Source organism: Gymnogyps californianus, chromosome 2 (genome assembly GCF_018139145.2).
Source record: "Gymnogyps californianus isolate 813 chromosome 2, ASM1813914v2, whole genome shotgun sequence".
Classification (NCBI taxonomy): Eukaryota; Metazoa; Chordata; class Aves; order Accipitriformes; family Cathartidae; genus Gymnogyps; species Gymnogyps californianus.
The window spans coordinates 16,709,478-16,781,566 of NC_059472.1; positions in this window are offsets into that span (position 1 = coordinate 16,709,478).

A 72,089-nucleotide genomic window follows, 5' to 3' on the forward strand; every position below is an offset into this window, starting at 1 on the left:
TAAATGACAGAGAGTAAAACCAGGGTTATTTATATGTGTGTGTATATATATTGAGAAAGATTCTGCTATAAGAAGATAAAAACAGAAGGGAGAAATGGAATAAAAAAATGCAAATTGGGGGGGAGAAGCAGAATTAAAAAAATAGGAAAAGATAACGAACATGAAGTATCCATCAGAAGACAATAAAACACAGCAGAAACATGATTTTACTAGGTACAATAAGGTGGGTAGGTTTTGGAAGCACAGCTGAGTGTCAGGGAAAGTAAATAAGAATGGGAAATCATACCTTAAGATGCTGAAAGAATAACCAAGTTTTTATTGGCTGAGGTATCAGAGAAATGGTACGTACAACATTTATATTCCCGGTGTGCATGTTGATCTTAGTCACAATTCTTAGGTATTTTGATTTTGTATCCTTGTGTTTTTTTATACCACAAGGATACAACTTATATATGAAGTCCAAAGATTTTGAAGGGCTAACCAATCATTCAGCAAAAGCTGTTACTGAAACTAAACTAATATATATATTTTATGAATAGTGGCCTTTTTTATTAAAATAATGTCTGTGGTGGTCTCCAGCAAGTGGTTATTTTTATTTTTTTGTAGTTATGCCCATGCTCAAACTGATAACAAAGTCCCACCAAATACTTTTTAGAAATCATCCCCTTTTTGTTCAGGTTTTCTGACTTTCCAAAGAAAGCAAATACCTTTTTCATGCATACTACTTAAAGCTCCTGCTGACCTAATAATGAAAAAGAATACAGTTTAATGTCTTTCTTTGTTTTCTCTTCTCCTTCAAAAATTATACCAGGCTTCCTGAATATGTTTTCAGGAATCTATTTCAAATGACTTATAAATGGCAGTAGAACACAGAAAAAAAATTCTCCTCGGATTTTAACATGTACTGATTGTAACCATATTTTATACTACGAAGCATTCCTTTTCTTTTCCTTGGATGGAAAAGCAAAAGCTAATTTAATGCCTGTTTCTAAAGTATTTTGTTGTTGTTTTTCTTTCTAAGTGGTTCCTTGAATTTTGTTCAAGCCACTGAAGAATCAAAATACAACTCTAGCTAATCTTTGAAACTCATGGAATGGCTGGTAACAACATCTGGATTTATACTTTTGAATAGTGGGCTATTTTCACAAATTACCTTCAAGTTCCTTCAGAAAGAGACAAACATTTAGAGTCCTATCTCTTTGACAAGCGGAATGGCTCACTGACAAGATCGTATTAAGCCCTTTTATATTAAGCTCTGCCATTTGTGAGGCTACTTGGAAGTGCTTGTTTAGGGAAGGAAAGCCCATAACCAACATTATGATGTCTGAAACAGCAATTTAATGAAAAAAGTTAGATGTTTTGAAGGTAGACGAAAGAAGTACCACTTAGTGAGGTTTCTTAATAAGTAAATATAGAACAGCTTGACTGCAATAGGAAAAGTTGAACTTACTTTAAGTGAAATCTATATTTTTGCAAGATATCTATAGAGAAGAAGAAAAGCAAAACAAGTTTGGGGTTTTTTTGGAAGGTTTTTTTTTGTCTTTTTCTTTTACATTTGTCAATGTGGTTTAAATGAAGGATGAGGAAATGGAATATTGCAGAAATTGAATACATTAAAGGCTTCTAATGATTTTCATTATATAATCCTGTGGTCCATGTTACTTTTTGCAGAGGTTTGGAAAGTGGATTTACTAGGAAAATATATGTAGAGCTATTTCTTTTTTCCTTAAATGGATGGATTTTATTGGATGATAAATAAATAAATTTTTACTTTGATAATGATGAAACTATGCATTTCATTTATTTTAGGCTAGGGGTTTTCTTTCAACATAAGTGACTAGGGTTCAAATTCAGCAAGAATCCCATTGAAGGCATTTGTGCTGCCCTGTGCTTATAGCTACCCACATTCTTAAGTACTTTGCTGAAGGGAGACCCAAAAGGCTAATTAAAAGTCTGGGGAAGTCTTGGATCATAACCACAGCTGGTGGTGTAGCTCCATAATGGACGGATGTTCATAGAAATTGAGTTATTACCCAGCCAACCCCTACCCCACTAACACAAATCTGGACCACAGAATTATATATTGCAAATCGCCAGAGCTAGGCTTCCAGTGTATTACAAGCACAGAAAGAAGGAAAAGTGGCTTGTAATACTTTTCTTTCTCCTTTTTTTTCTGAAACTATGTAAAAATGAAGAAAATTGTCCTTGTATTAGAAACTCTGTCTTAGATCTAGCCTCATTTCATCTAATTTCAGGCATACCAGTTAGGAACATAATTACCATAAGCACCTTTTATAATACTTGAAGAAGTTTTAGTTTAGACAGGGTGGTACAGCCCCCTCCTCCCACCCCAAGGCTGATTGCATTTCTGAAATAGATCCTTACACGCATATGACCAAATGATGTAATTGTGAGTGCATTTAAGCTCATTCACAATTATGTAACTTGATTTTCCATCTGTCTACAGACCAAGTGCAATCTGATATATTGTTGCACAAAACATCATAACATAATACCAAATTAAGAGTATAATATACTCCCTTTACCTAGAATAGTTACAGTATGGCCAATAAATGCACAGCCTTTCTTACACTGGTGTGCAGGTAGGTTATGGTTTTCATTTAGAAAATTTACAAATAAGAGTGAGAGAAGAGTCAACATTCTGAATTACTTGCTACAGAAGACCTCAATGTACTATTGAATTGCCACCCCCCACAAAAAAAACCCATAAAAAGTAGTCTTTTTTGTATCACAAGATTAATATAATTTTAGAGAAAAATACTTAAAATTTTAAACTGTGTGCATATAATACTCCTATTAAAAAATTACAAAAGTGTCAACATTACTCTTTGGGAGAAAGATCTATTGGGATCAGATGTCTGGCATATTGTGGATTTATAGATTGGCTTTGAACTACTAGGTAGCTCACTTCTACCCTCTGTATACAAGGGTAAATCCCATGGGATAGCTCTAGTATATTTTAAAGGGATATATATGCACAGAGAATGAATGTTGGCCCCTAAAATATATTAAATACCTAAAAAAGCGATTTAAGAAAATGTAAAATGAGTTTGCATCCATTAGTGCTTTATGTGCTTAATTAACAGTGTATCAAGCTACAAGACAATAATCAAATTACTTTAGAAGATAACACTACTTTGCAATTTTTTTAAGATTACGCTAAAAATATTACACAGTCTATCTCAAAAGTACACTCGGATTTAGTCCCTTCTACTTCAGGAAAAATGCTATTGAATCCAAGGAGAGTTTTAACTTATTATTTTTTGAAGAACTTCGCCCAAATTGTACATAATTTTGCTCTTTCTCTTTCATTGCTAAAGCAGAAATTGTTGGTGACTTCAGAACAGGCCATGAAGGTATTTATATTTTAGTTAAGGAACTAAAATGTAGCAATATGCAACATATATCTGTAACAGAAGCTTCATTTTGCAGGTGGTTCGTATCTTCCAGATATACCACCTAGAAAAATCTTTTTGCATACAAACCTCAATCTGTCTTGTCATACTTCTCAAATTTTTAATCAGTCTTTGAAAAAACTTATTTTTTGCTCATTAAATTCTGACGACTTTTATGAGCAAAGAAACATAAACTAACTCAGTAAATCTAAACCCTTACCTGATCATTCTCATTCTTCTTTGGGCAGCCGAGTAGCATCTTAATAATACTCTGACTTTTTTTTTCCCCCAGGTAAAGGTGGTGGCTGAAATCAGATTTGGAAGAGTATCACCACATTCATGTATATTCAAAGCATACATTCAGAGTATACATAGAGGACAACAACCACAGCGAAATCAAGACTTCTTGACTGCTATGTACTGTGAATTAACAACTTTCCTTTATGCTTTAAGCAATACACCTGTTTATGTAACCTTTATTAATTTGTACTGAATTTTCTATGAAGTGTTACTTTGTAACTACTTCAACTATTTGTGCTACAAATTCTGCATCTTAGGTAGTGTATTGAAGATTTATCTGTTTGCTAAGTTTCTTTATTTTGTTCTCAGTGATGTAACAAATTTTTCTCTACCTGTTAATTATCAAAAGTAAAGGAACTACAAAAAAAGGGGGACTAAATTAAAAAAAATCTATGCTTTACAGCTTTTACACTCTCAGTCTCAGCACTTCACAGACTTCACTGAAGTGAATGAAGAAATGAATTTTATCTTATACTAAACCCCAAAAAATATAAAAGCATTAAATAATAATCAAGGGGAAAAAATAATCCAGCTCAATACTAGAGCTAACAGTTCAACCTTACACTTAGCCAAATATAGGGATGTTTGTTGATTTATAGTACAACTTGACCATCAAAGTATTCCGTGATTGACCAACTGTAAACTCTGCACTGGAACACTGAGTCAAGCCACAACAAATTTTTATCTTGCATTGTCACCATTTTTCATCTTTCTTTATTCCTTTATGCCTACCCTGCTTTTATTCTTATTGCCTTTCTGATCTTAATTCATGCTGATAAGGTACATTTAGACCACTGTGGACTTCAAAAGCACAGACATTTAACCGAAGAAAAGTATATCTGGCATCAAATGTAAGGCAAACAATATGAAGTACTTATTTTCCCAAACAATGAAATTGTGGATGCATTGTACAGGAAGATAGGGAGTATAAAAGTATAAATGGCCTTAAAAGGGGTCAAGAAAATGTACAGTGAGCACGTTCTCTAGCAGATATTACTATGATTGTTCAAGTTGAATTTGTGGTTTAGGATGTTTCTAAAACACTAGTGTGTAAGGATTTCAGCTGGATCTCTAAATCTGTGGTTATTCTGGTGTTCTTTCACTACATGATGTTAGGCTGAAGATAGTTATCTAGGCTTATTTGTTAATTAAAAACAAGTCTCCAGTAGTCTCTGCTTCTGAAGCTATGGGGTCATGGCTCAGTTCAGCTGATGGCAACTTCTTCTGCCAACTCAAGGTTGCACCTATATGACTCTGTATATACTTCACCATCTTTGTTCTTGGTCTTTGGCCCTTACCCCAAAATCACTGTAATTATTCAAATCTTATTCTTCTATTCCTGAACACATAGTGTTAACTGCAGTTGGAAATACAAAATGGGGTTGGGGACATTTTTCTTATTTGTTTAATATGACAGTTCTTATGTAAGCAGAGAAACAAATGTAGCTGAATCTTCACTAACCATAGTTCACCGTTTTGCTGCGTGTGAAATAGATTTCTTCAGGAGGAAATTAAACCAGAAGGTCTTCCCTGGGTGTGCTTCAGATGTGCTTCACCCATCCTTGGGAAGGATAAAGATCTGAAACAATGACTGGGCTTTCAGATAGCCTTAGATCATGGGCACTGGGAGAATATGTGTTACAGGAAACCAGAAAAAATCTAGCCTTAAATAAACGAACTGACTTGCACATACCATTTATGGAGGTGACTTGCACAAACAGTTTTGGTCTACTTCTATCAGTTCAAACTACTTGGTAATGTAGTTATTGCTTGCTGAGAAAGGTGAAGGGCATGGGAGAATACCTCACACCGAAGCCCCAGATGGCTTCTGGCCAGTTGGTGCCATGAGCATTAAGGGAACCACAATCTGCCCCACTCAGTTCCACTACTAGGAGCTGTGCAGAACCAAACCCAGGGGAAGAAGTCACACGAGGCTCTGCTTAGTGCCCCTTTCTCACTGCAGCCTGGAAAACCTCACAACCTGCATCACAACGGCGTGAAATACTTACCATTTTGTATCAATAACATTTTACATTCATCTTGCATTACAGAGTGCTGGATGTTGGGGAATCTAGTCCTGGAGATTTTCTAAAAAATTCTTCATCTTTTCATGAACACTATTACTCATGTATGTTGCTCATAGTTCTTACTTTAACAAGACACACCTCATGGTGTAACTGATCAATGTATTAGAAAATGGCCTAAGTAAGTGACTAAACTATGTGAGTTAAAACTCCGAGCAAGGTTTTTCTTATATAAACTCTTCTTAAAATAAGCTAAGCATTATATTTAGAATTGAAAGATCTCAAGAGTTTTTTATATTCTAGGTTCAATGGTGGATTGTCCTTCTTATTTCAGTTTATGACTTTTTTTTTTTTTTAATTTCATGAAACATCTATGTGTAATCTTTCCAAACATAGAACACCTTCCTGAGCTGCAGGCATCACGTGTGAGCTACTGTGTAAATGCTATGAACAGATAAACAGATAGATGATTTTTATTCTCTCTCTGGGAAAACATAGGGTGAAATCTAAAATGCTTGATATCCCTTCAATTCAGTTTGACATTTTAAGTATGAATGGATTTCAAAAGACTTGAAAGTGGTGCTCTGTGTGTGGCAATTGCCTTAACTTCTGTGATTAATTTGCTGTTTGATGCTCATTCACAGGACTATTCAATAGTGACATTAGCTACTAGTTAACGCAGTATAGTTGTGCTTAGTCCATGAGAGTTAGATTTGTGATGTGGGGAGATGAGCTAACCAGGGCCTACGGTTGCAAAGCCAAACACGTAGTGTGTGAGTCCCTCAGCTTTAACTAACATACTTTTGCCTCTGGCACTAGAAGTTTTCCTTGTGAAGCCAAAGTACTTTGGTAGTCAGAAAAGTTCTGAGTGAAAGCTGAAGAAAGCTTTGAGCATTTCTTAAATTAGCTTTTTAAAGTCATAGCCAGAACAGATCTCACTAACTTTTAAAACAAAACAAAGCATGTTCATTGACCTCATAGGATCTTATTTTGTAATGTTACTACTCAACTATTTTAACTTTTGCCATGACTGTCATTATCAAATAGTTTATTACCAAACACATTTGCCATCAAATGGATTTGGCTCTTGTTCACGTTTCAATTCTCTTTCTTCTCCCAAATATCATAACAAAGTGACTAGACTTCTCTTGATTTAATTTGTGTTCACTTTTTTATTTTCAATTTTTTTCTTTCATGTATTAGGAAATCTAGAGTTAATTACAGATTAGTCATATTTTGGAATCAATTTGACTTATATTAAAAACTCTACAATGTTGCTCATGGATAAGATACTGCTGGGATGAATAAGTGAATGAAATTTCTGTTCTTGGGACAGAAAAATACATCCCCTCTAACATTCAAAGAAGCTTGTCAAAATCATATAAATTACTGAGTGAGATTTAAAGAAAAAAGAATAAGCTCAGGGTATGGTTACAACTTCCAGAGAAAATTAATAGCAATTAGGTGCTTGATTCTTACACATTTTCAAAAAACCCAATCCATAGACTAAATTTGCATGGAAACTGAAAGAAAAAAAAACAGCCCACAAAACAAAAAAACAAACACTTAGTAAGAGCTTAGTACAAGCTATAAATATAAATATATAGCAAGAAAAATATAAAGCAAGACATATTGGCTTTTGCACCTGACACTGTGAGTGCCTGCTTCTCTCAGAGACTGACCATTACTGAAGATCTGAAATGGTCACCTACTCCAGCTCACAGCCAAATCACCTATCCATGCAGCCCCTCCCTACTGCAAACATCTAATGACTCTTTTCTCCAGTGGCCTTATTAACATAATAAGCAGTAATTAAGAGCACCTGTGTCTAACCAGCTTTTAGCTAGGATTTTGCCACTTCTTGCCAGATCTTGTTCACTTCTTTTAAGTTTACAGTTTAGCCTAATAAAAGCTATTACCTCTCCCTACAAAATATTAGCATGACCTCTATCAGCCTTCTGTTCCACAGGTCAAAGAACCTAGTAGTTCAATTGCTCTTTGTCATAGAATATATTTTCAAAACCTCCAATGACTCATACTGTACCTGTTTAAAAAAAAGCTGTCTTTCCTCACATGTTTAAATTTGCTATCCATGCTAAAGAATTTATATACTGGGAAAAGGGCACACATTATCATTATATTCTGTAGTAAATGTCTATTTATGTGGGGTAATTTCCAGCATAGCTACAGCAATCAAATTATTTTACTCTAGCTATGCTTATATAACTCCCCCACACGGACAGTCAATCACTGAGTAAATCCAGCTGTCCTCAAGATTAATTACTTCTAAACAATAAAAGCACTTTTGTTCCAAAATAATTTTGACCATGGGGAGTCATATTAGAATAGTTTAAAGTGGACTAATTATTCTGCCAGTTTTATGCCTGGAAATTTCTCCGTGTAGACAAACCCTTCAGTTGATGCAGGCTCCTTTCCATAGTCAATCCCACAGTGGGAGCACAGTGTCTGTCTTTCCACTAGGGAGATCTCTTCCTTATGCAATAGGTGTCTGTGGAGGACGTCTGTAGGAAGAACTACCAGAAAGAATAACCGCAGCATGATTATGAAACACCATATTTTGATTTCCTGGTACTTGATTTTTATTCTCACTCCTTCTGCAGTTTGCCTGACTGATTTTCTTTTCCTTTTTGCTGCCCCTTTTTTTTTTTTCCCTTTCAGTTTAATTTCCCCATTCACTTTAATTAAGCTCTCCCCAGGCTCACATGCTTGCAAGTTCTTATTTATTTATTTTAAAGCAAGCTGAGTAACTAACCAGAATTTCCCCAAATCTCTAAGCTCTCATTAAAATTTTTTGTCAAACCCTTTCACTTTATTTTTAGTGAGACAGAGCTAGGCATAAATTGGAACAAAAGAATTAGAGGGAGGATGAATTACTCCATATAAATAGAATAAACCTATTATTACATAGAAGTAGGAAAAAAAAAAGTGGAAATGTACACACATGTTGTTATTTAGATTACAGAAATAAGGAAGTCCTAACAGACCATTTCCTCCCCAGTCACAACCATCATGTGCTGCTGTGGTGGTGTACTCCCACCTCCACCCCAACCTGACCTTTATTTCCTGTAACCCTGCTCAGGTGATAACCACCAGTGGTGGTCGTAAGGGATGTGTCTGGTCATGATGGCTGCATCTGGCTCAAATTCAGGGGAGACAGATAACAACACAAAAGCGAAGGGCTAATTTGAACAATGCACCCACCTAACTACAGTGTTTGTCAATGTCTGACTCAAGCCAAATTTGGAAGAAATGAACATCTGTAGTCGGTATGTAAATATGATTATAAGTCAATTATCTTACCCCATAAATAGTGGACAGTTCAGGGCTCATTGAACTCTCCTGAATGGCAGTGGGCTGCACACCAGGATGTCCCCTTGAGTAGGGATGCCTCTCAAGGTTACTCCTCAAGGCTGAGAGAGTTCTTGCAGCAACAGATTCTCGGTAAGTGATTAATAGCATGCTAAACTTTGAAATCCTAATTAAGTGATATAAAAGATTGATTGTGCACTTATAATCCTTTAGACATAAACCATTGACCAAGTCTGGGGCTAAGTCTGGATCCAGCTGCACCCAAACTCCCCTCTGAGAAGGAGTTTAGAACACAAGGGGGTCCATTCTGAACCTCATAACTCAACAGGAGGGTCTCTCTGACAGTTTTGTCTGACCTTGTCCTCTATGTAGTAAATAATCAAGTGTACCTTGCTATTGAATCTTATTAAATGACTGTCACATCTATTATCAAACTTTGTTAAATCACTTTTTTATATCAATAAACATGTTGCTACTTCTCTCTTATGAGTGAAGTGAGTCACTCCATCCGCAACAGCTCCTCTCTCTTTTCACTCCATCTTTCCACAGACTAGAAGAATTTACACAGATATCCAGTCTCAATTTCTACATAATTTCTTAGTATCATTCTTAAATTATCCATGAGTTTCATGTAAAATCACTGCATTTATCATTACCCTTGGTATGTAGAGCAGTTGTATGACTACGATGTTGTGGTGGGAACATCTGAGTGAGTATAAGGATTTAAGCACAAGCTAGCTTAGAGAAAAATATGACTCACGTTCAAATCAGTAAGAAAATTGCTGGAGACATTCTCTTACCTGCTCTGCACTCATGACTATAAATTTTCTTGGAAAAAAGCAGGCAACTCTCCACAGATTTTACCTCCAAATTTTCCACCAAACTCCAAGAAGAAACTACATACCTAAGAATTTTCATAGAATCACAGAATAGTTTGGGTTGGAAAAGACCTTTAAAGGTCATCTAGTCCAACCCCTCTGCAATGAGTAGGGACAGCTTCAACTAGATCAGGTTGCTCAGAGCCCCATCCAACCTGACCTCAAATGTTTCCAGGGATGGGGCATCTACAACCTCTCTGGGCAACCTGTACCAGCATTTCACCACCCTCATCGTAAAAAATTTCTTCCTTATATGTAGTCTAAATCTACCCTCTTGTAGTTTAAAACCATTATCCCTTGTCCTATCACAACAGGCCCTCCTAGAAAGTTTGTCCCCATCTTTCTTATAAGCCTCCTTTAAGTATTGAAAAGCCGCAATAAGGTCTCCCCGGAGCCTTCTCTTCTCCAGGCTAAACAACCCCAACTCTCTCAGCCTTTCTTCATAGGAGAGGTGTTCCATCCCTCTGATCATTTTTGTGGCCCTCCTCTGGACCCGCTCCAACAAGTCATGTCTTTCTTGTGCTGAGGGCTCCAGAGCTGGATGCAGTACTCCAGGGGAGGTCTCACCAGAGCAGAGTAGAGAGGCAGAATCACCTCCCTCGACCTGCTGGTCACACTTCTTTTGATGCAGCCCAGGATATGGTTGGCCTTCTGGGCTGCAAGTGCACATTGCTGGCTAATGTCCAGTTTTTCATCCACCAGCACCCCCAAGTCCTTCTCAGCAGGGCTGTTCTCAATCCCTTCATCCCCCAGCCTGTATAGATACTGGCAGTTGCCCTGACCCAGGTGCAGGACCTTGCACTTGGCCTTGTTGAACCTCATGTGGTTCACATGGGCCCTTCTCGAGCTTGTCCAGGTCCTTCTGGATGGCATCCTGTCCCTCAGGCGTGTCAAAAAATTTTAAGCATATGCTATTTATATCACCACACAATAGGTAACAGACATGAAAAAAAGAGGGACCAGATCTTATCATTCTTCTCAGAAACTTCCCCACAGCAGAACTGGAATGATTATCATGATTCTTTGTTTGTGATTCTCCAATGATTTTTGTCAGGCTCTGTGGTAGTGTTCTTATCTGAGCCAACTTGAATTAATTTTGTGTGGTTTCACAACACAGCACATCAAATGCTTCAGTAAAATCTAAATATATTGCATCTGCTGTGTTCTCTGAAACAGCTAATCCTGTAATTTTATCAAAAGCAGCAATCAGACTTGACTAGAAAGATTTAAACCTCTTAATTTGGTGCTCCTCATTGCTTGAATTTCAGTTATTTCTGTCATGAGTTGATGTTCTGCAGATATATATTTACACAGTTACTTAAGAGTATTTTGATGGATTTGAATTTTATGTGATAATTCAAGGGTCATTGCTCAACAGCACAGGTAATGGAAAGCTAAATACAGAGTAATCGTAACTTATCTTGAACAATAATAACAGTAATAGCAATGATTTTACTTAGGTTCAGCTATTTTTCATAAAGGGTATTTCATGCCACTGTATTTGTCATTTATTTTAATATTTTAAAGGTTAGCCTTTATCGATTACTTTGATAAGGCAAGTATGGAATTGCTTGTTAATGAAATAGTTACTATAAGGACTATTACTTTCAGAGGAACAGTACTGTAGTTCTCAGATAAACCTCTCTTTTCATTTTCATAAACAATGAAACTGTATTTGGACAATACTGTGTCCTAATGGAAGATCAAGACATCTTTAGAAGAAAGAAGGTACACTAAGCAAAGTAGTCAATCTTTTTTCTTCATATAAAACATTGTACAATACAAGGAAATACTACACTTTTTGTAATGAAATTATGCATATTTTTAAAATAAAAACTGTAATTCATCAGTCAATTTTTCAGTTAGACAATCTTGATCACTTGATCATTATTTATGAGCACACTTATAGCTGAAAATTTCAGCTAAAGAAAAAAACTAAAACTTTGTTGACAAAGTCATCGGGTCGTAATATGAAGAAACTTAATTCCCAGATTCTTTCAAGACAAATAAAAAGGAAAATTACAAGGAGGAAGTGAAATTAGTGATATATTTTATGAAAAGTTTTTTTGTTCCCTGCCCACAAGACATGTCCTTTTCCTCCTGTTCTTGACCATTATACATTACCAGTACTAACTGATGAACCTTGCTATCTTTCTGGCCCATTGACACCTTTGTTTTTTTTTTCAACAGCAAAATATGACAGGAACATCAGCATGACGGTAAAGCTCTTTCATTCATAAACAGAGACTGCTTAGAAATTAGTAGAAATCAGATTGGATGTCCACCTTCATGCCACTGAAATAGAAATACAACTGAGAGGTTAGAAGAGGTTTGGTAAAGAAAGATAAAAAGACATTTGAGTGAAATACACTAAGCTATGCAGGACCCCAAAGAGAAGCATCATGGGAGACATCAGAAAAAGTTCCAGAATGAACTGAGATAGTCTAATGGTAACAAAGTAAAAGGAAATGTAGCTGCTGTCAAAGCTACAGAAGATGTTCTTTCTCAAATCTAATGCTGGGAAATTACAGAGAAAGCCAGCAATCTAAGGCGATCAGAAGAATTTTATCAGCAGCTCAGTGAAGAGAACACCAGCATGACAAGTATCACCTCTTCTTTCCTTTCATATAATGACATTTTTGCTAAGATAGTGAAAAATTCTCTCAGTGTAAGTGTATTTCAACAGAGATAACAGACAGACTTTCCTTTAGATCTTCTTAAACTAGACCACCTCTATGTGGCAATAAATGAACTTTTGGAACATATGAACAAATACAAGCCACTATAGAATTGACAGTGTGCATCTATGAAAAAAATTGCTGACAAAGTGCTGAGCAGTCAACAACCTGTTCACCTGCAGAGAATAAAATTCTTGTGAAATCACTCCTGTGTCACAGAATGAAAAATATGAAAAATTTATGAGTATACGAAAGATAGATGTCCATGGTGCTTGTGTAACATTATTCATGGCATCACAGCCCTCCTCTGATGTCTCCCTAAATAGTCTATTAGAGATGTCATGAGGGAAATACAACTTTATCTAACAAAAGTACTGAGCTGGGATTTCCTGTGAACAATTCTGTATGTTGAAAAGGATGGAAATTCTAAGCAGAAGTCTTGTGAGACATTACAAGTCAGATTAAAAAAAAAGAAAATTAAATTTGAAAAAGGAAATTGGAGAGAGGAAGATCTTGGAAAATGTCTTCATATTTATGTGTATGTTATTCTAAGTGCATATATGATATGTTTGTATGATTAATAGTGTATAAAATGTTCATAAGTCTGTCAGAAGTTATTAGCAGATGAAACAGGTATCCTGCAAACATACAGAAGATAAAAGTGCTGGGATAGGAAACCTTTTGAGTGAGGAAAAGACAGAGGCCAAAAAAGCTTCAAGAGAAAGCTTAGGTGACAAGAACTGTGTTCAGGGCCCAGACATGGATGGAGAGTTAAATGGATGGATTTTAGAAATGGTATAGAAGAAAGAGGAAGTGATTTTATGAGCCCTTCAAGGAAGCTCTTGTGTAGTGGGGTTGCTGAGAACAGAGAAGAGATTAGAGAACCAGAAGAGTGATGAATGAAGGGACTGCAATAGCAATGGATGTATAAAAAGCTCCTGTCTGGATTGGGGTTAAATTTCAAGATAAGATATAAGAAGCATGTCTTGAGAACTTTGGAGAGCAGTGGAATTTCACTGGTAAAAGTGACAAAGATAAAAGTTGATAATGATAGTAATTTGCATACTTTTATAAACTGGAAGAATGTTGTCGATCTTCTAAATATACTCTGCAACAAAAGCTCTGAATTGTATTAAGATCTTCATGTTAATCCTTAGTATGCATTTTTTATTTGTCATAAAATTTCTAAGCGCACATAGATTTTCTAGCTAAAACAAAAAGTGTGACAGTGCTTTAGTGACCCTTTGGGTTACCTTTCATTCCATCCAGACTAAAGTCTTACTTTACCAAAAAAACTCATTAAGTGATAAATGTACCAAAACTAGATATGTTGTATAATATTTCATCAATATAGTCTGATATAAGAAATTATGGGGATAAGTGTCTGCAAGTATTTTATGGTATTTGAAGATTGATTATTTTGGCAATAGTTTTAAAGTCTTTAAAACACTTCCCTAAATTCTTCATTAGTGATAATTAGACTCTTGCAAATTTTTCATCGCTTTACAAAACTTGCTGCAGGATATTATTCTAGCTATTCTGTCTCTGGTCATGCCCTCTAGCTCCTAGTTTGAGTCCCATGAAATTATGTAGAAAATGCATTTCTACCTACAAAAATTACATACAGATTCACTAAGTGGCTTAAAGTTAAATTTTAGCATTTCAAAAAGGAAGAGACCAACATCATAATCTTGAGTCAGAGATTAATGTTGCCACTCCATCTGGGTATGATATTTCACATGTAAGGCAGAACTGATGGAATTTGACTTCTGAGTTTAGAATCAATTGGCAAAAGAAGCAAGAAAATAATTTTCACACAAATGATGTTTTGTTCATTTCTAGAATAAACAAGTATTTTTTCTCCTTAGCGATACTATTTTGTGTTTGGTGGCCTTTAGATATATGAAGAGTGAAGATGGAGATATACATTACATTATATTTCCTAAAGAGGGGTTTTATAAGTGAAGCTGTAGGCATTTAACCACAAAGATAGGAAGTCCAGTGAGGATCCTGTAAAAGAAAAAAAAAAAAAAAAAAAGAGAACATAACTTGGTCTTTTAAAAGAGAAAGTTTTAAAATGTCACAGCAATGTATGTGTCTGTATGCATGCTAATTTAACATACAGTGAAAAAACAGGGTTAAAATTTGACTTTCTTCTTAGAAAATTAGAGTGCATAATAGATATTATTAATAACAACTATTATTGTTATACTGAAATGTGTCCAAAGGATAATACAAGAATAGTACTGCTCATAACTAGTCATGAGCTAGTAGTACCTATTCTGAGTATTTGGTATTTGCTGTGCAAACTGTTTCAGCAGAATATATCTCCATTGACACAAAGTAATGGGATCCCCTCCATGGCCAAGGTGATAAACTTCCCTTCAACACAGACAAATACAGACTGGAAATTTACTTTGACTCCAATACTTCCCAGGATGTTTTTTCATCCCAATAAATATGAAGACACCCTGTTCAGAATGACACACACTGTATTTTTCAAACAAAACCAAAAAAGGATGACTTAGTAACATTCTATCGAATGAGAACAGAAAGAGTAGAACGGACATGAACCATTCATTGTTCAAATGGAACTATGGGGTATGAAAGCCATTTGTTATGACAATTCTGTCCAAAGTATGCTGGCCTAATGCCTCACCTTCATTGCATTTCTGTTAAGTATTTGAAAGTGCTGTGCACAGTTAAAGCTGTCCTCTGGAAGAGCAATAAAATCAGCAAACTCTGGTTGTTCAGGACCTTGATAGGTGCTTATGGGACTTGTTTGGCCTCAATAATGAATTTAAAACTGTTCCCAGTGTTTTTTCTGACATGGTGTGCATGACAAAGATGAAAAGAAATTGGATGAGGATATTATCTTGCAACACTCCACTAGTCAGGCTGAATTATCTAGACTGTTATCCATCAGTGCACACAGTGCTTTTACAAGTATTGTAAAAGACTCTGACAACCATTACTACTTCTGAGTAACTCTACATTAGTGGAAGAAGAAAACATAATGTTTCAGTTTAAGGTGTCAAATGCTTTCTTCAAGTCAACTATAGCTACAAAGAAGCAGTAATCATTCATATAAAATTCCCATACCTTGACAGAGGACAGAGTTTTGGCAAGTGCGGTAAGAGACATAAATAATAACTTGCCATTATTAAGGTAATGATAATGCATGACCTATGACAATCTTTTGCAAAACAAGGCAGTGCTGAAGACAAATAATGTCTACAGTTATTTGTATGAAGCTGATATTACTCTCTTTTGGCATACAGATGATGAATTAAATGCAGATTAGGAAAAAAATGTATGTAGTCTTGCACTTCTGAATAATGAAAAAACTAATACATTTTATGTCTTCACAGTGCTCAACATTGTGACAAGAATATATTAATTAGTATTAATTATTGTCACAATATCACTAGCATCAACGTTCAGATATTCAGAGCTTTTTCATAGCATATTTTGTACACTGCATGTATCATTGTGTGTAAGCATGAATGCATATGTTGTATGTGTCATGTCTGGAAATAAATAGAAGTACTGCACATGACCCTTTCCTTCCAACTAACTCTGTGAAGGTCAGTAACTTTCATTTCTTACCTCAACAGAATAATATTACTCTTCCTATTACATAGAGCTTATCATATCTCTCATTACTTGCAGGCATAATATTTAGAGAGAAAAGCAGGTGCTAGTTTCATTCAGTAACCTCAGGGAGGTTCAGTGAGTCACTGTGCATGTTTATCTAACTCTTTACGAAGTACCTTATCCCTTACTGTAGAGGAATCTAGTGCTTAGACTTGATTTGATAGTTTTTGTATGGATAAAGTTAAATAAGATTAATCCTACTATAAATGTATTGCTATTTTAAATAAGCTGAGTTTCTAATAATCAACATACTGCTCATCAGGCATTTCTGTTTAGTAAACCAAAATTCATTACCCAGTATTAGATTAATTATATAGAAATTGTACCTACAAAGGCCTGAATACAATGCAATATTCTCCGCAAGTTTAACAAAGCCATAAAAAAATCACATCTGTACTTTGCATTACACAGATACTGTGAATTATGAAGATTATAGTTTTTAAACAGTAGACAGTAATGCACAAAAGCAAAAATCAGTAACAGACAGAAATAATTTGATATCTTTGACCACTGGTAACACTATTTCGTAGTGTTTTCAGAGAAAGAGGACATATTTAGAATCCTCTTAAATGATGTTATAAAGGTAACAGAAACTAAGAGCACAAAGAGTATCTAGCAGTGAAGCACAATGTTAACAAAATGACTAAAAGGTACAGCATCCCTTAATATACATTAATTACATGGTTTGAGTTTTTTATATGTAACTGCAAGGTCATATAAGCATTCTGCTTCCTTAAGTAATTTCACTTACTTCTCAATGCCCTGACTCTAATATCTACTCTTTTTCTCAGCTTACTTTAGAAAATGTTCACACAAAGGACATTATGCCAAAATGAACGTGTAGAAAAAGAGACAGTGCCCAAAGTTACTGTTCCATATTGTCTTATGTTGCAGAATTTAGTACTAAACTAGTACCTTTTCTCAAAGGGGTAATACTTTTTACCAAGCGTATCAGTTGAAGACTTAAGACAACTGCTCTAAAATGCACACATCTGTAACTTGTCCTTTTACCATGAGTCTGTCTGGGAATAAAAAAAAAAAAAATCAGACATTCAGCATTTGCTGCAAAGAGATCATAATCTTTTCCCATATGCTTATTCTAAATACAACTTTTACTCTAGGTGACTGAATCAAACATCTTAAGGTAACAAAATGTTACTATATCCATCTTCCTAGGTTTCTTTTATTTTTTTTTCTCTGTGCAATTAAGAAACAAGTATATTTGTTGATGCTAAAATGTAGTAAGAAATTGAGAAATCTTAGGCAAACACATTAACCTCAATTTTAGCAACGAAATTCGTATCTCTGAAATGTACTTGCAGGGTCAAATACCTTCCTACTTAAACATTTTTAAGTTAACAAAGCTATACCAGCAGGAATTTTGGTCCACTGTATGACCAAGTTCAACAATCAAACTGCTTTTGGGTGGACTGTAGGCTAAGTCTGTTAAATTAAACATACCTGGGACTGTTTTCTGGCACTGAAATCAGCCTCCATGGGCCACATAGAAATCATATATTGAGTTTCAGACTCCAAAACAAGGAGGTCGCCTTTTCTACCTGCATGGAAGATTTCCTGGGCCATGGTGACTCCCCAACCATGCCTGAGTTGTGGTCCACATTTGTGTCACTATGATTCTAAGATTTTAATAATACAGACAATGAGTTCCAGGAATGTTCCCAGGTACTGCTTAAGTCATTAGTAAAGTCCTAGCCCTACAGATCTGTTGCATAGTCACAAGTAGATCACTCGAGTTTTTTGCCCGAATCTTTGCTGTTGTTAGCCATATCTAAAGTAATACTTTTTGGTTTACCTTTATTTTGTAATAAAAAATATAATAAAACCAGAAACCTCGTATAATTTACTACTTCTTTTGAGAATAGTGTGTATGTTCAGTTACTGTATTTAAGACCTATACAGCATGAATTCCATCTTGTTAATCCTTGTGGTTTAGGGTTTTTTTCTGTCCTGTTAATTTCTTTACATCATTGCAATATTAATAGATATTTGAATAGTGGCACAAATTAGATGAAGATTTATAAGGAAAATTAGGAGTCCTTAGTCTTGTAAACTCACCTTAGAACTGCAATAGTCACTAGCGATACAGTTTCAGCCTCTTTTTTATGCAGTCTTTTCCATTTCCTTCTCACCTTCTTCTCCCATCTACATCAAGTAAATTAGGACTGCAGGTTCAAACAGTCTGCAGCATAATTCAGTTTTCATTTGTGTGACTTTCTAAGTGACAGCCCTTTAAAAATGATCTTGACAGCTAAACAGTGAACAAAGTAACTGATGCATAATTTTGTGCATTATTGATGGACAGATTTTCCTCACAGGTTGCAAGTATTTGGGAATAGCAATCAGAAAAAAGTAAGTAAGAAGTAGTCAGTCTCTATTTTGAAGTACATTAAGCATTCCTCACCATAATTTTATAGGTTGTGTATCTAAGTTCAAAGCTGACACTAAAAATAATGAGATTCTGGGTTCAGGCTCTCAAACTCCAAGAGATTTTACAGACAAATAATTCTCAGAAAGAGCTTCTCAGCAGCTGTGCAGGTAGTTGTTGTACATTATTCATCAGAACACTTAATGCTCTTTTAGAACTTTGATTCCAAAAATGTATAAACTTCTATCATTTTATTCTCAGCAGTCAGAAAAGAAATTGGTATGGAGAGCCTTGAATGCTTATAGAAGTTAATGGAAATCTCCTGCTGATTTCAGTGGTCTTTGGATCAATCCTTAAGTGTTCTGCTGTCCCCTTACAATTATTTTCTATGGCTTTGAAGTAAGCAAAGGTCCTACTGAGTTTTAGTCACCAAGAAATTGAAGCAACCAAATTGAGTACAAACTGCTGAGAACACTGTTTTGATGCTGATCTGTGTGTGCAGACTGCAAACAATATGAACTGTGTGCATCTACAGTTAAAAAAAAAAGGTATATCAATGAAGTGCAGAACTTCACACAGGTCAGTTCAGCCTGATATATCAGGTTATATATTCCTGGACAATAATTCAAACTGAATCCTATTAGTTTGAATGCCGGCACCACTGCCACGTCCTATAGAACATAACTGACAGAAACAGCTTCAGAGTGGCCGGCCCATTGATCCAGTGACCTGGACATGTTTTTCAACTTCTACATTCTCTGATTTTTAAGACTTTTAAAAATGTAAGAACATCTCTTCAAAGTATTTGTATTCTTGGAGTTGTCTAAAATGCAGTTAGGGTTATGTATGCCTTTCTGCAAAGCAAAGTCCAAACGAGAGAAACATATCTGACCTTGGTATTTCCCTCCCCCTTACTAAAATGGCTAGAAAGCAGAGGACACAGAGGACAGAGTATTAGGCTGAAAGTTTTCAACAGTAAGAGCTGGAAGCCAGCTTTACTTTCATTGACAATTTGATAAAATCCTCAGACTCTAACAGTTACTGTTGGATTATTGAGGCCAATTTTTTGCCGTATTTTTTAAAGATCATGAAGGACTGCTATGATTATTCAGTGTGACCTTCTTACCATTTCTGGTCTGTGTTAGCAGGTAATCCTTCCATTGTACTGGCAGCCTGTGGTTCGAGGCAGGCTGAAAGCATCTCCTGTTCCTTCTGTCGAAAGAATTTTACCCATTCACACAGAAAATGTTTGTCTGTCTCAGCAGGAAAAGCCCTGGGCAAGAGACAGGAAGCTGAGAAAAGACAGAATAAACCATTAAAAAAAAATTACTGTAGTTTTAATATGTCAAATTCAGCCATTAGCCAATGAGGATAATGAGCAGTAACAGTGCAGAATTTTGCCCTTCATTGTTCAATATGTGGGTGGTCTGTTCACTTTCACACACAGCTGCTTTGTAAGCAAACTGGATTTTGGGCTGCAGCTGCTGAAACAAACAGCAGAAATTGTTTTTGGAAAAAAAATATTGGTAATTCCAATAGCAGCTTTCTAACCCCCTTCTCTGCCATGTGTGTCTTGATTCACCAGCTCAGCCCTCTAATAAGAGGCAGTGAAGCAAGGAAAAAAATCAACAAACTGTATCAGCACAGGTTATAATTTTGATCAGTTGTTTAAAAAAACTATGAAAAATCACACTGCATATTGTATAGACTGCATAGTTTTAGCACTCTTAGATCTTCAGAGAAGTTTGCATCCAAGAAAGACATTTGTTTAGTCATAATTAAATCTGAAGTATGTAAATAGTTTGAAATAATCATGTGTGCTGATTCCACCTGCAGTATGTGTTTTAAAGCATTATTTGCCGTGAGTCTGTTTTTCAACTCTTTAAATATTGAATTAATTTTCTTTTCCTTTTTTTTAAAGTAGATATTATTCATTTATATGCACTGTAATTGTGTGTGAGGGTACTGGGCTTTCTAATGTACTATACAATTTAGTCACTGAGAAAAATATCTTTGCCTCAAAAAGGGCTGATTTTCGTCATTTTACATTTTTGCTTTTCTGATGGCAAAAACAAAACAGCAGATGGTATCTAACAAACATCATAACAAATATCAATATTCTGGTAACTGGTTGCATCTTTTACAAATTCCATAGTGTGACTCTGCTTATCTTGTGTTAAGAAGTGCCCTGTCTATAGTAGCAGCCACTCAAAACAATGGCGAAAAAAATCATTAATGACCTCATTAGATCCATATTTCATTTAATACTAGTATTCTGTTGAGAAGCTGTCTTGCATAGGAGACAAAGCAGATGCAGAGGAGCAAGCATGGTCTTTCTACCAACCCTGTGATGAATCTGAAGAAATTTTACTACAATTTTGAGCCATGTAGTCCTGCTGTCAAAACAAAATCAGTAGTCATCTTCTCAGACCAACGTATATAAAGATACAAAAGATACACAGAGCTTCAGAAAGTTCATTTCCATCCTCTGCTGTGCAGGGAAGAAAGGAAAAAATCCACCCTGCCCCCTCCCACCTTCACCAACAGAGTAGCTCCAGAAGCTCTGCATGAAATGTTTCTGCTCCAGGGAAAACAATCTGGCCTCATCATGCCTGGCTGGAAAATGTTGTAATAACTTCCTTTTCTTTGAGGCAATTTCCATAATCCAGCTATCAGTTATTCAAAGAAAGAAACACACATTATGCTACTGTATAAAACACTGCATGTTTACTAATCAGACTGAATTCTTTGAAATGAGCCCTTTCATACATTTACATTTCCCTGTAGTGTCACACTACAGTAGCACTGGAATCCCTGTAATTGCAGAAAACCATTTGATTTCAGCTTCTTTTGCTTAAACAGAAATAAAAATATGTTATTCACGGTAAGCTTTGCTATGATTAAATGCATTTCGGAAGCTGGATATCTTGATATGATCTTGAAAGGTTAAATCATTTCCCTTGGAGTACTCTAATTTTCATATAAATTACATTACTGAGGGCATAAACCCTATCTTCATAGATCTTGGAGACCCCATTAGCTAAATTAGTTGACAATTTAGTAGTATCTCGAAGTAGCTCAATGAATCTATGAATGTCAGTGTTTCTTAAGATAAGTGCTGGCTGAATTTCCATGTTAGCAGAGAACCACAAATGATAATGTCATTTGGGATAAAGTATATCAACATATCTTTACTAAGGTTAATGAGTACAAGTATGTGTTATAAAAACCATAGATCACCATAGATCAGCATGATAAGATTTGTTACAACTGAATGAATATCTGTTGCTTAGTTGGGTGTTTTACATGGATGGCAGAAGCAGAAGCACGTTCAGATTTGATTATGTTGTGATTAATGAAAAGCCTGTGTTTGCACAAACTTTGCAACAGAATTTGTAACCAATATAATTCACAAAGTGTCCTGCAGATTCCTTGACAACAAATGTACGTTCCAGAGCTTTAAAAACATATCCTTCCTTGTTTTGTAATGTGCTACTTCTTACGGCCTCAAATAGGGATATCAGACCTGGCCATGCTAAGCAGTACACATACTAACAATAAAAAGATTTTTCCCACTCCAGAGAATTTCTGATTTAAGTTCATACACTAGGACCAGTTAAAAACAGCGCAGGAAACAATCTGCATTTTGAAATAAAATACAGATTTGTTGTTATTAGAATCAGGTCATCTGCTAGGCTAGACGAGCCAAAGCTATGCTCCGAGTTCCTACAATAATCAAATGTTTATGAATCAGAATTGATATAAAGTAAAGTATATGCCTGATTTATTTTATTAAAAACAAAGAAACTTCATTACAGACATTCAATCGCACCACGATGCTTTATTAACTCTTCTTTTTCAAGAACATTGGTCATAAACATCCTTGTGCCCTGAGGTACTAGGATACTGCACTCTTGCAAAGAGATAAGCAGAGACTATTTGTGAGCTCAATGAGGTCAAGTAAATTTTGATACTTTCTGGGCAATACAAGGAGTTATGTTATTCATTTACTCTTGAACAGGTAGACAGTCAAGAGTAAAAAAAGAAGGATGTAAATGAGCTGGTCTGCAGACTGTGTTTAGTATGATTCTTGATAATGTATAAAGTTACAGGTTCTGAGCAGAACTACATTAAAGAATATGCACAGTTAACAGTGGTTAGCGTGGGCGCTTGTTATGCATTCGTTAGTGACTTATCTCATGCTACCAAGTTGGAACAGATTCTCCAGAATGAAAATCCACGTCCAAAATATACGTCATTGCTAATCACTGTTACTTTTCATCAGATACATCTTACAAGATCAAACCCTCCTTGTCGGGAAACTGAAAACAGCCACAAACTGTTCCAAAGCCATTTCCACTGCCATGCACAAGCTCACGGCAATTTACAGGCTTCAAAGGCCTTTTTGGGAAAGGTAACTCTGAAATTGTCAATTAAGCCAAGAATAAATATGCTTTTTTTGCTATTATAAATACTATGAGATATTTATCTATTCTCTAAAAGTATAGTTTACTTCAGTTTTATATATTGGTGCATTAACTCAACAGTAGCTTATTAGACTGCATGGTGTAACATCCAGGAACAGGGAAATATGATCCGACAAGTCTATTCTTCAGTCTCAGGTTAACAAAACTGTGGGATATGGGTAGGTATTTGCTGTATTGATAACAACTTGAGACATCTGTGCTTTTTCTATGGCACCTGTCACAATAACATCCAGGACTGTTCAGGTAATTCCATTTCAAAGATTAAATAGCTCATATTGCTGTACACACGTTAATATGCAGGCTTAGGATGGACTTAGACGTGGCTAAATACAATCTCAGTAAAATGAGGCTTCTGTTTTGGGGATTGTGAAATCCATCTATCTGGATTTAACTTCCTAAGCTTCTTTCATAATCAAAACCTCCAGAGGCTTATCTAGTCTTTTAAAGTTAGGTAAGAGTATAAGGATCAGATCTGTTAGGCATCTCCACATCTCCAGTGGCTCCAAATCCAGTCAGCCAGCTCTCTTCTGGTTAGCCCATGTGAAGACCATACTGCAAAAGACTGGTGTGGTGCTGTGCGTATTCAACCATGGGTGGTGACAATCTGACTCTTAAGTTCTTTTCACCTTAACAAGATTCAACCTTCATCCCACTAAAACATCATAACCAGCAGGTATTCTTGGCCAGCAATTCCTCCATCCTTTCGAATCGAGGACAGAAGATTTTGAGAAACTAACTTTAGCCTAGTCGTTAAATAATTTGTTTTAAACTAGAGAGTAGATCTAGACTTCTCTAACCAGAACTGTTTCTTTGTTTATCCAATCAAAGGCTAAGTAAAATGCATCCACATTTGCGAGAGCTGGGATGAGAAACCTCTGCTAAACCATATAGCTGAATGCCCAATATACTAGGACACGTTTGGGCTTAGTCACCTCTTCAGTTAAGTGGGGAAATAACTAATGGGTGTAGGTATAAGAGAAATCTGAAAAATGGATGGACTGGATTGCTAACTGAGTCCGAGACAGGCTTTAGAAAACACAGACCTAATCAAGGTCAGACTGTATCTCACCTCAGACCACAGAATAAGACACCTTATAGAATTATCACAGCATCGATGTCCTCTGCTTTAAAAATAAATATCTTGTCTTCACCCCTACCTCAGCATTCATGTTTGAAAAATGTCTTCTCCTTAGTATGACATTTATCAACCTGATCTTCTGTATTTCATTGACACTGCCTGTTAGAGGTTTATTTTTACAGTGAAAATAATTCAGGCCATCCATCCTTTTTCTTTAGTGTTTATCACCACAATATGTACCTATTGCTTCAGTCATTTAAGTTCACAAAATGGCTAATCAACATTTGCATGTTCCTTTGACATCCAAATTTCCACCCTGTGGTGTTTTTTTGCTATCTTTTCTTCTATAATAAAGATGTATTATAGCTTGGGCCAGATTGCCTGCATGTTTGAAGAAGCAAAACAAATTATCTTATCATGTTATTCAAACCACAATGTTGTAGAAAACTGTATATTTTTAAAAAATTGATACAGGATCACTCAAAAAATTATCAAATTATGATTTTGCTGAGATGCTAGTTTTTTTTCCTCATCGTTCTGCACAAAATTTAGTTATAGAGAAGGTCCTGCTTAAAGAAACAACTGTCTCCCCTCCCTTTGATTTTTTGTGTAAATATTGCTGTATTGATGTCAGATACTTACAGCATCTTGGCGTAGTATGAAGATGCTCTGTAACAATTCAAAATAATCTCTTCCAGTCTTAGGCGAGTGCTCATGTAAGTAAAAATGAAAATAATTAACATTCCTTGGTATATTGAGATATTGCCAGAACTTCTCTTTTCTGGATCAGATAACTAATTAATGTTCTTACTGAGAAGCAAATAAAAAACTTTTTAAAAATATTATTCAATAGCGATTTCAGGTATGTTTGTGATTAAAAGATTAGAGACTGACAGTTCCATAAAACTATTAATTTATCTAATTTTTAAAAATTTGGCAGGGCAGCTGGTTAAAATTATTTGTCTAAATTTGCATAGCAAAGAAGTAAACCCATCTTTTTTTCTGCAAAGCTTTCACAAGTTGAAGGGTTTGCTGAAATACTTGAATCAACAGAAAACAACAGCTGTGTATTCACACCAGCATCCATTATCTGATTGCTGTGGAAGATTATATATGTTTTTCTTTTTGATTCAAAAGTCAGAGGGTAGTTGAATTATTGCAGGAAGAGTTCTGTATGACATTTCAGAGACTCCATAGCAACTGTATTCAGCTCATGGCACCTGCGCCACATGAAACTCTTCAGAGTTCTACTTCTTTGGGTTCAAGGAAGGTGTCATATGAAGTCATGATGTCATGTAGAGATTGTCAAAGGAAAACGTGTCGATTATAAAGAAGAAAATAGTGCATATAGAAGTGTCTTGCAAGCCTAGCCACATGGAAATGGTAAAAACATTCTTTTTCTGGAAATAACAAAGAACAATAACAATTTCTCTCATTATTTTCCCCAAACTACAAGCATTGAAAAAATTTAATCGGTAATGTCTTATTAGAAAAGAGGTCACACATACTCTTGTACCCGACAGCATTTCCAGGAGATACTTTTTTACTTCTTTGTCAAAACTTACAATTTTTTTACTGTTTTCCTCTAAGGAACAACAAAAAACAATCCTATTGACATGTTTCTTGTGGAACTTTGACACTATGCTAACATCATTTTATAAATAGAGTATAATTTTCCTGACTAGTACTGGCTGCAGCCACCAATTATCAAAAGTGTAGCAAGCATTATTATTTACAATATTTTACAGCAGCATATTTGTTTAAGGGCAACCTGGAGATAGTTTTACATAAATTACTTCAGCCTTTTGCTTCCCTTCTTTCTCATTTTTAAAAAGGGGCCTAACATTTCTTTTGCTCATTACAAGATGATCTTTCATGTTTTTAACTTCTGCTTTACCTGGAATGATAAATTTTCCCAGATAATCATTGGAGCAGAAAGAAAATGATTATTTAAAAATGTAGTGAAAAAAAGTTATCTGAACAAATGTCTTTCTCTTATGACTGTTCAAATTTCTGCTTCTCACCTGCAGTGGCATCATAGTTTCATTAGTTCTCTAGTTATCAGCTTTTAGATTGTAAAATATAGAAATTAAGCAGGAATAATAATAAAAATCACACAGTTCAGGTCAACTTTTTCCTAACAAAAAAGTCAACAGAAGGAAAAAAGTCTTTTCTTTGCCATTAGAAGACTTGAATAAGGCCATAACAAGTTTTTAACCATACCAAACACTGTTGTCATTGCTTTTATAGTTGCTTTTATAATTATTTTTAATGTTATCAAGAGTCCCAGCCATGCACGAATCCAGGGTGGCAGCCTCCTGGACTGTAAGATTTACATAAAGAGGTCTTCTATATGACCTATGGTTAGGGGATATAGGACACATCAAGTGTTTCAAATGTGTATCACACACCTAAAAAGAGGGTGAACTGTAAATATAATTCACAAATAGAGACAAAACCTCAGCTTCTTCATTACATTATTTGGATAGACTGAGTGAGTAGGGTAACACAGCAATGCTGGTCTCTGCATTTCTTGTTTACTCATTTTATCAATAGCCATGAATTTGACTCCTCCAGCAGCCCGTGAGCCAGCTTATTCACTATTCACATGACAGCCCCCAATACAGCATCTATATTTAAGCAAAATCCATGTAGCTCATGAGGTATGTCTTGGTCATGCCAGTGTTAAGTCCCATGCAAACATTGAAAAAAAATCATTTTGACAGAGAGAAATTACAGTATTTATTTATTCAATGTGTATTTCTAGTAGTGCCCTAAAAATAGGAGACAATTCCTGAAAGAAAATGAAGTTCAATTCAGAGGTCAGTGAGTATGAATATTACTAGTATTCATATAAATAATTTTGTTTCTCAAGTTCTTTGAGGTGCTGTAGCACCTTTTTACCCCCTTAAAAAGTGAATGATTGATTTCTTGAGTAAATGCAGAATTCAGCTAAGCTTCACTCACAACGTACTAGCATAAGCTCTGAGGATACAAAACCATTCTGTAAGAAAATGGGTAAATATTACTAACATTTTATTCTTTTACTGTGCTTTCTGTAATTTCCTCACTTCTTGATCTGCATACTACTCAGTTATTCTCAGTGCCCAGTGCAGGTTTCGGAAACATAAAGTAAGCTCATTAATTAGTTAGCTACTGTATTTTTAATAATACTTTGGGTTGAAAACATCTACCAGTTTAGAGTTGGATCCTTAATTAAACATCTTTATTTAATACCATTTTTTTACCAATGTGTGAAAGAATCAGACTAACCATACATGAAGAAATAAATGATGTTTTCTTACCACTCATTTGGAGCCACACACCACTCCACTGTATGCATAAAAAGTATTTCCAAAATCTGCTTTTCAAAGATTTTTAACCTTTACAAAATCTGATGTTATGTCAAATTCTGTCACTCCTGAAATTTTCTTTTCTTGCTCTGACAGATCTTACCTACTTATTCAGAGTAATACTGAAATATAATCAGGGGATCTGAGAGAAGAAACTGCAGAAATAGTGTTTTCAATGAAAAGATAATGCTCAGAACTTCTTGGTTTAATTCAATTGGTTAGAGTTAGAGCTTTTAAACAGTATTACAGACAAACTCGTATACCACCAACTAGTGATGCATTTAGAAAATGGGAAAGTTTGGCATTATGACAGGGTTTAACATTCAGAAATGGAAATATTTTCTTATGTAAAGGCTATAAATCCCAATACCTCCATTACTTGTCTAGCTTATTCCATACACAGAAGTGAGTGTTCTGCTGAATTCCAATTGTTTCTCTTCTCTATCACCTCTCCTTGAGTGCAACACATGTACTTTTCACTTCTGATGTTATCAAGTGCTGAAAGGCCCCTCCAAATCAAAGTCTTAAGTATTAAGCCATATATCTTTGCATCAAGGTTCACATATGAATGAGTGTTAACCAGGTAGCAGAAATACGTAGTCTGTGACGGAATATCTGAAGGTAAAGAACAAGTCTCAATTTGTTTCAAAGTTCTGATTTGGTATAAATAATTGAAACATTTATGCCTTCACCAATTATAGCAGGAGATCCATTAACAGAATTACCAAACAGAAACAGATATGAATAGGATTGTCAGGGAAAACATTAACATTCTCATGGACAAAGTCTCTTATCTGGAAATTTATCTTGTATGTACTTCATAAATAATGCATAATCCATGTGTCAAACTTATTCTCACATTCTTATACACTTTCCAAAGGAAAACGTTGTCAAGTAGTTCCACAGTAGGAATTAAGCTTTTTACTGTTTTGAAACCCAAAATATAGATTTCTTAATCATTGCTTAGCTTCTTTCAGACCCTGGATGTCTGAAATGTGTACTTATCTACATTTCTAACATTATGTTTCTAGAAATTGCTTTCTTGCACATCCACAAATGCCTCAGACTTGACTATGCTGAGCCTAATTCATTCCAATTCTTCTTGTTAGGTATCTCAAACGTGCAGTTGCTTCACTTCTCTCTTTGAATACATCCATGTCAGAAAAAGTAGTGATGTTCCATTCTGACAAGGATGGAAAGATGAAGGTCCAGGATGCTGGGGGGAAGTGGGTGGGGTGTCAGTGGGACTAAGCCAGCTGATGAGGGAATGTGCAGGGGAAGGGGATCAGGGAGGAACAAAGAGGGTATAAAAGGGGCTGGTCACATGAAAAATTTGGTCATTATGCCTGTCTGACTGAGCCCTGCACCTGATCACTGCAGTCTGTCCTATCTTCTCACAATCTTTTCTTAGCTGTCTCTCTGTGTAATCTTACACTCTGTCCCATATGTGTGAGTGCATGTGTCTTTTTGCTAGCAAGCACCACGCTGGACCAGGCAGGGAGCAGGAGACCCATGGGGCGAGCAAGAGGGCCTGGGATCCAGGCAGTGGTATTTGAGAGTTGTGTGTATGCCTGCACTAGTGACCTTCTGCCTCTGCCAGCCCAAGGAGGGGAGGGGACTTGGCTGTCTGTGTTTGTGTTTTATGTGAGTCCTGTACGTAGGTGCTGTTGAAAGCAGCACCTTCTCTATGTCAACCGGTGTGACCAGCCATGTCAGTGTCCAGTGCATGTGTGCCTGTCTCTGGGACCCGAGCTCATCTTCTCTACTGGTTGACCCTGCAAAGGGGAAAGCGGCAGCCGTATCCCTCAGCCTGGGTCCCCGGCACCAGGCTGGGCTCCAGCAGCTGGGCAGGAGGGTCCTGGGCTGGGGCTGCCGGAGGGGACAACCTCTGCCAATGTTGCATAGCAGAAATTACTCTGTCTGTTTAGACTTGATGGTCTTTTTGGCTCCTACCTTTAGATGCCTAAATTTTCTCATACAGAGGAAATCTGGGGAGTGGTAGGTTCCCTGGGCAATTAGCCATCAAAATGTCACACGTAGATCAATGTTTGGGGAATTGCTTTTCTTTGGATTCTGAAAAAAGTGTTAATTTTCAGTTTGATGCTCTTTTGTGTAAATGAAATTTTGCTTCAGACTCAAGAGGCTGTTCTTGCATGTTCTTGGCTCTTTTCCTACACTATGCCAATCTTTGAAAAATCATAGCATTTGTACAAAGAAGGCTCACTTGAAACTTTTCTTTATTTGACTTGAAATGGATTCAGATAACATTATAGAGATTGAGTTTTATGCGATGATGCATTTCTCATAACATGAGAAATTGAACTAAATGAGGAAAAGTGACTAAATTATTACTGTTTATCTAAGAGAGAAGAAAAGTGTCATGTACGCTTTTTTCTCCTTTTCACCCTCTAAGCATTAAAATGTCACTCATCATAATTTATTTCATGTATTTTTCTAATTAAAATGAACTTACTAAGTTTGGATTTAAAGAACATGAAATTCAAGTTCATTCAAAAAGGAAAACATGCCTTTTATTGATATTATGCTTTCCTTAAAATTACAGATTCTGACAATGATTCACATATCCTTTTACAAAGCTAAATGACATTTTGGGCATCTTGGATGCTGTTATCTTTGGGAAGATAACACTATGCTGTGTGAAAAATTCATGTGTAGAGTTTTTAGCTCAGTTCAGTGCAGATCAGCTCTGTGCTTCCTCATGATGTGCCACCACTTTTATATCAAGAATAATAGCAGAAAAAAATTCAACATGAAAATAAAAGAATATGAAAACGAAGCATAGTTTTTGTAGTTACAATAAAGAGAGGGAGTCAAGACAAAAATGATAATTTTCAGGTATTAAATAGGTGACAGACATTACGTTGGTAACAATCTATATACAACCTCACAGTAAAAAGTAGACATCAATTGAAAATGCTAAAAATATACACAAGATCCATAGAGTAAAAACCGGTACGAGTATTTAGGATTTGGTACAAAATGAGCAAAGCCTAAAGATAGAAGGTGAAGACTGACAGCTGAAGACCAGGAGTTCTTCAGAAGAATAGCTATTGTGCTCTGAGTCTTAAAACAGGTTCTTAGCCCTGCAGGCTACACTACCCCTGAAGGCATCTCCAGATAAATTATGTTGATAGGTAAAGCCTATCAGCCTCTTCTCCAGGACACCAAACCCAGCTGGACTCTGTGTATGTGTGTGTGTGTTTGTGTGGGAGAGAGAGAAAAAGAGAGAGAGAGAGAAAGAAACAGTTTATATTACATGTAAATGTAAAATGCAAAATGTTAATACAATAGCATATTGAAAGGAAAGCTGTACATTACAGTGTATGGGAAACAAAAATAAAAAATATTTTTAAAAAAGGGGAAGAATTTGAGCTACTTATGGTTCTGGCAGATTCTGTACCAACCTTGTTTAAATCTGGAGCTGAAATCACATTTTAGTTTCTGCAAGCCACTTGTCTTACCACCTAAATTCATTTCAACATTTAACTGCAAATATTATTGCCATTCCTTTAAATAAATAACATATTTTTAGTGATTGTAATCTAGATCTTTCTGAGGTCAGCTTGTATTTATTGAAGACCATCCTTAAAAAGCTTTTGCAGCCTACAGGTTGGAAGACTATATAAATTCATAGGCTCTGTTTTTAGTGACATGAAAACGACTTCATGTGTAAATGCAAGATTAACTGGAACATTCTGTGCAACAGTAAGAAATTACATAGTATCATTATCATTGAACTGTTCTTAAACAGTAATTTTCATTAAATTTTGTAATGAGTTAGCATAAAATCCACACAGAATAATCAGAATATAGACTGGGTGAGTTTTCAATGAAAAATGCTGAGGAGCTGTATGTATGTATTAGGACACTTCCAGGAATATATTATGCACATTTTAATATTTCAGGCATTCATAGAGTATCATATTCATATTTAAAGCTGAATCAGAGGAGACAAATTCTATATATATGTTGTATTTCTTTAGCAAATTTATAAACTGAGGGCTTTTCCAAAAATTGTTGTGCTGAGCTATTTGTAAACACCATATGCTGGTTTAACTGTGTGACTTGAAGATTTATTATTAAAGTAGAGGAGTATTTCTTAGCTCTCTCACAAACTCATGTGAAAAATGTTAAGAGAATAGTAAGGTTGCAAAGTCAAGAACACCAGAACAAGGACTTTAAATAATTAAGATACTTCTTGAAATGTAAAGTATGTTGAATTGTTCATGCCAATCTTCATAGGAACACAATGATAAACTTGAGTCCACAGCCTGCTGAAGGTCTCCAGCAGAGATAGTCGTGGGATTTGTTAGTATTCCAGTTTTATGTTTTAACCACAAGTGACAGTGCACTGGAAGAGCAAGATTGGTAAAATAAATATTACATACTTGTATCATTTAAGTTGTGCCAGTATGTTGACATAGAAAAGGATCAAATTAAGAATGTACATGTTTTTCAGTGCAGAGATTAGAAGAGCTGAAAGTATGATCAGAAAAATATAGCTTTTTCCCAGAGGTTTTAGAAGCAACATAATCGTATTAATTTCCAAAATAGGGTAGCTTGGGAAAATCAAAGGATAGATACAAATGACATTTTTCTACTGATTGATCCCTTATTTTTACCTGTTAGTTTACTCTTTCAATATTTTTGAAAATAAACTCCAAAATCCCATAAAAAACAGTTGAATTGACTTCTAAAAGATCTGTCCAGATACTTTTTAGAACTAATACTTGAAAATAATTCAAATAATTTGAAAATAATTTGTATTTACAAAGGAAAAAAAAAAAAACACAAACAAAGGATCAGAGAAAATGTCATTTTTCATTTTTTTAAATTTGTTAACATGATTAACAGTTACTATTAAAAACATGGGCTTTTAACACAAAATCTTCATCCAAGAAAATTATCGGCATCACCAGAGTTTCATTTGTTATACAATATTTAATCATATTTCAAGGTTACATGTTATAGAATCATTTATAGACTTACAATGACACAATGGTTTGTATCTGAGACTATTTATCTCGATCTGTTTAAATCTTGACATGACTTAAAAGCAAATTAATCACCATTTTATATACTAGCTGTGTGATAGATGGTACACTAGGAGAAATTGTTCAATTTAAGAGGATCAGAACAGGATCCTTAATGAAGGATCTTCAAAAGCATCATCATATGCTCTCTAACATTAGATTACTTGTACTTTACTATGCACTTCTCGCAGACCTAGAGGTTGAATGTTCTAGGGTGAGAGCTCTAAATTCCTAAAGAAGGTTGCAGCTGTAAACATATTTGAAGAAAGAAACTGCAAAGGAAATTGAACTATAGGGGTACTTTTGTCTAGATTTCAGTTCACACTTTAGTGCTGATTGTTTCCTAAATTCAAAGACATGAATTTCTATGGCGAAGCTTGTTAAATCTCTGTAAGAATGTGTCTATTGCAAGTGTGTGAATGATATAAACAGCTCCTGTAGTGCTCATCAGCCTTTTTGAAGATTCCATCAGTGTTTCAGAAGATGTTTATATTATCTAAATCTCTATATCTTACTACCAGATTGCTGCACTTTTCTATTCTAGATCAGTAAGAAGACTGACTGTTCCCAAAGCAGCTCCTAAAGAATGACAACAGTGAAGTCTCTGAACTCTGACCCAGGGGTCTGACACTGACCTTGTCCTTTTACACAAATTGCTATTTACTTTATACATCTATGTCATTCATGTTTTTAAACCGTCTGTCCTCAAAGCACGAATACGACTTTATGAAAACAAACATTAAACTCTTAGATCTCTTGTGTCTTTGTAGACTTCTGGCACCTTCCAGACATCTATCTGAAATCTTCCTAATTGCTTCCTCTGGGAAGTTCTATTGTGGTCCTGAAATATCATTGTTGATTCAAAGAGAGTATCTTCCATGATCTTTTACTTGTTCAAATAATAACTAGAGCAGTGTGAATTTGAAGATCTTGTTTATCTCGGCTCATACTCACTTGTAATATCATGAAAACTCCAGGATAGAGTAAGAATTTAGTTTAGATGACTTTAATCCATTCATTTTCAATTTCCCATAATCTTATTGGGACAACTGATGGTAAAATTAGTATGAAAGTGATTTATTTTTCTTTTAATGTAGCTCATACAGTCGTATTTTGTTTTCTTTCTTCTCTCTTCTGAGGATTTCTAAGCACAAGCCTTGGCCCTTTGATGGATATCTTTTTGAAGCAGTTGATAAAAAATGCTTTTGGTGATTGAGAATCCTGCAGAATTTCTTGCTTGGAGGGAGAAACAGTAAAAACTTCTCTGAATCTTTAGAACTTGTTTACTTTGAAGTTAAAGGCCTCAGTAAGAACTTAGTGAAAGTAGTCAGGACTTCAGGTTTTTGCTATATCAAGAATGGCCTGACCAACGAGCTAGGCAGCTGCAAAGACATTTGACTCTTAGAAAGCTGTTACTAGCTTGGTTGGAAAGTTAAAGTTGGACTGAGAGTTACTTAGTGCTACATTAATCATGATCAGCTGTCTGTAAGCCACAACTGACTTAATTCTGTGTTTTACCCAGAACAGGCTGCATGATCTAACACCCCATCATTCTTTCATCGATAGACTATGGTACACCTTCATAAAATACAGCTTGAACTTTTGTAACACTTCCCTGATCAGATTTTCCTTTAGAACTTCAGAAAAGTCTCAGTGGCTGCAAGAGCAATATGTTCAGCCTTAACCTTATGACAGGGCAAGTGCCAGAGGTATGTGGAGTGCCTAGACTACACCACAGGTTGTGCTTTTATGGAGCTATTAGGATTATTAGGGAGTTGCCCTCTGGTAAAAGCAGGAGTGCAGTACACACAGGGAAAAGAGAAAACAATGGGGCAAGGGCACAGATATCTTAAAATTTCTGGAGGAAAAAAAAAAAAAGAAGTAATTTTGTGTTGTGAAATACTTCAGAAATCCTTAAGCTCTGATGATCATAGCACATGCTCAGACAGCAGCCTCCTCCAGTGCTGCTTCATGACAAACAGCGATAAGCACAAAAGCCATACATCTATTTACTGTGTATCGAACCTACTGATTTGAAATACTCACCTGCCAGTGTACAATGTGCAAGAGGGCAGAACAGAAACGACTTTCAAGCAGGAAAATCTTATGTTTAATTTTCTGTCAGGGAGATTCTGTAGTCCGTTTTCTTTTCTTGCTTTTAGCCTAGCAACAGCATCCTGTACTACAAGGGGGTTCCAGAAAATTTACTTTAAATAATGCAAAATCAAGGGCAAGAACACAGAGAAGTGTGCATTTCTCTCATTTAATGGGATTATAACAAAAGCAGGTCTACGTGTTTATTTTCAGTACTGCATTTTCAAGATTGTTATTATTTCAGCACCTTAAACTGGGCAAAGCACTTCATAAACAACAACAAAAAAGGCCCATTTTATACTTCGAGGTAAAAATGAAAGGTAAAATGGATTACATAACTTTATGAAAGAACAGATGTAATCAATGAAAAGTCCTATTGATTATAAATGGGGTTACACTCAGTCTTCATGTAGCATGACTAGCACATGACATACCTAACTGCCTATATATGTCTTCATAAAGTAAAACAAGAGAAGATAAGAGAAATATTGCAAGAGGGAGGAAGAAGAGGTATGGTGAGAAAGCAAAGGTCTTGGGAAAAAGAAATTTTACCTCTGTACTGAAAAAAGTCATTAAAATACTTTTTCATGCCTCCAATGTCAGTGACCTGAAAAGAGATGACTGAAAATGAGAGAGAAATCAGCAATTTTAATAGACAACTGCCGAACAGGTTTGATCTCCCAGAATAAATTACATACCTAACATTTTTAAGACCAACACCTTTAAGTCATCCTAGAAACAGATTCTGACTCACCATCTCCTTGGTAACAGCTTAAACCATTTCCAATCTGTTTGCCTAAAGTATAACTTCTAGGTGACCACAAGTATAGACCTAAATTAACAATTTATTCTTATTTGCAAACTTGAAGGTCAAGGAAAGGGCTGTAATTCTTTTTATTGTAAATTTTTCTGTCTCTTGTAATTTGATAACAGCTTACCAGTAAGGCTGTGTGGAAATTTCAAAACAAAGTCCAAAGGAGAGGGGAGAGGTGAATCTATCCTCTTACAGAGAGTGTGAAGTCTGCTCAGAACTGTTCAAGAAATCCATATCCTTAAAGAAACAGCACTCTGAAGCAGTAATCAGCTCATTTCAGTTAGCAATAAACCAAAATCAAAGTCACGTCCTTGTTCTGAACCCTCGGAAAGTTATGTTTGGCATATCTCAAAGTTTTCAAGGGTCATTTACCAGGGAATCATTTAGATAATGAGTTTTAATTTTATATCTACTTTTTCATGGCTGCCATTGTAAAATACTGCAATATCCCCGCAAATATTATGACAATAAATTTCCAACAAAGAAATACATGTATTTGCCTAATGAAAAATTGAAGTAAAAAGAAATCTGTTCAAATAACATACCTTAGATATAAAGACAATAAAAACAAGAAAAAAAAAAATCCCCATTCAGCTCTTATGTCTACTATTAAAAAAGCCAGCTAAGCTACTGGGTGTCATTTATCTGATTTTCAATGTATGACATTGTCATGGTTTAACCCCAGCCGGCAACTAAGCACCACGCAGCCGCTTCCCCCTCCCCCCTCCCAGTGGGGTGGGGAGGAAGAAAGGAAAAAAAAGTAAAACTCGTGGGTTGAGATAAGAACAGTTTAATAACTAAAGTAAAAATAAAAATACACTACTAAGAATAATAATAATTGTAATGAAAAAGAATACAACAAAAAAAAAAGAAATAAGAAAATACAAGTGATGCACAATGCAATTGCTCACCACCTGCTGACAGATAACAGAGCCGCGATCCGCTCCTCCCCGCCAACTCCCCCCTGTTTATAAGTGCATAATTTTTCCTACAAATTACAATTTAAATGACAATTGAAAGTGCAGGTCATTTTTCCAAATGTTATAATGTTTTACATATAATTGTAACACCTTCTACTGAAGTAATAAAGATACTTTAAAAGTTATTCTTTAATTACAAGAAGAAAGACCTTTTAAAAATATGAAGTTAATGTCAAATCTATTTTCAGTTCTGCAATATGAGCTATCACAGGAGTGATAACATAACACAAGATGCTTTCACATTCTCAAAACTTGAAGCTGTTTCACTTTTTCTAAATTACATATTTGGTGGTCCTGGGTAGAGCTTGACCCCCAGTAATTAGGGCTTTTATTTGTCATGTGGGAGGCTGAGGGTCAAGACCTTGTTCCAATTAGTATTCAATTATTTATGCAAAGTGAATCAGCTCTATCAGGAGTAATGCCTTAGCAGAAATAGCAAATACATTGGTAGTGACCTGGACATGGAAGGATGATAAAACAAGAAACTCAATCATTTTCTTCCTCATCCCAAAATTGTGTAAAAACAAAACCAATCTTGAGATATTTTTTCCCTGCTTTTTCTATGTTAAGGCAAATTCTACCTCTGGGTTTAATAAATACAGTATGATATGTTCTTATGAAAAGTTTCAGTTTCCACTGTATCGTATAGTATCATCCTTTTAAAAAAACATACACATAACAGCTCCCAGGAAGTACTATTTCCCACTACAGCCTCTACAGAAATGTGATAATACGTCTCTACAAATACAAAACCATCCTTCTAGACTGGAACTATGGTACTTCCAAGTTTCCCTTCTTTTCAGAAATGCTGTCTGGATGGAGTTTGAGGATTCTGTGAAACTTGCCCAGGATTTACAGATATTTAGTTCCTCTTCAGGCTGGCATTAATCTGCTGCAGATCATTTAACTGCCACAGCTTTTCAAATCCCAGAAATATTCATGCCTCCTTGGCATGAAGTGACAATTCTAACATATCCTGGAAATATCTTTAAACTTGAAATGGATACACACTGCATACGCAGCCAGTCTGATACCTGTCATAATCACAATTACTGTGCATATTTGTGTGTAACATATGTACAGCAAACCTGTCCATAGCTCTGCCAGAAATCAGAAGATGACCATGCTATTCTTGGCCAAGGATTATAAAACAAGGTAATACACGTACAATTTGTGCCACTCCAACATTAACGGCATTTTTAATCAGTTAATTATTTTGTAAGAACATGTTCCCTTTTAGTTGACTTCTTCTGATGACTGAAACTGTTTAAGTTGTAGAGCATCCCCTGAGAGACTTTTAAGACTATGGAAAAACATTTAAATAATAATAAGACATCTGAAGTAGTTCATTTTGGTGGAAAACTGCTGAACTGCCTTTTTTTTTTAAATTGTGGAAAAAAATTTAATAATTCCTTTTAAGCTTTTACTGAGACAGGCCTTGAGCTATGGCACTTTGCTTTATGCTTATACCAGATGCTTATTTCTTGTACAAAGAGATCAATTTTTGGTGAAAAATTATTTTATATATACTGCTTAATGTTGCTTTTGCTTTATTATTCTCATAGGATCCAGCTGTGCTATTCACATACAGAATACCTTTACCCAAAGCACTGTGCAGGTATAGAGCACAAAGAGATCCATACACTTTATTAAGGTCTTAATTTTTTTAAACTTTATATAGGGAACAGGAGAACAAATGTTCGATAGAAGGAAACAGAGGAGTGCAAGGAAAACAGACAGTAGTGGTTAATACAATAGACTGTGCTCTCTGCATTGAGGCTAAGGAAAGGTTCATGGAAGACTTTGAAAGAGAAATATGAATTACTTTGGTGGATGACTATCCAAGCTACGTCAGAGAGCATTGGTGAAGTCAGAAAAATACTGGTTTGAAAAGGTATTTGGTGCAAGGAGTGATGGCAGTTTGTATCATGGAGTCATGGTTTAAGCCTGGCCGGCAACAAAGCACCATGCAGCCATTCACTCACTCCTCCCCCCGGTGGGATGGGGAGGAGAAAATGCAACAAAAAGCTCGTGGGTCGAGACAAGGACAGGGAGGGATCACTCACCAATTATGGTCACAGGCAAAACAGACTCGATTTGGGGGGAAAAAAAAGAAATCCATTGAATTTGTTAGCAATCAAATCAGAGTAGGATGATGAGAAATAGAACCATATCTTAAAAACACACCTTCCCCCCACCCCTCCCTTCTTCCCAGTCTCAGCTTTGCTCCTGATTCCTCTACCTCCTCCCCACCCCGAGCGGCGCAGGGAGGCGGGAATGGGGGTTGCGGTCAGTTCATCACACATTGTCTCTGCTGCTGCTTCCTCAGGGGGAGGACTCCTCACACTCTTCCCCTGCTCCAGCGTGGGGTCCCTCCCACGGGGGTCAGCCCTCCATGAGTTTCTCCAACCCAAGTCCTTTCCATGCACTGCAGTCCTCCACGAACTGCCCCAGCGTGGGCTTTACCACAGAGTGACGGCCTTCTACGGGCCCAGCCACCTGCTCCGGCGTGGGGTCCTCCACGGGCTGCAGGGGAATCTCTGCTCTGGAGCGCCTCCTCCCTCTCCTTCTTCACTGACATCGGTGTCTGCATGGTTGTTTCTCTCACATCACACTCCTCTCCTCACTGGAGCTCCTCATCTTGTTCTTCTCCTCCTCCTCTTTTTTTTACTGTAGCTCAGTCCATATTCCTATATAGGACCTGCTCTTTCTATAGAATGAAGTCTTTGATTTTCTGATGTTTCATTTAGCATCTTCTACAATATGTCTTGTTCTTTCTTCATTACTAAAATTCAGGCATTGGGTATTTTATAGAGCTCATTTACATAGGAAAGGAATCATTTGCCATGTAAGACCAGATTTTCACAGTATTAGATTTTGGTAATAGGTGTATTTAGAATAGCCTGTAAATTGTTGTATCTCAAGCAAAGGTTCCAGTTTCACTGACAAGTATTCCTCCCAAAAATTCTAAAAAAAATTTAAAAATGGTCCCTCCTTTGGAAACTACAAGACATGCTTAAGAACTTTTCTCATGCCATTTTCTAGCCAAGTCCAGACCTAATTTTATATTCTTGATGACATGGTCATCACAATGAATGAGACTTTGAGAGAGATGGCACTTATGTTATGCACAGAATAAGAAAACTCCTAAATCATTGACCATGAAACCATATTTCCTGATATGCTGTCTGGAACTATAAATTCAACTATATCTGATTAAAAAGAAGGAAAGGGTAAACTTGCCTCTGATCGTGGTTTTCCTTTGAGTTGTATTCTGAAATGGAAATAATGTAAAAAGGAACAAACTCACTTATTTAGGGGTTATGGTATTTCATACTATTTTAATATTTTGGCTATCATTATTCATTCATTTTTATTCTACACTTCATGATAATGTTTAAGATTATAAAATATCTGCTATGCATTTTAGAAATACTTATTCATTATATTCAGACTGACTGCGTACAGAGAATTTTGCTAATGGCAATAGTAAAAAAGTTAATAAAGGAAAGAACTAATAGGTCACTGATTGAGTCAGGTATGCATTTGCTGAAGTAATGCAAACACATGTTCCCTTAATAGAGCATTAAGATTCTGATTTAAATAAACACATACTGGGCTTCTATGAGCATCACAAGTTATTGGCATAATTCATAAATACATATCTAAAATTTCCTAATGTATATTATTGATTCTGCATAGGATAATAGTTGCTACAGGAAAATGTGGTCTGTTAAATAATTGTAAAATGGAATTAATGATGTTGAATAGTATAGCTGCTGTTTGAGCTATTTTTATCAGAATGTATATGTGAGTAGTTTTTAATTTCGGATCCAGACAGTTGTACAATGAGTTATTGGCAGAATCAGGACATGATGTTATACAGCTTATCCTTTGTAGGAGGACTTTTCAGTGGATTTAAGCAAGCACTGCAGCTTCTAACCACATAGAAGGCATTTTTGGTGGAGGAATACAAGCTTAAGCATCCCTGTACAACATTGGTTTCAAGAAGGTCAAAGCAGCAAAGCAATTTCATGTTAACAATTAGAAGGTGCAAGTGTGAATAACTGGAGAATCTAAACCAGCACAGCGTAGTTTAAAGGGGTAAAGTACCCCTTTCTGGGGTCTTAACCAATCTCTATTTATTGAGCAAGGGGAAAAAAAGTAGGAAATTATAATTTTTATCATCTTTATACTGGAGGAAGTAAGGAGCAATTAGTAATTACCTGTCCATAAAGTATCATGAAGTCCATGACAGAGGATGGAACTAAACCCAGACTGATTATGTCCTAGTTCAGTGCATTAACCAGAGTCATTTCTACAGCAACTCCCCAAAATTATTTTCTCCCTGAAAGTCTCCCTCATTTTATAAATACAAATCATCACTTAGACCAATTACTACTTTCTTATACCAGTGAGTACGATTGAGCAGAGAGATAGCAAGGCCATTGAGGAAATAAATGCCACTGCTAAGCAAAGTACATAACAGTTCTCTATTCCTAATGCAGTGTTCAGACAACTCCAAACTTCCAGCAATAGTTGCTGCTGAGAAAACATCAATTAATGCTTTTCCAACTCAATCATCTGTTGACAATAAAATTTAAAAATGGATTTCTGTTGGAGGGACATGAGAATGGGTATTTTCCGGAGGGACAGCATAGTAGGGCATAAGCGATCCAGGTCAAAAGGGGAAGTGCAAAGTCCTGCTCCTTGGGGCAGAACATCCCCATTCACCAGTACATGCTGAGGGTGGACTAGCTGGAAAGCAGCTTTGCAGAAAAGGACCTGGGGGTCCTGGTGGACACCAAGTTGATCATGAACCAGCAATGTGCCCTTGTAGCAAAAAAGATTAATGGTATCCTGGAATACATTAAGAGGAGTGTTGCCAGCAGGTCAAGGGAGGTGATCCTTCCCCTCCATTCAGCACTGGTGAGGCCACACCTGGAGTACCATGTCCAGTTCTGGGCTCCTCAGTACAAGAAAGACATGGACATACTGAAAAAAATCCAGTCATGAAGGGCCACAAATGGCCACGAAGATGACTAAGGGATTGGAGCACCTCTCATAGGAGCAAAGGCTGAGAAAGTTGAGAACATTTAACCTGGAGAAAAGAAGGCTCAAGGGGGAAACTCATTGATGTATAAAAATATCTGAAGGGAGAGTGCAAAGAAGATGGAGTCAGGCTCTTTTCAGTGGTGTCCAGAGACAGGACAAGAAGCAATGGGCACAAACTGAAACACAGGACATTCCATCTGAACACCAGGAAACACTTTTTTGAGTGTGACTCAAAAAGTCACACACTGTGACACACTGTGAGGGTGACTGAACACTGATACAGCTTGTGCAGAGAGGTTGTGGAATCTCCATCGTTGGAGATACTCAAAAGCCATCTGGACATGGTCCTGGGCAGCCTGCTGTAGGTAGCCCTGCTGGAGCAGGGACATTGGACCAGATGACTTCCAGAGGTCCCTTCCAACCTCAACCATTCTGTGATTCTGTGACTTAGGTTAACTTATGGCTTTTACTGGGACTATGGGGAAAAAAGCACAAAACGTATGAGTCCTATATTTCATTAATATGGCAAAACACAGATTACAGCAATGAACAGGAATATGAACACTAATGATCAAATCAACTCCTCAGAAACAGACTAGGCAGAAGCCACTTCCTCACCATTTATTTGTGAATGTGAAGGATGCTAGAACAAAAACTAATGTTTTATATTTTCAAAAATGCTATGAAACTTCAATTTTATATAAACCCAAGGGAGAGATTTAGATACAGCAAGTTCATTCTGACATTCCTACCAGCGGGTTTGCTATTGCTGTAACCAGCACTCCTCAGAAATAATCCACGGGAGAGTCTTGCTATGATAGATCAGTCTCCATTTTTCTTGAGTGGGTTCAGGTTTCCCTTAACTGTGGAGAGCTCTGTGCTCAGCTGGGATCATATTTGCTTCAGAAACTTAGGTACTAAGTTGGCTCCAGACTCCTAGATATATACAAATTTCACCCTAGATACATACAAATTTCACCCCAGATACTCTTTAAACTAAACTCATAACTATTGTCCAGTTTCTTCATGAGACTCTTTTGCCAGATATTTCGCAACAGAAATTCATTGACTGTTCCAAGGAACAATTTTTATCTTAATAAATTTAAGTAAGGTAACCTGTAGTATCCTATTCTACATAATAGTTTTCAGGAAGGACTGACTTTGCCCAAGAGTTTAGGTAGTTATTTATTTTTCTATCAGGAAATATGTTTGTCCGTTTAATCTGGGAGCAGATTTTATCATGATAACTACAGGAACAACATCTAAAATAAGCCCTTAACATCACTCTAAATCTGATACTGTTTTACAACTACTTTCCTGCACATGTAGTTTTCTTACACGGAAAAAGGCCAGTGAAAGAAGATATAGATGTTAATACGTTTTGAATTTGGACGTCTGTGCAACTGACTGTAATCTTGAAAATGGTTTAAATCAACCTGAAGAATAAGAAAGGGCATGTGCCAAATTCTGCTGCTTTGTAATGTTATCTGTACAATTGTTACAGAGAAGACAAAGAACTGCAGACCAATATTTGTGGCAACAACTGGGATCTTACCACTCTTTTTAAAAACCATTTTGAAAGCAGATTTATCTTGGTGAGAGACATGAAAAGAATGAAGAAGAAGGTTATAATGAAGAAATCCTATTCTACCTCTGACGAAGGTATGTGTCATAGACATAGGATTTAGCCCTTTATGAAGCCACATAACTTAAAGAAGCAAGACTGCCACAAGAGGAATAGATCATTTTATTGTTTGTCAGCTCATTTTTAAAGAGAATGCCTTGTTAGAAAAATCACTAAAGTTTAACCTTTTTATCTCTGATGCCCGTATTCATGTTCATATCTGTCAAGTGACACAAACCACTTTTACTGGTTTTCATTCCTAGTGCTTCAGAACACAGTTGTATATGAATAAACTGTGTTATAATCTGCCATGGTCATTGCAAACACAAATGCTAAATAAGGAGTTTAATGTACTGTAAAGGAAGAATCCTGAATTCAGTGAAAGTTGGAACTCTAGATACCTCTTTTAGAGGGTATTTTTCAGGTTTCCAGGCACATAGCAAGGACATCTCCTTAGGTTAAGTGACTTTCTATTTTTCCATTTGTACTCTGTGGACAAACACAGAAGTAAATCTGGCATGCAAACAAATAGTAAAGGAAAGCAGGAAATCCTCTGATGTTGTTATCCCCCCATCTACAAAGCCCACTATGAAAACCACACATATCATTTAAAATTCATTGCTCACATAGCACCTCAGAGAGATTTGATCCTGGCCTTGAAAATGCTGCCCTTGCAGCTTCGTCTGCCTCATGCCTAAGATATCCATACAACTAAGGTGAGAGAAAAGGATAGTGTCACACTAAAACCAGCTTTTCTGTGTTAGATGAGAGTGATTTCTTCCTCACTGTATCACACAGATGATTTTCTTAGCTTAATCTCTAAGAAGTATTTATACTTTCAGATGAATGTCTGAACTTCTGCATTTCTGAATCCTTGGCTTTGCCTGTCAATTGTTGCTTGGAGTTATAGGGCAGATATTTCTTCATGGACATGCAATGGTAGCAGCTGCAGCATATTTTTTCATCACTGTGCACCATATATAATAATTTACACAGAATTAAAATGGCTAGTAATTACTGCCAAACATATGTGCCCATTTCAAGCTCCCTTTTCACAGTATAAAACACTACAAAGCAGTGGAGTAGTAGCAGACTCACTATCCTTTGCATAAAATGTACATGAGTTTTCAGTTGACTTTTTTTTTTTAAATTCATGTATATTTTGACCCTGAACCATGGAGTCATTAGTAATGAAAATCTTAAAAGCACAAGTCAGCTTATCCTAACAATTAACATATTTTTTATCTGAAGCAGCAGTAAGAGAAGACTAAGCTGTATGTCTCTCTGATCCCTGCTGTTTTATGATTTTTAGAGCTTTACTAATGCATAAAAATTTCAGACAATTGCTTTAATTGTGTGACTAGTAACCACTGAGGCATTCCTTTTGATAAAACCTCCTCATTGCATTCTAGTCAGTATTTAACAAAAGCAAAGATCACAACTAATGGCTGCATAGTCACAAATCTCTTTGTTTTAAACTGTTTTTCCCTGATTACAAACAACTTTAATTTTCATCTCTAGATAAAATTAAAAGTCTCTCTCTTAGACCTTTCCAAATAAGGTATTTTGCTAGTTTACAAAACTAATTAGTATAATAAACCTCTGTATTTATGTAGCATCTTTAATCTCAGTGTCTCCAAGTGTTTAAAGAATATCCCTTAGATTTTATAAGACCCTTGTAAAGGAGATGATTTGTGGGTCAAATCTGCCTGTGCAGCTACACAGCTCATGGGAGTTCATTCATCTTCACAGGCTGTGCAATCACAGAAGCTGCCCTGTAATTGGAGAGGCTGTGTCTAACACACAGAAACAGAAGCCAATTCTGGGCAACCCCTGTACTTGAAAATAATGAAAAAAAACCCAAACCCACAAACACAAAAAAAGTGCAGCTTTTTACATTCCCCTGATTCTTAGAGACAGGCCAATTCTCCCTATCTTCCTGTTAAACACTTAGGAAAGAATCTTTAAAAGCATCAGCAGAGTAAAAGATTCAGCTCAGAAACTACTTGTATAACCTGAACTTGAGCTACTTTTTCCCACTTTAAGCTTACTGAAATGTGCTTAATACAAATGGCATAAGCTGCTGCGATTTGCATACAAAGAAAACAGAAAAAAATATAATGTCAGGGCTTCTTTTTTACTTCATGTCACCTGTTTTCAGCATCCTCTCAATTGTCCTTTTTTCTGTTCTTGTGGTTTTGATTTTCATTTCTTATTGCCTGGTTGAACAAGTGGGTCCAGAATCTGCAAAAATTTCTGAAGATGTAATTATTTTTTTTACGTATGAAATGAAATTTATAGATGAATCTTTGCAAGACTGGGCATTAATCTTACAAGAACTGTAAGGAGAATGAAAAGTAAATGTTTTGGAAAATTATAAGTCATCAAGTGAACAGATGAGATGAAAATACTGCTATCACCAGGAAAAGCACTCTCTGTAATGTTTAGCAGTTTCATTCTTGCAGATGTGTTCAGACTGGTAAGGGAACTAAGCTGTGCACTGCCACTATACCATCTTCGTACTTCTTTAGTTCCTACAGGTTGCGTTAATATCATGTGGATAGGATGGGTGCAAACATTTTAGAGGAAAAGTTTATGGAGTTTGATGATGACTCATGAAGAGGAATTAGAAGGAATGTTTTAATATATTCTATAATATGTTCTATATTACACATTACATGTTATTATATACATGATATATCATGTCATGTATCACATATATATTATGGAAAGATAGAATCATAGAATCTTAGAATCGTTTAAGTTGGAAAAGACCTTTGAGATCATCAGGTCCAACTGTAAACCTAACGCTGCCAAGTCCACCATTAAACCATGTCCCTAAGTGCCACATCTACATGTCTTTTAAATACCTCCAGGGATGGTGACTCAACCACTTTCCTGGGCAGCCTGTTCCAAGGCTTAATAACCCTTTTGGTGAAGAAATTTTTCCTAATATCAAATCTAAACCTCCCCTAGCGCAACTTGAGACTGCTTCCTCTCATCCTATCACTTGTTACTACTAGCGAGACCGACACCCACCTTGCTACAACCTCCTTTCAGGTAGTTGTAGAGAGCAGTGAGGTCTCCCCTCAGCCTCCTTTCCTCCAGGCTAAACAACCCCAGCTCCCTCAGCCAATTCTCATAAGACTTGTGCTCTAGACCCTTCATCAGCTTTGTTGCCCTTCTTTGGACGCACTCCAGCACCTCAATGCCTTTCTGGTAGTGATGGGCCCAAAACTGAACACAGTATTCAAGGTGCGGCCTCACCAGTGCTGAATACAGGGGGATGATCACTTCCCTAGTCTTGCTGGCCACACTATTCCTGATACAAGCCAGGATGCTATTGGCCTTCTTGGCTGCTTGAGCACACTGCTGGCTCATATTCAGCCAGCTGTCAACCAACACCCCCAGGTCCTTTTCTGCCAGGCAGCTTTCCAGCCACTCTTCCCCAAGCCTATCAAGGTATCTTGATCCCTCAAAAAAACTGATTTTTGCTTTAGTCTTATGGAAATTGGAAAGATAGGCCATACATAACTCCATAAGAAACTTTCCAGTCCTCCAAAGCATATTCAGTCACAGTGCAGTTGGAAAGCATTTCTTCTGGAAATGTAGACTAAAGACTTAGAGCAGTGAGTGTCAAGTGCCAATGAACAAAAGTAAAAGCAGCAGCTACAACAGCCCAGAGCAGTGATTCTGCTTCTGGATGAACTCCAAGTGCCTTGCTGAGTGGAGCATCAGCAGTGCAACATTTAGTGTTTTTCAAAGCAGACTTGCCTTCATGATGTGGGGAATGCTTTACATTTAAATTCCTTGAAATTTAGAGCCGTTAACTTTTTGCAAGTTTTAATACTTTCTCTACCTGCTCTGTTGATTATCAGGGTTTTGTTCTTCCTCACACACCCACATGATCCTTCTCCATGATCCTGCAATGAATTCATCATGTTGACGTGTTGACAGTTCACTTATTTCCAAGCAGTAGACTACTATGTTGTAAACATAGTGTTATGATTTTGCTGAAGAATAAAGAATAAGCTTTAAGTGGAAAGAGAAAGATCATTTTTATTCAAATGCAAATGTCAACAATAGTGGCTGAGGGAAAGCAGAACATTTCTGGCAAAGAAAATTACTTGCAGAACCAATATCTTTTTTCTTCCTAACTTTTTATATATCTTTCCACAGATACAGATACATATGTACAAATTTGAGCATCTGCATACATAGTGTAATCCCTTTATCACTATGTTCCATTATTCTTGCTATCTTGCTGATATTTACTCAAAAGAATAAGATTTTTCAACAAGTGCTTATTTTATAAAAAAAACACTTTCAAATTTTCTCACATATTTGACATTTTAGTATAAAGTCTAAGCCCAAACAGTAAAAAAAAATATTCCTTTACCTTCACATCATGGTATAGTTTCCAAATTGCTTCTGTGACTGTGAAGAACCCCATAAGCCTTCATCCTGCCAGCCCTAATAAATGTGTTAATATTCAGAGATATTTTGTAGATCACAAAAGTACCAAATTCATATTTCCTGCACTAAAAGTTTCTGAAAAGAGTTGTTGACAACATTTGTAATGATAAGAAGTTAGATTAGTCAGTTTACATTTTAAAGAGAAAGAAACACATGTTGCCTCCTTGCATATTTCTTCCTCTATGGTTGTCCAAAGAGCAATAAAATTTATAGGCTACTGTTACAGGTTATTTTTTTCATTGGAAGTGACCAAATCTTGAGTCATTATTCTGTCCGGGTCTTTTTCTTTTCTTTTTTTCTCTCTGTCTTTATTTTTTGTCAGATGTTTATATAATGTTTTCTTAAATGTTATGATACTTAGCACAGCCATTTCTTCTTATTGATACTTAATTCAAGATATGTGGTATCAGCATTCTGGCTGCCACTAGTGTGGATGATTATAGTGGAATATGAACTGCACTAGATGCCAGCATGATTTAACTCAGCTGAAGTGTTGACTTTTTGGACTTTGGATCAAATCCCCAGAGGGCTGGTGTGTAGAACTCAGTTCCGTGTAATCTCTAATTTTAAATAAAGTTCTATGAGTGTCTTAGATTTTCAACCACATTTTTTTTTTTTTTAATTTATTCCCAGATTCCTTCCAGCTGGTAAAATTACCGGTATAATACTTCTGTAATATAAACCAGTATCCATAGAAAATTTAAGTGCATTTTTCCATTAGACATAAAACAGAAGGTGTTTTCCCCCTTCAAATCTCTCTTCTGTTTATTTTAAAGGGTATCTCTTTTCTGTCTCTAACCAACACTTTTCTTTCTGTGGTAGACCGTTTTATGCAATATCTGCTTCTAAACCCATGTTTATGAGAAAAAAATTGTAAACTATCAAATGCAGACATTATTTTATAGAACTGTGAATAAGATTCTGACTGAGGTACAGATACTGAGAAGACAACTGTAGAAGATTTTCAGAGATCTGAAAATCTGAGATATTTGGAAAATCTTTATCCCCCCCCTACCTTTAAATCCTTACCAGTTTTGCATTCAAAGTATCCCATTCTGGATATCATAATGATAAGTAAGAATTTACTTTACCAGACATTTTAGCCAATATTTTGTACTTCTGCTGTCCAAGGGACTTCATTTGGTTCTGGAAAATGTCTTTCTTGTTGAGTGACAAGGTCTATTTTAGATTTGAGACATCTGACTTGTTCCATTTAAATCAAATGTTCAATTTGGTTTGTTTGTGAGAAGTCATTCTTTACTTTGAAATTATTGACATTGCTTTGAAGTTACTTTTTTTTTTGAACCAGTAGTATTTTTAGGCTTTTAAACTTTGGATTTATTGCGCCATATAATTTCTTTTTTACTTATATATTTATTAAACATTACCAGAATATAAAACACTGCCATCATGGTAACTGCAATGCTTAGCTGATGTGAAAAGCATGTTGTATTTGTCTGGTTTTCTAATCTAATCTAATTCTAATTTTTAATTTCTAATCTAATCTAATTCTAATAATAATATTAGAATCTATTCTAATTCTAATAAATCAGAAAAACTGACTTATTCAGAGTGCCAGATTAAATTGGTAGAGTTTAGTAAACTTTTAATCTATGTAAACCTGAGTAGATTGTTTACTCTTACCATTCAAAAAATTATATTTTGGAGGAACTCAATGCATCTAAAGATCAGGTTCTTAAGGTCTTATGCACATTCTATTTCAGTAATCACATCAACAATAATTTTGTCCCTGGTTGAGGATGTAACAAATACTATCTAAATGTGCAAAAAAACTGCTTGAGAACAATCCAGATCCTTTATCAAAAAGAGACGGTATGTTTTCAACAACCCCATTTCCCAAAGCAACAACACACCTCCAAAGGCTTGTGAACCTCAGGTGGAAAAAAAAAAGAAAAAAAGAAACAACAACAACAACAAAAAAAACCCCACAACCTTGATCCAATAGACTTGAATTTAAAGGTGGTTTCAGGGTATAATCAGAAGCTTGACTCCAGTGAAGTATGTGTGTATCATATTTGAAGGAAATATGAGTAGGAGTACATAGTAGCTTTCTCATGATAGAGCAGGTTAACCTGCTTATCTGACTAGCATGTGCCTTTACAAAAATACATGCAGACTTCACAGTGAAATCAGCACAGATGGAATAATAAAATCAAGATATTTTTAATTTCTTGAGTCAATTTGGGTTTCATTTCTGTCACCTAGTTTCAAGGCTTCTCTTTGTCTTTTGGATTAAATCCCAGAATGTCTCTACCTTATAGCACTTCAAAACCAAAACAAACTGAACAAAAACAAACCAACCAACCAAACAAAATGCCCTCCTCCCATCCACTAAGCTACTTTCTCCCAGTTGAACTTCTGTCATATGATGCAGCACAGGTCAATGTTATAACCCATTCTGAAAAGATTTTTTGGAGTTAATTGAAACGTAAGTTGACATACATTATTTTATATAGCTTCATACTCTACACTGAAAATATTCCATCAATTTAAAGCCAGGACAATGAAAAACTGTTCATATTTTTTATGATGTCCTGCTGATAATTATCAGTCCTCCAAGAAATGTAACAAGAAGCAAGGAATAGATGCTGAATGTTCCACTTAGATTTCCATACAATGAGTTTTTGAGTGACAAGTTAAAACTCTTAGAAAAAATAAAAGATCTCTTAGAAACCTCAGTCACTAAAATCTACTGTTCAATGAATGGCTTTGGAGTAGGGAACATTACTTTGATCTCTCCATCTACAATACCCTGCACAGTGAGGTTTTGGTCCATGAATGGTACTCCTAATTGCAATGTCAATAATCCTGCAAAATAACAATTAGTTTCCTTTACAAAATATTTAAGGAGGAAATATTTTCCTCATAAATCCCAGTTGTTAATAGGTTTAATAGTTCCATGAAAAAGTACAGATTCTCCAAATATCATCAAAATAAAATTGATATGCCTGAAAGTTTTACAGCATTTCACATCAAAGCTTTTTTCTGAATAAAGACACCTATCATAGTTTAACAGTTATAAAAGAGAGAGAAATACTTTATTCCAGTCGAAGTACATCACTATAGAGCAGTTGTCTTATCAGCTTATAGGAAAAGTTAGGTTTAAAATTATGCAAAAGAAATTTTAATCAAAGTGTCCACCTATCACTATTAAAAATTGTCACTATCCTTATACGTCAGTTACATTTTTCTATTAATTCACTTCTAAGATATTACTAAACATCCCCAATAATGCTTTTTCATTCTTCAAAAAAGACTTTGTTAATGCAAGAATAGAAATCATTGGGAAACATGGGATAAGGTAATCCCTTGTCTTTATTAAGGCCTGTGTGGATACAAGCTCTTATTCCTATCATAGGCAAGCAAACGAAGCGAGAGTTCTTAGAGGGACATAGGACCAGCTATAGGGACAAGTGAAGGATTTATTCTCCATTTAACTCAAGAATAAAACTCCCATTGAACCAAGATAGTCAGGAATTTCAGCCATACTGAGGAGTGAAGTTGAGATTCAGAGAGAGTTTAAGTTCAGACATGCCACTGCTTGGCTTGAATACCTTATTAGGAATCAATGGCTTTTCCTAGCTTGAGAAGATTTACTTCAGAAAGAATTTGTGTATGCTATAGAATGGATTTGATGGTTACGGCACAAGCTCATTGTTAAGGTTTAGGTACTGGCTGTACCACAAGCTCTGTCTCCGTATTGCCATGATTTCTCAGGCTGATGATAGTCAACAAAAATTCTCTGATTAACCAGCTGGCTGCAAGGCAGTTCACATTTTGACTCCAGTTTGGACTTTGTGAACTTTTTCCAGGGAAAGAAATGCAGGCCTAAGGATTCTGGTTCATGACTGAGATCTTCGCTTAAACTGGGGACACAAGCAGCTTGAACCACATACCTTTGCAGCCTTGAGCTTAGCAGCTTAGCCTCAATCACACCTACCAGATGTGGTGCTGATGTAGCCTTGTGATCTGGGGTGAATCAGCTTCGTGTTTCAATTCCCTGTGCTATGGTGCGGAATAACAGCACTTCTGCTCTTTATAGGAGTGATGCTAGAATCCCACAATATCAGAAGTCTTTCTATGCTAAAATATTATGCTAGAGAGAACCGTGCATAAGAAATACCTTAGCAAGAATGAGAACCTTAGGAGTCATAAACACTGCCGTTAGAGTGGATATTGGAGACTAGGGATGAATAATTTCCAGTTCTCTGGCTATCCTTAGGGACAGGAATTATGTATGTAGTGTGGCAAAGAAAGAGCTTTCTTTGAATCAGCAAGTGGGTGTCTACTTCTTGAGATACAAAAAAAAACAAAAGTGAAAAAGTAGAAAAATAAGCAAAAATAGCATTTTTTGTATTCAAAATGTTTTTTCCATTTTGTTCACTGTAACTGTCCTGTCTACTATGATGGTAAATCATAAGAGGATGTGGTAAAAATTCAAACCACAGGTACATAATAGTTTACTAACTGGTCAGGCAATGCACAAAATGGAATAAAAATGTTTAGCAAAAAAGTATGCAAATCCAACACCAGTTTTGAATATGTTATGTCTTGTCATGACCAATACAATTTTGTTTTCAAACTCTGCTTTGTGGTCATTAGCCCCAAATACTTGCTAATAATTAGTATTGAGGTTGAACAATTTAGTATTTAGCAAACTGATTTGTAGTGTTAAGTCATTTGTTTGCAACCTAGGCATTATACAATTTGATTTATTAAACTAATGAGGTTTGTCTGAATGGCTAGGTCTGAATATAAAAAATTCAAAAAAATCTCCAGTTTTCAAATAACTAATAAAAAAACAGACTAAGCTCAAATCATGAATTGCTCAAATCATGAATTACTCAAATATCTCTGAATAAAGAATGTATTTGAAATACGTGTGTACTACTGTATTGGGTGTGGCTGAGATGGAATTCATTTTCCCCACAGCAGCCCTCATAGTGCTGTGCTCGGTGTTGGTAGCCAGAAAGGTGTTGGTAACACACCAGTGTTTTGGCTACTGCTGAGCAGTGCTCACACAGCATCAAGGCTGTCTCTCCAACATTGCCCCCCCCACACCAGTAGGCTGGGGGTGGGCAAGATCTCGGGAGGGGACAGACCCAGGACAGCTGACCCAAACTGACCAAAGGGATATTCCACACCATATGATGTCTGCTCAGCACTAATAGCTGGGAGAAGGAGGAGGAAAGGGGGGCATTTGTTATTTACGTTTGTCTTCCAGAGCAACCGCTACTTGTACTGAAGCCCTGCTTCCCAGGAAGTGGCTGGACATCACCTGCTGATGGGAAGTAGAGAATAAAATCTTTTGCTTTTGCACATGACCTTTGCTTTTGCTTTATCAAACTGTCCTTATCTCAACCCACAAGCCTTTTGTTATATTTTCTCTTCCCTGACCAGTTGAGGAGGGGGAATGACAGAGTGGCTTTGGTGGGCACCTGGCATCCAGCCAGGGTCAACCCACCACAACTACTCTCAGAAAACGTAGCAATATACCATTTTGAGATTTGATTGCTCAGGTCCACTAAAAAACTCTACATGATGATTACCTTAGTGCACCTTTTTGACATCTGTTCTTGTTTTCCCTGATGCCCTAGGAAATTTGTAGATAAATCACCAGAGACTTCAAAGAAAATATCAAAGGTAAAGATTTCGCTGCTGAAAAAAGGTTCTTTAAAGAAGCAAAGCCACTACTTGGTCACACCCCCTAAGACACCTGAGACAGATAATTTCAACCTTTTCATTTTTTAATTTAAGGGACTTATGTGGGAGTTTTTACAGCTCACAATTAAATCACTTGTACTGAAAGTAAAAGTTGAAGGAAGACATGAGTAAAATTTTAATGTAAATCAGAGCATCATCATTAAATATGACTTTAAAACAACTTACAAGTTCTCTTATTTTTGCATGTGAATTTTCATGTATATATTGAACATGCACTTACATGTTTGAGCAAATAGCGTACATACAGCACTTGAAAGCAAAAAATGGTGTGACTAAAGACACATATCAATCAGAAATCTTATATGCATGCAGTTGGAAGAGCTCTTCCATAGAATCTAGTCTATTACCTTTCTCTAAGATGACACACAGACTATTTCTGAAACATTCGTTGTGCTGTTCCCAGAAAATCGTTAGTAACAAGAATTCTTCCGACTCCTTAACTAAAATGTTCCGGAGCAATATGTTAAAAAGTTTTGGGTTTTTTTCCTAATACGCAATTTAAATTTCCCTTTCTGCAACTTGATTCTTGTGCCCCTTCTGGTAGATACGGAGCAGAAAAACATTCTTAAACACTGTTTGCATTAGGAGTGCTAACAGTCTTCATATATCCTCTTGTCCTTTTCTCCAACCTAGACAACCTCATAATTTCGGGTTTGTGGAAATCTTCTTTTCAGAACTTCTTACCACTCCTGTAATTCGACTTGGCATTATAACCCAATTGTCTTTGTCTTTTTCTTAAACTAAGGGGCCAAAACCATTGCAGAACTAAAGGCAGAGAAGCAATTATTCCCAAGTCAGTTTCTTACATCTGAAACTTGTCTTAATACATCCCAGGACAAGATTTTTTTCTGCAATAACACTTCAAGGTTAAATTGTATTTAATCCCTCCACCCACCATAATATAAGCTCTTTTTCTGAACAATATCATTATCTATTAATTTAACCTGCTTTTCATATTTGTTAGCTATTTTTTCCCACAAATTCTTCTTTAAACTGAATAATTCTCGGAGACCACTGCCTGATATGTTTTGCAATTTGAGAGAAATCTGTTGTCGCTCATTTTTGAATAAGTTTTACGGATTGATTTGATAATATATCTTTGAAGGTTTTATTTTACTGTGCCTTTCAGAATGTTATCTATCAGAAGTCTAATCAAATAAAGATATTTCACACTGATTTCTTCTTTTCTGTCCAGTAAGCCATGTACTTGTCAGTGAAGGAAATGTCATTCAATTAATCTCAAATTATCTTTTTTAGCTAAGAACCCATATTAAAAATATATCACTTGAATACATCATAAACCTCTGGTTTTTTGTGTGTAGCCTGTTTAATCCAGACCTATAACCCTTTATCAACTGATTTTCTATACAGGTCATTAGCTTTGCATCTGATAATCAATATTTTCAGTTTAGGTCCTTAGATTGCAATCTCTGCAGGCCAAGGCTATAATCTTATCACTAAACATATGACAGTGTGTTTTCTTTCTAGAATTTTATACCACTTTTGTTTTAGTAGTATCAAAGGGCGAATGATATTGTAATATTCAAATCTGTTAACTTAAAATTATATATTTAGATGAAAAGATGTGACTATAATAACCCTTCATACAGATCATTTTATTTGTATTTTGTTCCCCAGATCATCACCAAAGGTTAACTCTTGCATTTTCTTATTTCATTTCCCTGGTCAACTATACTGCTTATTGAACAAGGAATCAGAAGTTACCAGTGATCTCACTGACAGACAGAAGTGGTCATTTATATGTCACTGAGAGAACGAATTAAAAATGAAGAGTCACAATTGACTCATTCCTAGTTTTAATGAAATTCTGGAAGTGGTGCTCAAAAAATATTGTTATAAAACTTAAGTTCATTTTTTAAAATAGTCTGTAGAAACTTATTAATATTGGTTGAGTTTCTCAGCCAATGCTCGATCTGTGTTGTTGTGGCCATTCTTCTGAAAGATCTCTGTTTTAACATTACCGAAGGTAATGAGTCTGTAGAAATCACCATCATGATGGGAGTTTTAACTTATCTTCAGTCTCCTCATTGATTTCTCTACCAAGAGAAAATAAAGTGATCATGCAAATTAACTAATATATATTATTTTAGATCTAACCAGGAGATTTACAACAAATTCTACCTTATGGGTTCTGTTAGGTTATGTGATTAAATTCTAATTTGCATAAAGACAACAGAGCCCAGAGGGACCTCTTTACCCTGAGTCAGAGATATGAGCTCCTGCTCTATCCCCCGCCAGGGCTATCCCAGGAAAGTATCAGCCCTATGGGCTGGGTGAGACCCAGCACCATGAGTCCACAGGGGCAGCTCTCTGGGGCACCAAACAGACAGAGAGTCCCTGATCTGGGGGATGGCACTCACTATGGGATGCCAAGAAAGAGCATTCCAGGATTGAGCAAGACTTATTATGGGATGTTTAGGGGAGGAGCCAAGGGTGGGGAAAGGGAGGAATCAAGGTGGTTGGAAGAGTTGGAAAATAGAGGGATAAGGAGATAAAATGGGCTGGTCTTGTGTAAGAAAAGGATCTGTATGCTTGTCTAGCCATGCCCTGTTCCTGGTCAATGTAGTCAGTTCTGTGTTCCCATTAAACTGCATTTCTATCTGCTTTTCTGAGTGAGGGGACTCTATTGGGCATGCAAGTGCACATGTGGAGGTCTGAGTGCAGCAGCTGGAGTGGGACCATTGGTCAGAGGGTCTTTGTGTCTGGGGTGCCAGCAACACAAGAGACTGGAGGGTGTGCGTACTGTACAGGGGTGTGCATGTAGGTGCACGTAATTTGCTAGAGAACATCAGGCTGGACTAGACAATGAATGGAATAAGAGGGATGGGAACCAGGTATCAGAGATGCTGTAACTTTACTCAAATACTGGAGAGATCAGAGGATCTGAGACTGACTACTGGAGAGACAGGTGGTCCAATCTGGCTGCTGAGAGATCAGGGGATCTGGGAGATGGCTACTAGTAAGGTCACAGATCTAAACCACCTACTGGAGAGATCCATTCATGCATGTGTGCATGTCTGCATGAGCCAAATGGGGAGATGCGGGGACCCATGGGCTAGCTACTGGATAGAGAGTGTCTAAGGTTTGTTACTGGAGGAAATTAGGGGTTGTGTGTCTCTGCATGCATGTGTGTGGGTTTTTGTGTGTATGTCTGGGTATCAGCAGCTGGAGTGGGGCTGTGAACATCAGGGGCTCATGTGCTAGCCACTGGGGAGAGTGAGGATCCAGGGCCAGCTACCATACATATGTGTATAATTTCCACTGGTGTTTTCATCTTGATCAGCCAAGAGAGGAACAGGATCAGGCCATTTGTACTTGTTATATTTGAATGAGTATCGTGTGTTTTGTATCTGTATTGATCTGTATGGTCAACCATGCAAATATATACATACACAGAGAGAGAGTATACCTATTGGGAATACACGCTCAGCCTCACTACTGGCTGGACCTGGGGTTATGAAGCCGCAGCAGCCTTGCCTCTGTTGGGCTACCAGACTTGGCAGTTCCTAAAAGATTCACCTTTAGGCAGTGAGATAATCAGGTGTTGTAATCAGCACAGAAAATACAGCTGATTACTCAGCAGCACAAAGTAAACTTTATTGGTCCAAATGGCTATTCATTGCTTGTTGCAGGTGGTGACCAAACACAGTATAAACCAATAAAAATTGTTTTAAGATTTTCAGTCTTGAATATGCAGGATTCTGAGCTGGACATCTTACAGTGGCAAATGTTGGACACAGTAACTCTGAGCTCCACTGAAGCTCAGAGTTTTGGGCTATTTTGTCTTTGCTATTGGATAATTGTCTAGCTGCATGTTGAACTGACATATTCTGGAATATCTCAGCTTTCAGCTGTGTAACAAGTGCAAGAATTAGAAAAGCAAAAGCTTTTAAAATGGGGAATTTCTGTGCTGTTAGTTATTTTTAGAGGCATGCTAGTTCACTAACCAAGGCAATCAGTGATTTCTTTCTATCCAAAATCTGTGAGGTACAATTGCACTTTCACCTCTACATTTCCACACAGGTGACTTAAAAAAAAAAAAAAAAGGTCTATGTAGAAACTTTCATACAAAGATGCTTTGAAATACTCCACAGGAGTAGAAACCAAATTGAAAGTAAGTTGCAAAATGATCAAAATATGGAGGTCATGGGGATTAAACTACACACTCAAGAAACTAAGTATTTAACTCTACCAATATAAAAACAACTCAGTCCAGATTTGTTAAAAAGGTCATGAACCATTGAATTGGACTTCTGCTTGACTCAAACTAAGCTTTTGAAAAACTCTATTTCTTCCCAGGGGAATAGTGAAAGAGGATTGCATTGGCTTTGGATGTTCTTTACTTGCTGTCAGCAGGGATTCAGTAGTGTCTGAGGAGTTTTGCTTTGAATTTTCTCATTTGCTTACATGCTTCCAAAGGAATGAAAAAAAGCCCATTTTTCTCTTTCATAAAGATTTATCAGGTTCCCTGGTAAAGCTTGGATAATTGATATCAAAAGGTTTAATCTTCTCCGACAGGTTACCATAGATAAACCTTTAGCACCACTAACTCCAGCATTTGCCTACTTCTTTCTGAAATAGTACAATGACAAAGCCAGTGTAAGAATCAAAACAGCAAAAGCCCATATTCTGTAGAAATAAAAAAAAGCATTACATTATTTAAAAAGAAGCTGGACTGATGTATACCTGAGAAGAATCTTCGAACAAATGGAAATCGAAGTGTATCTCAAGGTACCCACTTTAATCAGAATATTGGAACACCCTTATATAGACAAGGAGGTTAAGTCTGTCTTCTAGCTTGGATAAAACAGTTCTATGTATAACAGGCAATATGTGCAAAATTCTGTAAGGCTTAGACATTATAACAACAGAACAATATAGAAAATGGCAATTATCTTCAGCTCATACACTTAGACAGAAGCTACAGCTGGAGCAACTCCTCAGAAAGTTGGTAGCAATGCAAATATCAAAACTGGGAAGGGGAAAAGAATTCAAAGCAAATAGAAACAGAAAGAGGTGATTTCAGCTGCCCTTAATTATGGGGAAAAAAAAAATCTGAAAGTTCATTGATTATAAAATGCTACTAAATATATAATATTATGGATTCCTTAACATTTGAAATGAAAACTAGAAACTTATTCCAAATCTGGAAAAAATCTGCAAATATAACAATAATTTAAACTTGAGATGTGTTTCAGGTATATGTTTGAGTTTCATCTGTGGTGCATCAGCTGCCATATTATGGAAAGATCACTAGAAGTAAAGCCAAGAATGTAACAATTCACTCAGCCAAGCTGAATGTCAGCTGTTTTCCTAAGTGGGAAACGTGATAAAATTATTTCAGTACTGCTAGCAACCAATGCTGTGAGTGAGCATAGTTGTAGTCCTTGGTGACATTTTATAACCTGTGTTTAATCCACAATGGGGAAATTAAAACTCATTTAGTTACGACCTTTTTTCATTTAAAACTTACAGATGGCTCAGAAGGTTCCATTCCAAGAAACCCCAGACATACGTTATTATTTGGAAAGTTTCCAGATTTATATATTTTTTAATTTTGATTTTTAAAATAATCAAATTAAATATAATTATTTTTTGCTGTTGCTAAATTCATCACCTTAAAATGAGACAAATAATCCTTTGTTCTGGATCCATTATTCATTTTTCAAGACAATGTTTTTTATCTTGGAGGATGAAAATCCTTCTTCTCCTTTGATAAGTGATTGTCTAAAGCCATAAATCTGGAAAAAATAAAAGGAAACCTAACGAAAAATAAGTGGATTGCCATAAGATATCCATAAAGATAACACATGGGGATTTCTTAGCTAGTCATGAGCCAGTAGTTCTACTATAGTGTTAACTTTTACAAACCCAACTTTAAATTGCATTTATCAATGCAATATGGTAGTAGTTATAATTTTAGCCATAATCCCATCATGCAATCATCTATCAAAGACAGTACATATGCTAAAATTAAGCAGTCAATGGAGAATATGGAAAGGTTTTAAAATTAAAACTACATTATCATTTCTCATACACATGTTGGTGTGACCTACTAATGCATAGTTTTGTTCAAGAAGATATCTGTTTACAAAGTGTTATTAGATGTTGCACACCTCCTACTCTTTGATTTCCATGGTAAACTCAGCATTTATAGAATGAAATTCTTTTACTGTGGATTAATTGTCCCATTCTGCCCTCTCCTTTCCATGAGCCTTTACTTGAGGAAGATATTTTTGAGATCAACGATCAGTATATTTCCTGCATGTAAAGAAACACATGGAGTACATCATGCATCAGACTTATAAAAGAGCAGAGTTTGTGTGTGACGCATTTGTGTGTGTTGAAAATAATTCTCATTTCATTACCACCATGCAGAAATTGCTGGTTAAACAATGGCAAAAAGTGAAGTATTAACATTGAACACCTACACTTCAGCACCGAAGAAAAAGCAGAAATGACAGTGACAAGTGAAAGGATCAAAAGAAGGAGTACAGTGATCAAAAGGGAAAAGCTCAGAGGAAATAAGTTTGCAGAATGTATTTGAAATGCAAAAAGACATGAATGAAATGTGAAAGTAGAACTTGTATGGAGAAGGGTCCCTTTAAGACTTATGGGCAAAAATGTATTACACCATTCTGGTTTGGTTCTGTCTGTTGGAGCCCAGTAGGTATACAGAATTTGTCACACATATCTCTTCCAGTCTTTGTATATTCTGTCTCTCGGGATTTTTTTTTAATATTAAAAGCTTCATAGTTATAAACTCAAATGTTCCAATACTCACCATTTAATCACCACCTAGTTTAATCACCACTTAAGGACACTACGGAAACAGTAACAGAAACGGGATAGACAGGAAAGAAGAGAACTCATACAAGACTGCAGGAAGAAGAAAAGTAAGTAAAAAGCCCCAATATTTAATTTTAAAAAGTATAAATACATGAATTCATTCAGTGCACTTTGTTATTATTCTTTTACAGTCAGTGGTACCAAAAGCATTCCAGACTCTTATCAGCTTTTCACAATCTCTTGGTTTTTTAGCTTGCGTTTTCAAGGTAGAGGTGAAGTATCAGCTGAATTAAAAGAGTGCTAAAATGGTAATGTTGATATGAGAAAATGCTACACTGCAAACCATTCATACTCTTTTGCCATATTTTATGATAGATCCACACAGCAACAGTCATATTATGGGGGTATTATTTAAATTTGGATATGAATTTTTTATCATGATGACTATTACCATGTAATCATTGCTATAATTAAACTAATATCAAGCTAGAAATGTTCAATTTATATGAGTACAACATATATCTTGGATTATTTTTCTGTTTTATTAATATTCACACATGCCTGGACATACAGTGGTAGAACCTGGGAAAAAAAGTAATGATATGACATGCAAAACGAATCCTATGCAACCTAGGTAGCCAAATGATAAAAAGCCAGTCACTGAAGCACTAAAAAGTGCCACTCCAGCCTATCAGTACACATCAGCCCACCTGAACCACTGCGTACCTTACACGCACGTGGTGAATTTTACACTGGATCGCCGTGGTTGCTGTGCTGTGTATATGCACCACAGGATTCTCTAGAAACCTTGCTCTAAGGAGGGATCTTCCAGGAAAGGTGCTGAGCTCTCAGCCGAGCTAGACCTGCTCAGACCAAATTACTGATGCGGACAAAACCTCTAAATCTGTTTTGGATCTCCAAAGACTAAACCTATATTGTCCTTTAGAGTGTAAGCCATGAAATGAAGCAAAGAAGCCTTCTCAAACATAGTATAACATAGATGCTGATTAAACTAAATCATGTGTGAATAGTGGTGGAGGTGATTCCACCGACAGATAATTATGTCTGTAATTTTTTAATTATTTTCAATCCAAAAGAGTCACTATCTTCAGAAATTGTCTTCCAGGGTCGTGTTTGCTTCAGCACTGGAGTCTAAACTACTGGAGTATAAAATAGTTTCATGAATTCAAACATTTATGATCTTTCTGGAAAGTTTCACACTAGTTCTTTATAGATCTTCTGGAATACTCTTTGGAATGAATGAGAGATTTTTAGTTAGTGGTCTTCTGCATCATGTCAAGGGTTGTCAGTGGTGTTTAAACCATTTGTCCTTTTGCATACTCAGTGGGTGTGCACACAGTACAAGGTAGGAAACTGTATTTCCCATTTTTGTTTTAGAAAGAGTTCTAAAAATGTATTAAGTGACAATTACGTTACCTCATTCCTTATTCAGGAGCATATGTTTTTTCGCTTTTCTTCTTTCTGTGTCCAGGTCTCTGGTTCCACTCCTTAAGGCTTCTTTAACATATCATGACTATGTATACTTAATATATTAAAATATATTACAGAAGTTTCAGCTGTCAAATTAGTTAAGCACTAGATTAAGACTAAAACCACTGAAATTTGGAACTTTTCATTTTCTCCTTTACACATAGAAAGTGCAGAGATAATTTTGTAAGTCAGTAACCAGCAATACTGCCTGATCCCAGACTATCAGAGGACTGCATTTGGCTTAGCTTTTCATCTGTGCGCTGAATGGCAGCATGATTTCAGTATTTGAAACGATCCTTAGAGCGTACCTTGGTTCTACTGCCGTCTCCTGTAAGTGCACCTCCGAACTTACTGAACTTCTTTTTCTTTCTTCTCCTCTTAGAGGTTATTTTTCTCTTGTTCATTTTACATTTTGTGAAAGTGCCAAAAGGCAGGACACTAAGGTTCTATATTACATATGCGTCACAAAATATAATGGAGCAATTTAAATGAAATTATCTAATTGGAATCTGGAGAACAAAAACCATCAAAATTTAGAAATCTAATTTACATTTAAACTTAAATATAGAATTAAATATTTTGTTGTTGACGATGATCCTGAATGAAAAAAGAATGAATGAAAAGGTATTTAGTTCAACAATCAAGTTTCATAAAAAACAAGTATTTTGTGATCATCTTTCATTTTTTTAACTCAAATTTTAAAGATGATTATACTGAAGTTTAAAAATATTTTGGAAATACATTTCCTCTACTATCATTCTCCTTACTGTTTCTGTCCAAAAATTCAACAAGATAAAAGTAATGTTATCTTTATGCCTTAGAGTTTTCTAATTATGATTAAACAAAATAGTGCCAGAGAAGATGCATAAAAATAGCTTGTTTATATAACCAGTGTTAACAGATATTTCCAATCGTTTTAAACAATTTTCTGCAAACTTCTTGTTCATTAACTGCTTACTGAATTTCAATAAGTAGACAATAATCTGATGAATGTGAGATGGCTGTGTTGACAATAAGAGTTCAGCAAATAGGTCTTGGGAAAGAAGTACTTTCTCATGTCATTTTATTGTCAGAATGCTCAAAAATAAAGTGCATTTGAAGACAACAGTGTCACAGGAAAGGCAAGGCGAGTCCCAAATACGATCTGACAGGCTTGGTTTTGGCTTGTTGCCCTCACTCTCTTTAACATCTTAAATCAGCCTCCAGTTTTTCCTTCTGACTAAAAGTTTCAGTTTGTTCTTTTTTTTTTTTCTCTTTGGAAATTAGTGATTCATGAGCTTTTTTGGAGCTTTAATTTGAATATAGGCAGATACTCTCTTTCTTTAGGCAAGAACCCTAATTAAGATTAAAAGGTTTGCAGCGAATGTAAACTCAGTTCCATCAGAAACTGAGAGCTCAATCCTACAGAGGACTTTGATACCCGAAATAGAATGTAGGTGGAATTGAGTTGCCTATATTTAAACTTGCCATCTTAAAAGCTTGGCAACCTGCACCTTAGCCTACTCAAGGTGAAGGAATGAGGTGTACTTTTGTTTAACTCCACTATGGGGGCTGAGCTGCTCCTTGGCACATCAGTACCTTAACAGGCTCCAAATGGAAGGATAGCCTTTTTTAGCAATATGGTGCTGGTGCTACCATCCTCCTTTTAAATAATTACCTTGTGTCTAAAGCAAGTTTTTAAATCAGACACTGAGGATCAGCATCCTTCTCAGTTTAATGAGCTCTATGAAAAGGACTGGAGATTAATTCTATTTTCTGCAAGACTGATCTACTCACCAGGTATTTTTATGTGTGTGGAGCACTCAACTCCTGATAAAACTGTGCAGCAAGGAAACCAAACGAAGTAAAATGGATCAAGCCCTTTTCATTGTCAGAAGTGTAAATCCTGGGATGTTTAACTCTGGAGATTGTGATTCCTGATCCAGACCTGTTTATGTATCTCATTCAATGGATATACACCACAGAAGCAATTCCTAAGCAAGGGCTGGAGCCCAGAATATTTCCCTTCTGTATAAGTGCAGAAGCCACTAAGTTGAAGAATCACATACCCTCTAGTCTAGAGAAGAAAATATGAATTCTCTAAAAATATTTGGATTCTTTATTGTACAGTGAAAAAGCTACAACAGAGGGAATAAATAGTTGTCCCTACTTCTGATACATAGTCAATTAGTTTGAACATACTCTTAAATATCAGTAGATTTGGGTTTCAGTGTTGATCTTAGACATCTCAATTATCACCTTGCTTTCAGTCCAGCTCCATTCTGAGTCTAATTCTTAACCATATACCTAACTTAATGCAGAAAAGCGCTGCCATTTAATCTCAATTATGATGCCAGTTTGGGAAGTAAAATGGAGTGAATCACAAGATACTAACTGGCTGCAGGCTGACCGTTCCCACCCCCCCTCTTTTTTTTTTTTTTTTCCTTTTAGGTCTTATAAAACATAATAGAGGTGACAAATGAGAAGTACAAATGTGACAGAGTTTTCACACTCAGGTATAAGCTATGTCTTTATTTAAAAAAAAAAAAAAATTAATTATAAAGTCTACCAACATACAATGCAGAGTTAGGCTTGGCCATTTGAATTGAAAATACATACATAGTATTTTCATTGCTATTAACCAGAAAGTTTGGAAAGAAGTGAAGAGTAATGATTGAACTGTTATTATCATATGTTCATTTCTACAGTGCTTTATCACTACAGACTTTTATCTTTACTGTTAGCACTCTGAGAATTATTTTCTTTATAGATTCTTATTTCTTACAGTTATTGCCTTGGTTTATGAAGATGTGAAATGGGAATAGTCATCCCCTTGTGAGAATTGTTTAGCAAATGCCTCTTGAAAATGAAATTTTTATTATAGGTACTATTTGTCATAAAGTGCATGTTTGTACTTGCCATCACCCATCTTATTTTAAAGAGACATCTAAATGTAGGTCATAGATATAAAATTTCTTTCAAATTAATTTTAAATGACCTGATATAGGATTTGCCTTGTAACAAATAAATTCCTTCTGAATGCACTATTGATTATTTGGAAGCACATGTGACTTCAATTACCTTAAAATATATCTGTTTGCTTTGAGGAACTAGAGCTGTTCTCTGTGATCTAGTGTTGAGAATAAAGATGTATTTATTACCCAACAGAAAAGCTCCTCCACTCAGCAGTAAATTGCAGTTGAAAACTACATTTATTCTCTTGCCAGAGGAGCTGAACTTTTGAACAATACCACTACATCTACTCTAAGGTTCCTTTAGAAGTTGTTTTCTATGTGCATCTGTGCATACTTTTCAGAATATACAGATGGGTAGCTCTCTAACCTATGTAATGTTTTCCTTTGTATTGCTAGAACTGCAGTATATAGCTCTGCTCAGAGAAAAGCTGTTTGTAAAATCTATTTTATCTTTCAGTGAGGACTACACTCCTAGTTTCACTATTTCTGTCTTTGTTGAAATTAAGTTATGGCAGCAGTAGTAAAAAGTGAATAAAAGGCCAAGCACTAAAAGGTGTATAACTATAATAGCATGATCACTGCCATTATGGGGATGGTGAAATTCATAGCAGTAATCAAAGGACAATAGTTACAAAAGCAGCACATAACCTGATGTATTTTTCACTTATATCATATGTATCATATTTTGAACATTTTTTCATGATCATTCTACTTTCAACAAGTAAATATAGCTGTGAAATAAAAATCTTTTCTATGGAAAATTCTACCGTGCATTTACAAAATAGTAAATGATGTGCATGTGCTTGTGCATGAGAAACAAAGGAGGAGGTAGACAGAGAATGTGAATGGTTCCCAGTTCTATTGTTTATCAAATGTAATATATGGGATGAGAGAGAAAAAAATAGTGACCACATTTATTGTTGCTATTTTTTTTCAGTTGGGTTTTTTTTGACACTTGACTTCACTAGTTCCATTGAGTTGAAACTCACCTCTGAGCAGTCAGCTGAGTTATGGTCCTCTACCATAGCCTGATTTTGCCTTCCATGGGAGGAAAGACTAATGTTTCCATAACCAAAACCTGTTGTCGTGGTTTAACCCCAGCCGGCAGCTAAGCACCACGCAGCCGCTTGCTCACTGCCCCCCCACCCCAGGGATGGGGGAGAGAATCAGGAAAAAAAAACCTCGTGAGTTGAGATAAAGACAGTTTAATAGGACAGAAAGGAATTAAAAACAATTATAATGATAATAATAATATGACAATAGCAATACTAAAAGAATTAAACTATACAAAGCAAGTGGTGCACAATGCAATTGCTCACCACTCGTTGACCGATGCCCAGTTAGTTCCCGAGCCACGATCCCCCCTCCCAGTTAACTCCACCCAGTTTATATACTGGGCATGATGTCATATGGTATGGAATAGCTCTTTGGCCAGTTTGGGTCAGCTGTCCTGGCGGTGTCCCCTCCCAGCTTCTTGTGCCCCTCCAGCCTTCTTGCTGGCTGGGCACGAGAAGCTGAGAAATCCTTGACTTAGTATAAACACTACTTAGCAACAACTAAAAACATCAGTGTGTTATCAACGTTCTTTTCCTACTAAATCCAAAACACAGCACTATACCAGCTACTAGGAAGAAAATTAACTCTGTCCTAGCCGAAACCAGGACGCCTGTGCTGACACTCACTGAAGTGGCCACATAAAAGGGATGTTTTGCTCTGAATTAGTCTCTTTTCTCTATAAGTGGAGATAACACTCCAAACCATGAACATAGACCCAGAAATACAGTACTGATAGATATTACACTGTGGTGTAAGTCTGGTTTTGCGTTAATTTTTTGTTTGGTTTTTTTTTTAATTTTGTGCTAAAGCAGAAGGAAGGTTTTAAACTACAAAATTTAGAGTTCATTTCATAATAAAATTTTAATATCTGTTTTTCTCTCTGTGCTGGTTGGGGAGAGAAGTTACTCTTTGACTGTTTCTTTCCTCGCTACTTATGTTCATTAAGCTCTTCTGAGTCTGAGTTGTTCTGAAGTTCTCATACAGCAGTATTTAATAGTTTACAGGTAAGATTTGAGAATACATTTGATATGAACACATGCTGACACATATCTCTTCATCTTTATTTGTGCAAATAAGTAACATATGAATGATAAAACATGAAAAATAAATATTTGTGTGTTTTACATACACTAACTTTACTTTTAATATGAAAACTTTGGGGCGTAAGTATAAACTAATTTGCTTCAAAAATGCCCTCTAGCTAGAGAACATTTTCTTATATCAGGTATAGTGCTATTTCATTGTCATTGAAATAAAAGTTCACTTTTCATTGCCCAGACAGTCGAAAAATCTATTGCAACCCCAGGTACCCAGAGTTATGCAAGCTGACATTTACATTTGCCATATCTTGGTTAATAAATTTCAGATTCTGACTTTCCTGACATTTTCTCATACAAAGTTACTTTCCTTACTCTAGGAGTTTAGCAGGTGTGCATTCAAGTCTAAGAAAATGTAGGTGTTGAGCTTGGGGGGAGGGGAAAGAAAAGAGAGAGTGCAAGACTGAGAGATAAATACTTATTGTACGAACATAAATGAATGAAATGAGAGGTAGATTGTCAGAGAGTTTATATTGGAAGAAATGTACTTACCTTTCAGGTTACTTAAAAAAATAATAAAAAGGAAAAGCCAGAAAAAAACTTTTTGGCAATTTTATTTGTTTTACCAAAGAATTATAAATCTGCTGATGAGATTTAAATTTGATGATTTGTGTTTGCATTGAAGTAATCAAAAGCAGCCTAAGTCAAATGATATGCTATATAGCCTAGCAAAGAATGTTCAAAGACACTTCTGAAGTTATTGTTAGTACAGGGTCTAACTTGGGTTGTCATATTGATTATGCCTCTACTATAAAATATACCCACAAGCAATTCTATGTGTTTTAGCTGATGATTCACTGTTTAAGCATGTGTTTTGTTGCATAAATATTCACTTTACCACTTTGATCTCACTTGATTCATTTTCCATCTTGTTGAAACAAGCATACTTTTCAAACTCTGGAAACCATCCCTTTTAAAGGTCTTAGAGCAACAAGAAATTGCGTGACCAGTTTTAGTTTGCCAACGTACACTGTAAGATGCATAAACTGCAGACAGAGTATTTCCAAGTTCATTTGAATTCCTGTATTAAATTAGTGTGTACCAAAATTTTAAGTCCAAAACATGTCTTTGCTTTTATATGCAACAGCTTATTCAATTCTAGTTACAACTTCAGAATTCCTTTGTGTCTGAATCTTAAAGAAATGGGATCTGATTCTGATCTGACTTGCATCTGTATGATGTTTTAACTTAAACATACCTAAGCATTGATCTATACTGGTAATTATGAAAACAAAATCAAATCTGATATACTGGACTATTTTCCTGACAACTTTAGTTACTGTTAAACCAAAGGTTTCATTTTTAGCACACTCTTTGCTCTCCTTGAAAGCATTTTCTCTCTAGGTACAATTCTGTAGGCATACCAGTGCTAACAAGCACTTACAAATCTCATGGGTTCAACATGAGCTTTCACGGTCATATTACAAAAATGTATGGTTCTCATATTGTGCCACAAACTTTAATGCTCTTTAAACATCCTGTGAGCAACTTCGGAAATGTCTGTGCAATGTCTGCTGCTTCTGAAGAAACTTTCTGCTGCTCATACCAGATTCTCTCCCATCATCATCACCACCAGTTACCTTTGTCTACCTGAGCTTTTTGACATTTCTACTGCAGCCTGCAATCAATTTTCAAGGTCATGTGGCTCTGTAATGGAATATCAACACCCTGTGAGTAGGCTTGCCAGCAGGAGGTGTGTCACAGCAATTTGACAAACAGTGCTTTGAAGGACTATGACCTTGGAAGCCTCTAGCGGGGCAATCTATGAATTTGGAGTAGCTGTCAGATTGAATTGTAAAAGGGTGTATATTAATACACAGGATTACAAATGAAGACTCATTCATAAACGCTGACATCCTGCCGAAGAATAGATCACACAGAAGTTTAGTAGAATATCTGTTCTCTTATTACGAACACATAAAAAGCAAAAATTATCTATCTGCATCCTTGGAACACCACAAATTGTACCATAGTTTCCAAATCCTTATTTTTTACAATTAAACATTTTCCTTATAACATGCCAAATCCTGCCCCAACTGGATACTGGCACAGGTCCCACTGATTTTAGCAGGAGTGGACCTGCCTCCAGAAGACAGTTATAATGATGCTCATGTTAAAATTGGGAACCACAGCACAATCTTTTAGGCCACAGCTAAGCATCTGAAGAGATTTTTAAATCCATATCGATACTTCTACATAAATTTGGCCTGCTTTTCAAAGACAGTCAGCGGCCGTGAATCGACTGAAAAGAGCTATAGGAATGAAAGTTAGGCCATATTTATCTATGAGCCTTAATAAGGATTTAGAGACTTAACTGCAGACATCCAGGTTTGGAAATGTTGGCCTATGGTTGCAGCCCAAACATCCCCAGTGTTTTCTGGGAATGATCAGACAATTATGCAGTAAAGACCATGTGCAGTACTGTTGACTATGGCATAATTAAAGAGAGACAATAAAGCACTGAGGGCTCAGCTTAAAAAAAATTGTAAAATTACTTGTAACCACTGAACAGAATGATGCTTTTTTTTTGTTTTTGTTGAAAAAAGCCTTCTCCAAGAGCTGAAACTACAGAAATAAAATATAAATTATAATTACACAGCCTAAGCATACATTTGTGAGGAACTATTGTCAGTAATTTTGCATTTATGAACGTCATTTAAAAGGCAGATTCACACAGCAATGAATTCTCAATTACAAAAAGCTTTCCTTTTGCAAATAGATATGTGCTGCTGTTAAACAGAAGTACGTACGTTCTTCATGCTCGACATTACAGTTTGTCTCCTTATTAAGTGTTCAGAAAATTTGTGAATGCTAATCCTACCAGCTTGCACTGTTACTCAGCACAGCACAGTAAGAACTTGAGCAAGTATTGTCTGCAAAAAACCAGAACCATCTAACGTGTGCAATTAACATAAAAAGAAACCTCCTTTTAGCTGGTTTCCCAGTTCAGTACAAAATGGCCTGACAGCACATGCAAGTTATGCAATTCTGAAGCCCTGCAGGTATCCATAGAATGAAGCAATAACCATCGTAAGCCTGATCCAAGCCCAGCTGAAGTGAAAAGGAACCATGTCATTGCTTTTAGTGGCTTTTGGATCACGCAATCCTTGACAAATTTACCCTCCACTACACCCTGACATAATCCTCATATCACACAAGGCAGTTGGACACAAAAAATACTAAGACATCAGCAGGCATAAGATTTATTTCTTCAAGAAAGTTGGTGAATTATATTCTTTGCACGTCAAGGTTGATCCCCAGCCAAATGTGTATACCTTGCTTATTACTTGTCATACATCCACTTTTAGTACAAAAAAATAATTCCTTTTGAAGTGGAATGTTGACTCCACTAATATTTTTAACAATTTTTAAAAATCTTTTTTCCCTCCAGAGTTCATTTCATGCAGTTCTGTAAACTCTGGTGCACAACCACATAGGAGCAGAGGTAGGCAGTGCCAGATCACTCGACCTCCACGGTTCTCCACTAGCAATATAAAATTGTTTTTCTTTACTGCATTTTTTCAACTCAGTCTCTCTCTATATCTTTAAATTCATATGCTATAAACTGGACAGTTATAATTTATAATGAACTTGTCTGTGAAATCATGGTTCTCTTTACTGACATGAAGGCTCTGCTATTACCCTCAGCTTTTCAACACAATAATGATGAGCTATGTAGACAGTTCTGGGCTAGCATTAGAACATCATTGCTCATAACTTAAAAAAGCAGAGCCAAGGTACTTTTTCCTGCCACTGTACCAATTTGTATTCTTATAAACTATACACAGTTGAAGCTATTTTTCGTTAGATTATAATTCAATAGGTGGCACCCTACAGTCAGGGAAGAACAATTTTCTAAAAGAAATAATTTTTAATAATGAAGTATAAAATAAAGAACAGTTTAACTGTTTCATTTGTAGGCATACAGTCCTTAGATAAACCACACCACCTTGAAAGAGGGTGGAACAAGTGAAACAAAAAGAAAATATGTCACATCCTTCAATGGCCTTGAGTCACATGTTCTGCAACAGATTTATCCTTCACTGCACCTCTACTCCTTATGCTGGAGGATTATTTGAAAATAAAGCCAAAGATAACCCAAAAAAGAATTGGAAGCAGAATTATAGTGAGAGGAGCTATTAAAATAGAGGGAACAGAAGGTTGTGGGGGATAAAGGACAGTGAGGCGACGGGGAGGAGTGTGGAGGAGGCTGCATATTTTCCATCACACTAGCTGAATATTCAGGTAGTTTGCACAAATTGCTATGAACTGTAGCCATGTTTTTATGCCTAAGAACATTTAATCTGCAGATTGTAAGCATGGATATGCAGTACCTGGGGACTATTTTTTGAGATAGAGCTGGGAATTCTACTCCCTGCCTGCAATCACAGTTTCAAGCTATATTATCAAAAAAAAACAAGAAAAAAAAAAAAAAAGAAAAAAGTGAAAGAAAAAGAGGGTTATTTTTTTTTCTTTCTACAGCCTTGCTGGGACTTATTACCTATGATGCAGTAGTGTTGACTATTTGAAAGCTGAATATATTGAAATTTTAGCATTAATTTTTATCTGGGGGATTTTGAAACAGGCCCTCTCCAGGCACATTTTAAGTCTCTTGAGACCACTAAATGTAATGGGCAGCTTCACTAGGGTTTCTGTTAACACAAAAACCTCTTCCAATGTCTCGTTTAAAAATATTCCTTGCAATAACATTGCACTTCATATTATTTACCTTTTCTCCCTTACTGTTTATTAGTTCTCATTTCTCTCACTTTGGTATGGAGAACAACCTGATAAACTTCTATGATGAAATGACTGGCTTGCTAGACAAAGGGACAGCAGTCAATGGTGTCTACCTAGACTTCAGTAAGGCTTTCGACACTGTCTCCCATAAGATCCTCATAGAGAAGATGATGAAGTACAGGCTGGGTGAGCAAACAGTGAGGTGGATTGAAAACTGGCTGAATGGCCAGGCCCAGAGCGTGGTGATTAGCGGCACGAAATCTAGTTGGAGGTCTGTCACCAGTGTACACTGGGGGTCAATACTGGATCTGATCCTCTTTATTATCTTCATTACTGACCTGGATAACAGGGCAGAGTGTATCCTCAGCAAGTTCACTGATAACGCAAAACTGATACACCAGAGGGTCATGCTGCAATCCAGAGGGACCTCAACAGGCTGGAGAAATAGGCTGACACGAACCTCATGAAGTTCAACAATGGGAAGTACAAAGTCCTGCACCTAGGGAGGAACA